The sequence below is a fragment of the Equus przewalskii genome, chromosome 25 (assembly GCF_037783145.1).
Source record: "Equus przewalskii isolate Varuska chromosome 25, EquPr2, whole genome shotgun sequence".
Taxonomy (NCBI): Eukaryota; Metazoa; Chordata; class Mammalia; order Perissodactyla; family Equidae; genus Equus; species Equus przewalskii.
Window position 1 is genome coordinate 1862661 of NC_091855.1, and position 72089 is coordinate 1934749.

General features: G+C 43.1%; 1 protein-coding gene across 1 annotated transcript; it reads right to left on the reverse strand.

Moving 5' to 3' along the window:
* Positions 1-29323: 29323 nt before the first annotated feature.
* On the reverse strand, positions 29324-39598 carry LOC139079455 (uncharacterized). The gene is made up of 6 exons (XM_070594617.1): positions 39474-39598; positions 34368-34449; positions 32194-32396; positions 31910-32029; positions 31744-31815; positions 29324-30318 (listed from the first exon to the last, which is right to left on the reverse strand). Exons 1-6 carry the CDS (start codon positions 39596-39598, stop codon positions 30225-30227), a joined length of 696 nt encoding a protein of 231 aa, XP_070450718.1. The 3' UTR covers positions 29324-30224.
* Between the last annotated feature and the right edge of the window lie 32491 nt (positions 39599-72089).

Here is a 72089-nt window from a genome sequence, read left to right on the forward strand (position 1 = left end):
GAAGAATTTCCCACAGACGGGCTTCTGGCTGCACGCTTCTCCTTCACCCCCCGCCCCCGCGCACTTCGTGGCAGGAGCTGCTCACTCCCACGCTGCCGTGCAAGCTCTGCCTCTACACTTTCGTGTCCTGATGTTGGGGAGTTGAAGCACTGGATGGTGGGAGGGAGCCTGAAGTAATTTCCACACCACAACAGCTGGCTAAACAGCTGTCCATGGACACAACTGCAGACAATGTAATATGCCCTCTGACCTAAACGGAGATGGGCCCCAGCTCAACTCTCTGCAGCCTGTTCTCCAGACGGCCTGTGGCAACCCCAGTGCCACTCAACATGTGGGAAAATGGGACAAGAGGAGTGAGAGTGGAAAGAAGAAAGCAGCCATCATTAACTTAAGCTAAAATATTTTATATTTGCACATTTTATAAAAGCAAATGACTATATCTACATATTACTAGAGCCCTCCTAGGGCTTTCAAAAGGGCCCACACAAGTGAGGGCCTTGAAATTGATGCTTCAGCATTTTGCAATGACACTTCCTTGACCCCTGACTTTTACTCCGTCCCCGACCTCAAACTTGATCATGGAGAATTTTCCTCTTTTAAAATTTTATTTCTGTATTATTTGAATGCACAGTATGTTATTCTGAACAGATAAGTTTTAGTTTTAAAAACAGCACAGATTTTTAAAGTCTACTGGAATTGCTCAAGTTAGGCTCTAAGGCTAATCGCCTGTTTCCCCAACCTCCATTTTGAAGGAGCGTAATAATTAGTAGAATGCCGATATATAATGGATTACTGAGAAAATGATTGGAAATGTGTTTTCTGTGAAATCCGGAGAATATGAGATCCTATCGTGCTGCAAAGATCCTCCTCCTATTCTGACCTCCACCTTGCCCATTGGGTAATACATAGCCACTCAAATAGGATTATAGAATCAAGAAGTCAACTTGAAGGTGTTCATCCTATAGATTTTCAAGTGAAAAGAAGAGAGAATGAGTACCTCAATTAAATGAACACATCTATTTGTTGACTAAAAGCAAATGGTAATGACAATTGTCATTTCAGAGATAAATCTGAGATATTGAGATACAGATGACACAAGTGAATTCTCAGCAAATGAGCAGCCTCCTGACTTGGAATGGTGGGTGGCCCTTTCTGAGACTGGCAAGAATGGTAAGATTATGACTCCTTTTTCCATGTAGTTTGCCAGCCATTTGGGATCATATTTCCACAGCATCCTTCTCCCAACCTTGACACTAGCCCATCCTTGATTTTATCTCATCCCTAACCCCTACCCCAGGGAGTATAGCTTGGAGATGGAGTGACATTCAAAGATGGGGTAAGTCTGATTTATGTATTACTAATAATTATAATACACATATCTCCAGAGTTTTCTTTTTTACTTTTTAGATTACATCAAGATATTTCCACCTCAATATCACTGAATCAAATGGCTACATCCAAACATCAGAAACCCTAGTGAATTAAATTTTGAAGCAAAACCCATAGAGGATCATGTACATTTTGGTTAAATTCTTGAGGAATACATTGATCCCTCTATTGCACAATATTTCTGGGTAGAACACCAGAACACATTTTTGTATCTCTGCCACCGTATGGATCACATATCATACATTCCTCCATTTCAGGACCCCTTGGCTGAGTCAGCACAATAAAATTTGGCAAAATGGATCCACAGGCCTTTCATTGACATCTGTTTGCTTAATCTGGCCTTTATTGCAGTGGACTAGGCATTCATGCGTTCATTCATCCGTCCATCAAAGAGCGATGGCTTTCCACGTGCTCCGAAATGAAGATACTGCGTTGAATGAAACAGGCTTGGCTTTTGCCCTCATGGAGCTGACACTTGAGCAGGAAAGATAGACGGGAAACAAAATATTACTCAAATAATTAATTAATCCTAAAGAGCATTTGCTCCTGTTGCCAGGCGTACTAGATTTGATTCTGTAAGCTGGGGAGGAGGAAGATGTTTGCCAAGAGCTCCAAATCCAGTTCCCTTCACCATGAACCCACAGCAAGGCTGTTCTACTCTAGCCCCAAAACACACAAGGAAGAAGGACCCTGGTTAGCCTGGTGGCCTTGGGTCACTGAGCCCCGCCTTGGGACACCTCATCATAAGCCCACTGTGTGACTGGCGGTCAGGAAGACACGTTATCAGAAAAGCAGAGATGGGTAAGTTTGCTGATCAGACCAAACCAAAAGGATATAGCCCTCTATTCATATCTTTACAGGTCATAAGGATCTGGGGCTCGTTCTAAGAGCAAGCAGAAAGCCAGCGCAATATTTTAAGCAAGAGAGTGATATGATCAGATTTTTTTTAATTACCCTGGCTGCATTGTGAATAATGGTGTGGATAGGAACAAAAATAGAGGCAAGGAGAACAGTTAGGTTATTTCAAGCAACAATGATGTCTTGACTTAGGGTGGTGGCTTTGAAGATGGGAAACAGTAGGTAAAGTCAAGCTATTTTGTAGATAAAATATCAGCGGGTGGCTGACTATGAAAGGATAACGAAAAAGGAGAGGTCGGGGGTAACTCATAGACTTTCAACCTGAGTAACTAGCTCAGCGCATTAAACTCGCCTGAAGACCCTCATTCCCGAGATTCTGATTTAATTGCTTCAGCAGGGGCCCACGCGCACGTATGTTTTCAATGTCACTCAGATGTTTCAAATGTGAAGTCAGGTTAGAGAATCCCTGACTTGGTGGACAAGAACTCCCCAAGGTCAAAAACACCTGACAGGGAGGGAGATTGAGGGGAATTTTTATGAGTTTCCATCCTATGCGGGTTTCGCCGGAGGAACCCAAGTGATAGATAAAGTTTAGAGTTAAACATGCGTGTCTGGATGATAGAGGAAAAAACCTAAATTGGAGACAGGTGAGAGTGATTGACATTTACATTGTAACAGAAGTCATGGCAGAATATGCGATTCCCTGCGGAGAGAGTATAGCGAGAAATAACAGGGCCCCGAAAAATCTCATTCAAGATAGAGGATGATGAGTCAGCAAAGGAGACTGGAGGAGTGCTGGTGAGTTAGGAGGAAACCAGGAAAACGGGGTGTTGCCAAAGTCAATGCAAGGGAACGTTTCAAGAAGAGAGAGCATAAGTGGGTTGAAAACTGTTTCCTTTTGGCAGGAGCTGGGACTCCACCCTCCTTCCAACCGGCCACCTAGGGGTTGATTTCGGGCCCACCCCTTGATAAGTCTCTGGCTTGGTGAGATAGCTATTAGCAAGGAGTTATTATTCTAAGGTCAAATTGTAGGGGGCTTGAAAGCCTAGTTTTTTTAGGATTGGGAGAATCACTACAATCTCAATTCAGATACTAAACATAAAAGAGAACATTCTCTGTGCACATGCTCATGCCTTCTAGCACTTACGCATGTATTATGTTCGCCTATTTGTGGGTTTACACTTGGCAAGTATTGCAACTCTTTTAAGGTTTGGTAGCATTCTTTCTGTTGCCAAGCCTACCCAGGGCAAAACAAACAGAGCGATCTTCGGGACTCACTCTTCTTTGGGCCCCTACTGTAACATGTTCAGATTTTTGTCACTATCACGGTGTCTATACCATTTTATTTTATTTCTTTACATGTGTGTCTCCTTCTGATTTCCCTGAGGGCAGGTAATAGTCTGATGTGAGCTTGTATCCCCAGCGCCGCTCACAGTGTCTAGCACTTGGTATGTACTGAATAAATGTTTGCTGAATGAACGGAAAGTTGCATAATTTTTCTGTGAGTTCACAAAGAGCCAATCTGGAAATTCCATCTCTAAGTATTCTTTCATCATAGACTATAAAATATTGTTTAAATAAAGGATGTGGCTTATCCATGTTTAAGTTTTAGGTCCATTTTCTATGGAGTTAGTAAAATCTCATTCCAATACAAATTATTTAATCCCCTGGTGCTTGGGTTTTCTGCCTATCCAGTAAGAACAGCAATGCTGATCCCCCCAGAGCCGCACTGAGGGCCGACAGACTCAGAACCCCATCGGCCCACAAGAGCTACTCCTCGGGTTTGAGGAAGAATTAATAATCATTTCTGTCCTGTTTTCTCTCCAAGTGTCTATTGGTTCAGATGCTACGAGGGGCGCAGATAAGCCCTCCGAGGCTGTTTATCACCGCTCCCGGAGCAGCTGCTAAAGGCTGACTCTTGTGACCAGTGGAGGGGTCCCCACGCTAGAAGCAGGATTAATCAGGTCATTCTTTGCAAGACGGGTGATTCTTCTGGAGGGCTCCAGCCCCTTCTGGCTGGACACTGGGCAAATGCAGCACTGGTGACCTCAGGGCAGACATAGGCCAGCTGCAGCAAATGTAGTGAGCACCGCCATCAAGGTCACATCAGACTTGGATGAGCTTGTTCAGGGCTGAGCTTCCCTCCAGTTCAAGCCGCTGTTCAGCTAGTTTAACAGTCTCTCGGTGAAGAATCTACAGAGAAGGAAGCAATTACCTTAACCTGGGGCAGTCTTTCTGACTGCAATTTAAATAAGAATATCATTCTCCATTATTGTGGGTCCACCTGACACACAGTGTCCCCACTGATCGAGCACTGACTGTACGCCAGGCTTCTGAAGTGCCTTATTACAGCCTTGCCTGTTCACGTGGGTAACTATCTCCATTTTACACATGTGAGGGTCAGAGACATTAAACATCTGCCTGGTGTCACACAGCTGGCAACAGGCAGAGACCAGACGACACTCTAATCTCCCGACTCCCAGCCCAGCCTCTTCCTTCCTGTTCAACATGACCTCAGAGACACTTGCCTTCTCTCTCTGGGCCTCTAATATGCTTTCGTTTTAAAGCTACGTTCCATCCTCATCATCTGAACGTTGGTAATCCTACCTCAGAGGACACACATATAGGTTTTCTTGTCATTTAAGATTATTTTGAGGCAAAAACGAAAAATGAAATGAAAACAAGTATAATATTTAGCTCTCTGAACTTGGTGGGTAATCTTGTTAGATTTTAGCTGGGACCTAGATTTTCATTTTCCTTCGATGGTTCTTACTGCCGTGTTTGTTTCAATACACAGCAACATTCACAGTTGTGATCATCTTTGTTCCTTTGCTTTCAAAAAAATCTAAACATTTTCTATAGCTTTTCAAATTCTTTTTCTGTTTCTCCCACCATATGCACATTATCTCATTAGGTTTATCAGTGGTTTAACCCTCTGAGGCTCATGTGGATAGCTGGGCCTGGACCGTGGCGGGGCGACGCTCTCCTCAGGAGCCGTGACAGCAGCTCCGTTGCTGGTAAGGGCAAATGAGCCTGGGTTTCATGTGCCTTTAACATGATACCTAGGAGGATTTTCGCAGATTCTGACATTTTCATCCACAAGGACCTAATAGCTTCATAGGAGCAAGATAAAAATTAATAAAGGTCATGTTGTGGTCCCTGGGGAAAGACAGTTCCATTTTCTCCAAGAAGTACTGGGCAGACAGACCGTCCAGTCAACATAAGAACAGGGGTCAGATTGGTCTTGTGGGGTGAAGATAGTAAGCAGTTTTCCTCTCAGGTGTCAACTCCAAATGATTGCTAGTAGCTATCTAAAAATGCTGGGTTAAGCAGGATTCTGAGGCCATGCCCAGACTTAGTGACAAGAGTGCTGTAATCCATTTGTCATGTCTTCCATGGACAATGGGGAGTTGTGTCAAGGCTGTACACACACCACGATTTGCCATCCCGAGAGAAGGCAGTGGCCCAAGTAACAACTCAAAGAAAAACTGAGCTCCAGATGAGGGCCCCTCACTGACACACAGCAAGAGCCTCATTTCAAACAGGATCCCAAAGAAAACTGATGAATGACATATTTCCAGTTACTTTTTAAAACAAACCAAAAAACCTGAAGTGCAAAGAAACAGAAGGGCATCTTGTTCAGGGAGGGGACAAACAGACCACGTTCCTGTGACGTCTCTGTGTGTGCAAGGACAAAGGGGCCATGCCCAGTTAGTAAGGAGGGGCGTCAGTTCTGGCAGAAGTTTCGCTGCTGCGGACTTAGAAGGCAGTGTCGTTGATGCGGGCAGCGGGAAGCCTGAATCAGCACATTCCCGCAGAGAAATACAGAGGCACCTTGCTGGCAGGGCTGACATTTGGCATGTGAGCTGACCACACTGGCAAAATAGGTATTCACGTGCCATGGATCCCTATGGAGAAAGCTTCTCTTCCGATGACCCTGAGCAGGACTCCTCATGGGACTTAGGGTACTGCAAGACGCTTGTTCTGGGGGCTCCTTTTTGGTACGAACAGCTCCTCCTAGTACACTCTGTCTTTCTGACAGGTTCCATTTCTCTGCCTTGAAACAATCACCATGTAGTGGGGGCAAACAGGCAGGTATTAAACAAAAAGTTGTGACTGCTATACAAAGACATGGATGAGGTGCAATCGGAAGCAGAAGAAGGCCTTACCTCTAACTGCGAGGGCTGAGGAAGACTTCTGAGAGGAGACATTAAAGCCAGTCTTCCAGGCAGAATACCACAAGGAGGTCATTCCGGTCATAGAGAAAAAGAAGGGCAGAGCCTGGAAGCAACAGCACAGTCAGCCACTGCAACGAGTTCAAGGCCCCTGGAGCAGAGAGTGAGAGAAAGGAGCTGGGGGAGTGTCCAGATCATGACGGCTCTGCAAGTCACTGAAGGGTTTTAAGCAGAGATGTTGCACAAACATCTTTGTTGTTTGATCTTTTTGGCAGCATTGTGAAAACTGGATTGGAAGAGAGAGAGATGCCAGTTAGGAAATTATTGCAGTTGTCCGGGTAAAGAATGATCAACACAGGCAGATTCAAGAAGTATGAGGAAGGAAAGTCATCAGGACTTAAAGCCTGATGGGTGATCAGAAAGGGCAAGAGAGGAAGAAAAGAGGTCAAGGGGACTTCCAGCTTTCTGGCTTGGGGAGGTAACGGGGACATGAATGGACTGGAGGAGCAGCAGGTTTCCGTTTCCCAGCATGCCTCCTCCAACGCCAGAAGGTCAACCAATGGTGACGAGTTGAGAGCATGAGCTCTGGAGTGAGCGGCTGAGATCCAGTCCACTGCCTTCCTTCCCGTTCAACAGTCACGTGACGCTGAATAATTGATAACTAATTCTGAGCCTCAATTTCCTGACGGTAAAACTGAGATACTAATAGTAGGCAGCTCAGGAGACTAATGTTGAAGATTAAATGAGAGTGTAGATAGAGAGAGACACTTAGCCCAGCTCCTGGGCTGTAGTAAGCACTCAATAGCGCTAGCTATTTTCGAATCAGTAGATACATTGCTTTTTTCTTTTTACAAAGTAAGCAATAGGATAAAAATGCTTTTTATTCTCTTGGTCACATAAAATTCGCTTGCTATTTTTATTTCACTAACTTGAACTGAATTTCTGCTAAGGCATTTATGATATAACACATAAAAACTGCTCTTGAATTGGCATCCAATCTAAGAACTTACCATTGGCTTCTTGACCACAGAGTCTGTATGGCCTCTTGGGAACCTGAACCCTAGGAGCCCACATGCAAGACAGGCTAGGCTGTCCCTCTTGGTTTGTGCTGAGATCAGTCCCAATCTAATCAGTCCCCTGACTTGCTTTTGTCCTTCCCTTCACACAGCTCTTACAAGCTATCCCTAACAGTTACTAGCAATGTACAAAGTTGTTAAGCCCACGAGGTAGACAGTGGTATCTGTAGCGTCCAGTACATGACTTAGTACATAGCAGGTACTCAGGACATTTTGGTTGAATAAACACATGTGGTCCCTGTATCCCACTGCGATGCCTAGCCTCAGGAAGCAACACTTGCACGAGGCTAATCCCTAAACACTTTTTCCTTCTACCCAAGTCATGGGCCCCAAACAGGAATATTTTTAGCATAAATTGTTCTTTCTAGACCTTTCAAAGCATGTAAATGAAGTGTTTAATATGCCAATCATAAAGTAAAGACTAAGAAATAAATGTAGCTTAAGAGATCAGTATTCATGTGGGTCAATTCCTTCAAGCACACACTGATAAACCAAGTGTTTTCGCCATGTAATGATTCAGTAGAGTGACCAAGCTTCGTTCAGTGGGAATGCGTCTACCCAGACAACTCAAGACAGTATGAATTAGTAGGACTTATGGGTACTTGTATGTTTTTCAAACCCCTGGAAAAGAACCTAATTTAAGGATCTATGATTTAATGAGCCTTTCAAAGCTGAAAATACGTCCCACTGAGATTTAAAACAGAAAATAGATTTTAAGTAGAAAAAACAAAACAAAGCTAGTTTTGTGTTTTACAGACACAGAAAGGTGCTAGAATTATTTACTGCTTTCTGGACTTTGCATTATGACCAAATTGATATTTTCCAGGTTTTTCATTAACTTAAAACGTTCTGAGGTAAACACATCATTTGCCATGATTAAATCCAACGTGTTTCCGTAGCTTCCTTCTGAGCAGCTAAAAATTAGGCAGAGAGGTAAGGGTTTTGGTTGACCCTTTGGTAAAAGCAGCACCAGAGAAAATGCAGAGATTGGCCCAGCAGTGGGCCTGAGATCCTGACAGCCGCAGGAAGCAGGGGCTCTACAAGCAGAATCTAGACTGGGAGATTGTAAAATCTCCCAGTCTAGAACTTGCCCACCTCCAAAACCAGAATCCATTCCGCAGTGTCTAAAAAATTCCCATAGATGCCCCAAATTGTAAGAGGATACAGAGTTGACCTGCCCACCCTCACACCTACTGCATTGGCTCCCACAGAAGGCGCCCTGCATCAGTTTCTGCTGACAGTCTTTTCAAACAGCTGGGAGATTGTAAGGAAGGATGGAACAGCCAGTCAGTGTAGCCTTTCCTCGCCCCTCCCCACATCCTTCCAATCAGTCTTGGAGACATAGCCACCTCTAGAATGGGACTCCACTGGGTTCATAAAGTCCATCTGAAGGACAAACAGAGTGTCACAAAACTGGCCTCACTTGCCAGTGTTATATGCCCAGTTGGTCACCCAGCAGAGCCCTGAGTAAATTTTCTGGAGGAGTTCATGAAAAACACGCAAGAGGAGTGTCCAGAACAACTTTTTTAAAAACTGTTTCCCAGATCCTGGCTGCCCAATTTGTGGTGCAGCTAAATTTTGAATGCTCGCTTCTTGCCCCTTCCAAGATGGCGTCACAAGCTGAGGGAGAGCACAGTCCCTACTCACTCATAATCACAGCCTCCACTCCTTACCTACACCCAAGACAAGGCCCAAGCTTCGCAATGCTTGTCCAGAATGGAACACTGCCCCGACATCGCCAGACGCTAGTGTGTCGTGTGTGTACACGTGCATGTGTGATGACTGGTGAAAGTTCACTAACGTTATGTAGTTCATACATACAGATAAAACCTCTTATGATTCCAATTAGTAAAAAATAACATCAATTTAGGATACAATGTAATAAGTAAAGAGACATTTCCAGTAAAAAGAGTGTTTTTAAGATCATTTCAACTTATACCTCACAAGAATATCCACTGTACAAATGAGCAATTCTAATTGTTAAACAATTCTCAAAATAGAGATAAACTGACCCTCCCTAGGATTTTCAACTTCTGTCCCTAATTCTAGTCTCTGTAACAAACGATGGTACCCTTTCATACATGATGTTTTTCTAAAGAAGGTTTAATTCTTTGCTTGGCAACCATGGCTGCTCCTTTCAGAGTAAAACTTGACATTTAAATTAAAGCATTTGATGAACAATCGATCATTAATCAAAAACATTGAGTACCTACCGAACACCAGGTCCTGCACTAAACATCGAAGATAATCGGCAATAACTAATCAACTCATTCCGAAGGGAGGGTTTTCCACCGGTTTTGCTGGTCTTCCTTTGTAACGCCTCCTCTGAAGAGAAAATCAATGAACAACTAAACTTAATTTTTGGCAAAAAAAGAAAAAGGCATCAAAATAATGTAGTATGTGCTAGTTTCAAGTGTAAGCTGGGGGGAAAGTGAGAGGAGAGAGAAGTCAGGAAGTAATCACACAGGTTTGGCTCATAGTAGCTCCAGGCGCCTTATACTTATTACTTCCTTTCGTTCTTATCACAACTCTGGAAAGTGGGTTTTACTCTCAATTTACCAAAAAGGAAACTGAGGTTTTAAGAGGTCCTTTAAATTGCCCAAGATGATACACTTGCTGGGACAGAGCCAGGATCCATATCCAGATCTAATTCCAAAGGGTATGCTCCCCTAACTGTGTAATACTCATTACTTGCAAAGAAATCAATACCAGAGCATTGCCATTTTTCATGGATTTGATACTGTATGTAGAGGGCTAACACTATAAGCTTGTCTGCTATTTTATATACAGACCAACCAAACAATATAATTATTTTTTAGCTTTAGAACATTCCTAAGTCATTGAATTGCAATGTAATAATTGTGTACAATTTGCAATGTCATAAATCTTTTTATTTGGCATTTCCAAATTGTCATGGCACCAAATTCTTATAGAGTGATAATGAATAATCAAAAACTTAGAAGAGAACATGCCACAGCAGAGAAATTTGGGGAGATAAAAATCCTTTGGTCATCTACTTTCAGAATACTTTAAAGCTACTACAATCAGTGAGTGTGGGGGAGGGGTGAAAGCAAATTTAGGGGGAAACGAGTTTCCTCCGTACCCCCCATTAGAGATGGTGGGACTCTCTCAGAGCAAAATTGTAGCTAAGAGAATCCTGGTGGGTCTCCTCCAGCTCATTCAATTTAACTCTGACCAGTGTTCTGCTTGACCTTCCTGTTTCTTTGATAACTGTCTGCCTCTCAGCAGGAAATGGCTTAAGTCATGTCACTCTGCCACCCATTTTTCCATAGTATCCATTTCTGCCATGTTCTAAAAACAGCCACAGTACTGATATTCAGACCCTCCTGGCATTTTCCAGTGATGGGAGACAGACCCAGCTCAGTTTGTAGGCAAGGCACTTGAGTTTTAACATAAAAGAACAGATGACAGAGAAATGTGGTTTTTCTCAGTGTACCATGCCATCTGTGACATTTGCCATGCAGAGCCACACATTCCTCTTGGAGGGCAAGGTTGCTCACCATTGTTCTGACTCTAAAATTATTTCCGGTATGGGTGCTTGCAATTAACCTCATTTATTGACTTTACACGTGGGAGGCGTGGGGAAGGCTCGGTAGTGCTCTTAACTGCACCCTCTGCAGCTAGCAAACAGCCAAGATGTTTGCATACGCATGTTTTCAACTTCCCTACAACAGGAGAAAACTTGAATGGGTCCTTTGTGTTAGACTCTCTTTTAAAGTCTTTAAAAGTTCAACATGAAATTAAAGGAAAAGAGTTCAACTTACAGATCTTTGCATCTAACCGTGCCGCACATCTGTGTCATTTTATCTTGGCTCTTAGAGGTCACGTTATGAAGTGGTGTGAGCAAAACCAAAATGGACCACATCCGAGTGTTACCTATGAGGCCCAGCTCTGTGTCCCTGTCAGTTCTGGCCTGGAGGGATTGTGAAAGCACGCTATGAAACAGTATCGCCCCGCTGCCCTGCTCTCTAGCCCACCAGCGCCAGAGCCCCCATCCCCACCTCCCACAGACAAGTGTTGCTCTAGGAAGCTTTTTGTTGAAACAGTCATTTCAGGGTCTGTGCATTCTTTCTTCCCTGACTCACTCTTAGCTTGCTACCACAAGAGCCCCAATTCCTTTCTTGCCCACAGAACAGCTATATCAGCTTGACAGAGGACAAAGGAAGTGCTGTTTTCACGACCAGTGGTAACAAAGGATGCCTGGGTGTGTGCTGGGGATGGAAGTGGAGGTCAAGGGGTTGATTCACTTCAAAATCTTAACACATTTCTGCTGCCATCCAGGACTCAAGCAAGAAAAGAGAACGCGGAACACAGTATAAAAGAAGTTATTCAATACGGCTGGCCCCAGGGGCTAACGGTTAAGTTCGGCACACTCCACTTTGGTGGTGCAGGTTCAGTTCCTAGACGCAGACCTACACCATTCATCAGTGGCCATGTTGTGCTGGTGACCCACATACAAAATAGGGGAAGATTGCCATAAATGTTAGCTCATGGCAAATCTCCTTCAGCAAGAAAAAAAAATTACTCAATAATCGTCTACTATATCTGATTTACTAATCATTTTCACATATAATGTACTAACCAGCATGCTTTTAGTTGTAATAGAAACCAACTCAAGCTAAATAAAGCAAAGAAGAGAATGAGAAGGAGGAGAACTGATTATGTGGGTGCCAGGGGATCTCACTGACATTAGGGCAGGAATGAAACTAGGCCTCAAGAATGAGGAAGCAGAACGCTGTAGCCCAGGAACCCCCAAATCCTTTCTTTTGTCTTTATTTTATTCTCTTTATCTGCAGAGTTGCTTCCCCTCTGATTCAACTTCATGGTGGGAAAAAAATGTCACCAGCAAGAACATTCTGAGTTTGCCTTTCCTCTCTTTAAAAGGACAGCCAGATAAAACTGGAATTTCTTGATCCTAATTCCAAGTGTTTAAAGGGCCTCTCGGGTCCGGTGCCCAGGCATCCTTTGTCATCCTGTGGGGCAAGGAGGCTGGGTCACACTGCTCAAACATGGCTTGCAGGAGCCCAGCCATCGTGACCATGTGGATGGGAGTGGGCTGGGCAGTGGAGGGGGCAGTTACCCCCAAAGCGAGGGTCCCAGACAGGCAACTCAATGGCTACTAATACATATGTTATTTACTTGACCCTCTGCCCCACCTGCTGAAGTGTTGATTATTTTTATTATTACTATTATTCCCATTTTACAGATGAGAAAACTGAACTTCAGAGAGATTCTATAGGTAGGAAAGGTAAAAGTGAAAGTGGAGTCAAGGGCTTCTCCTCCCTTCACTGGCCCTCACGAGAGAAAGAGCTGCGCTTTACAGCAACTTAAAAAAAAACGTCTACAGGCGCTCAGCCTCTTCCTTCAGAAGATTTTAAATTTGACTGGAGATATAAGACATGCTCATGAAAATAGTTTAATAACCTTTCGAAAACAACATATAACATAGAAAGCAACATGCAAATATTTCAAACTATTGCAAACGGTTAAACTTTGGATTCTTACTGGAAAAACTTAGGAAAGAGTGTGGAGAGGACATTTCAGACATGAGAAATGGAAGAAGTCACACATTACCAACAGTAATTCACATATTAATACCGAAAATCTGACTCATTCATCACCCTACTTTTTGTAACAAGGCAAGATTTACATTTTCAAAGAAATAGAAGAGGATAAAAGGAGAACCACAGAGAATCCTAGATTTCCAGATTTCCAAGCATTTGCAAAACCCAGCCTCCAGCCTACCATTTTCCTCCTCAAACATAACCAGTTTCTTAGAACTACTCTGTTTTCCAAGGCAGTCACCACAAAAAGTGCTATTTTAATCTCTGGTTCGATAGGATTGAAGCAGAAATCCTTCCCAGATCATCCTTTGAATAGGATTTCACTTATTTTCACATTACTGCTCTTAGGAATGACTTCCAGTAAGACTTAGTCCTTCATGGATTTTTCTGATCTATTTCCAATGTCATTTTTAGTACCCAGCTTTCAGAAATGACATCCAGATCTGAACAGGACGAAGTGCCCAGTTATAACAGAGCTCAGCTGAGCCATCAATAGTTCAGTCTGTTCTCTCATCACACATGGTCCTATCGTCCCAACCAAAGCCCTTGACACGGGAAGTCAGGGACCCAGCTCCAGAGTCAGACACTCCATAAGCTCAGCTAGTGACTGAAGTAAACTCTTTACCCTTCTGACGTTTTGGCTTCTTCACTCAGTTACTAGCAAATATCTCTGAGTTGTAACCGTGTGCCTGGCCCTGTTCCAGCCTCAAGAGGTACAGCAGAAACCAAGCAAAAAAATTCCCTGTCCACATGGAGCTTACGGTCTATTGGCCAGAGACAGAAAATAAATATAATAAATAAGTGAATTTCATAAAATATTAGAGCACTATGAAAAAAAGCAAAGCAAAGAAAAGGGAGGGGGTTTAAGAGGGTGGCTATAATTTAAAATAACACAGTAAGGGCAGGCCCCAATGATCAGGTGACGACTGAAGGGGAGGACAGCCGCAGCCAGAAAAGGGTCTAGGGAAAGGCACTTCAGACACAGGAGCAGCCAGCACAGAGGCTGAGAGGTGGCACATGCCTGCCATGATTGAGACACAGCAAAGACGCTGCTGGAGAGAGGCGCAGAGGAGGAGACTCAGGAAATGTGGTTGGAGGGCAATGGGGAGCAGGAGGTACAGAACCTTGTAAGGACCTTGGCTTTTCCTCTGAGTGAAATGAAATCCACTTAAAGGGTTAGAACAGCATGATATGATCTGAAGCTAGAGTTGAGCAGGGCACTCTGGCTGATACATCAGGATCAGACTTCAAGGTAGCAAGAGCAGAGACAGGAAGATGAGTGAAGAGCAGGGTGACCACACCACCTACCTGCCCAGAGCAATCCTGGGCGATGCGTCTCAATTCGGTTGTTAATTCCCCTCCCCTCTGAGTCCTGAAAGTGTCCCAGTTCTAATGATAAATTACATGATCACCCTAATTAAGAGGCCATACTATTGCAAAATCCAAATCAGAGACGATGATGGTCTGAGACAGGTTAACAGAAGTGAAAGAGAAGTGATCTGATTGAAACTATTTTGAAGGTGGAGACCACAGGATTTCTTGACGGATTGGATGTACCGTGAATAAGAGAGGCGCCAAGGATTTAGGGAATGGAGCAACTGGAAGGACAGAGTTGACAGGGTCTGCGGGAGGCCAGGTGTCTCATTCAGGGTATGTTGATCTTGAGCTGTCTATTAGATATCCAAGAAGGGCATCAATTAGGCAGTTGGAAATATGTCCGGAGTCGGGAGAGAGATCTGAGCTGGAAATACGGAATGTGGGGATCAATAATATATGGACCGAACGGAAAGCCATGAGATTGGAACCACCAAAGACGTGACTGTGGAAGGAGGAAACGTCCAAAGACAGAGGCCTGAGGAGCCCAGTGGTAGAAGAAGAGGAGGATCCAGCAAAAGGAATTGAGAAGCAGCCAGGGGCCGCCCGGTGGCCGAGCGGTTAAGTTCACACCCTCTGCTTCGGTGGGCCAGGGCTTCGCAGGTTCGGATCCTGGGCGCCCACATGCCTCTGCTCATCAGACCGTGCCGGGACAGTGAGCCACAGAGCACAGCCAGAAGGACCCACAGCTAGAATATACAACTGTGTACTGGGGGGCTTTGGGGAGAAGAAGAAGAAGAAAAAAGAAGATTGGCAACAGTTGTTAGCTCAGGTGCCAATCTTCAAAAATAGCCAGAGAGATAGAAGGAACCAGCCTTCATGTTTACAGTGAACTTGTTGCGCTACACCCGGGATTTTTTTTAACTCTGGCCAAGAGCTACATCAGGGAGAGCTATATTAAAGGGACACCGTGAGGCACAGGCAGAGAGGAGGAATGCTGGTCTCCTCCCTGCTTCAGGCAGACCCTGTCTGTTTTCTTGCTCCAATAAAGGGCTCCCACCTAAGATCTCGTTCATCACAGCGGTGGCAGCCGCGTGGGAGGAGGTACACTCCCGCTCCTTAAAAACAATGAAAACCATTATTCTAGATCATCTTTAAGGCCAATGGTCCCTTCCAACTCTAAAATTGTTTTGATTCTACCCAGTTCTACCAAAGAAAGGATTTTCTAATGTCTAAAGCCACTTACCACAGTCACCAGGTAGAGTACAGGTAGAGATGGCACATTTGAATCGTTTCTCTTGCCTGAAATTACCAATTTGTTATAGGAATTAAGTCATACGAAAGTAGGGAGAGAAAAATAGCAATCGGCTTTGAGGAATGAAGAGTCAGTGGAGTTTCAATACGAGTCCAGGAAGCGTTTCATTAAACAGCTGAGGCCTTTGCCAGCTCAGCCTAGAGACGGAGGCGCCGCGGGTCCCGCTGGCCTCACGAGCGCTTCGTTTATCTCAGAAAGCCGCGGACGCACATTCCAGGAGTGTTTCTTGCTGTACTCCACTGACAGCAAAAGAAACACAGGCTTTTACCCACAAGTATGATTAATAATAATAAATAATAGTCACTGTCGAGCAGGCATGCACCGTGTAACAGGAACCGTGCAAAGCTCTTTGTGAGTATTCTCTCCCTTAACCCTCGTAACAATCTCAAGATAGGGACTCTCAGGTACTTAACAAGTATTTGCCCGAAGAACGTCGTGACTGAGACAGCACAGTTAAGTCGCTCAAGGTTCCCGAGCTGGATAAGCAGGGGATCTGGGATTCGATCTCAGGGCTCTCTGGCTCCCATGCCGGTATTCTTAATCACAGTACTCGGATTAATCCACTGGACCTCAATAGTGGGTGGGGTGGATGCTGTGGTGCGCCCCTCCCAGCTTCCACTCGGTTCCCCTAGCTGCCAGCAGCGGAGGCTACTGATGGCTCACCGCTGAATCTCTCCTTGGACAGTCCTTTCTGCCAAAGGTTACTTGCCCTCCCTGGGGAAGTCTGTAACCAGTAACTGAGGGACAAGGACACAAAGGCCCAGCCCCTTTCAGTTCAGGACCCCTCTGAAGGGCCCCCTGCTTCAGAGTGCCCAAATCAGCCTCTCACCCTGCCCAGCCCTGCCTCCCTGATGCTCTCCAGAGACCGCTCCCACTCAACTTCCCACACAGATCTCTGCCTCAGCGTTTGTGTCCCGGCAACCTGATGAGGACATTGACATGTACAGAGATCCACTTCAGCCACTGGTTATATTCATTTCATAGCCAGCAAATGTTTACTGATCTCCAGGAAGGTGTGAGATTTCTTCTCCACCCCTCCCCCCCCCCCCCACCAAATCCCCCTGGTACGTAGTTGTATATCTTAGTTGTAGGTCCTTCTAGTTGTGACATGTGGGATGCTGCCTCAACACGGCCTGATGAGCGGTGCCATGTCCGCGCCCAGGATCCAAACCAGCGAAAGCCTGGGCTGCCACAGCGGAGCGTGCGAACTTAACCACTTGGCCACGGGGCCGGCCCCAGATTTCTTCTTTTGAGATCTGCCTGTTCATACCTTTGTGCATTTTCTATCAGGTTGTCCTGTTTTAAAATTTACAGGAGCTCTTTTATATATTCTGGATACTGACATTGCATTAGTTACATGCATTGCATTCTATTTTTCCGGCCTGTGTCTTATCTTTTAACTCTGCGGTGACTTTTTTTATGCAGAAGCCTTTATTTTTGGACCATCAAATGTACAGATCTTTTATGGATCTTTCCTGCTTGTACCTCATGTGTTTTGTCCAGCAAAGCACCTCTACTGAAAATCAGAGAAATGCAAATTAAAGCAACAATGAGATCTAATTTCACAATTAGATCATATGGGCAAAATTTTACAAATTTGATAATCACAAGGCACGTGAGAGTGTGGAGAGGCAGGATCCCTCCTAGCCTGCCAGTAGGGGCATCAATGGACACAATTTGCAGAGCACTTTAGCAAAATCTGATGAAGCTGAAGATGGTCACACCAGTAGCCATGAAATTCCACTTTTAGGTATAAACCCTGCAGAAACTCTCACAATGAGTTGTGAACAGGCACAGGAGCTTGGAGGAGCAAAGGGTTAGAAATGGCATAAATGTCCATCAAAGGGAAACAGATCAATAAATTGTGGCCTATTCATCCACAGGTGGAATAACTCAGTCATTAAATGAAATAGACATAAGGCTGCAAAACAATATGGAGAACAAAAAAATTGCTAAATTATAACTTTCATGTCAAGTTTATAAACCTGAAAAGTAATAAAATGTATCTTTGGATACATAAATATGTAGTGTAAACATATGTACGGTAATAATAAACACTGAGTTCACAATAATGGTGTTTCTCTGAGAGAAAAAGACAGAGGGAAGAGAATTGAATTGGGGTAGCCAGGAGCCTCCACTGTATCAGTGAAGCTTATTTCTTAAATTAAAAAAAGAAAAATCTGAAACAAACGCAGCATAATGTCAGGATTTGTAAAAAGCTGAACAGTAAGTATATGCTGTTCATCGTATTATGCCCAAATCTTGCCTGTCTGAAATATTGTACTATAAAAAATAGATTAGAAGAAAAATATATTCACTACAGTTGAGAATTCCAGATAGGCTTCTTGGTATTATTTTAGATAGATCTTAATTGATCACAATGGTTTGATAGAAGATACAGAATATATATGTCATGGAAACATAAAAAACTAAATAACTGGCTAAGGAGTTTTTACTAAATTTGCTTGGCAAACGAGCTTCCTTTAAGGCCCTTGAGCAGGGGAGTGACGTGAGTGCTTCTGTCCTTTGGGAAGTGAGTCTGGCCAGGTGGTGCAAGGTGGTCAGAACGAAGCAGGAGGAGGCGAGGAGCGGAGAAGGCCCTTCCGGGGAGCAGCCGTGAAGCCTCCACGAGGCAGCAGCCCTGAGAAGGGCAGCCAATTGGAGGCCTGCACAGCGGTGTCCTACCTCCCATCAGGAGCCCGATTCGCTCATTTGGAATCAATTAAATGAGGGAAGTAGAAAAGAGTGAGAAGTCAAAACTGGTTCTGAATACGGCTGCATGGATAACTGTGGAAGCTGGTGTGATTTCCCAAAGCAGAGATCTCAAAAATAGCAGCTGGTCCTGGGAGACTGATTTGAGTCTGGCTTTAGGCATGTTGCATTCAAGGTGCTGATGGGACCCCTAGGGAGAGGAAACACGAAGGCAGTTGAAGGTGGGGTCTGGAATTTGGTGAAGAAAGCTTAGAAGGATGGTTTGGGAAGTCCGCTGCAGAGAGGTGAGAGGTACAGACATGAGAATGCTGTGAAGAGGTTAAAAGAAGGTGGAAGAGGAGAGGAAAGACACTTGGGGAGCACTGTGTAGGCTTTTCAGCTGGGTCTTCCCTGTGGTCCTGCACAGCAGGCCTGCCCCTAACATTGCCTGGCCAGGATGAGAGAGTCAATGGAGGCCTCAGGTACTGGCCTGCTCCCTCTGTGCCCATCACCAGCTCCATCCTGCATTCTGAGGGCCTGGAGTACGTGTGTGTAGACACCCCATCCCTCGTGTCCAAACTGCATCCTCCCGACACACACACATAGACCAGCTACCCCTCAGGAGGATGGACGAGGAGCAGGGCCTTAGGGCCCTGGAAGAAGTATTGGGGTCATTCGGGTAGACATTCTCTAGTCCTGGGTGCGCAGATTATGGAGGGTTAAGCATGCGCTCTAGGTGGATACTCCTTAACCCCCCCAAAATATCTTGCCCCATTGGTTAGGGGCAAAGCAGAGAAGGGTCTGAGCAGTGTCCCTGAAGCAGGGGCCCAGTTGCCCAGTCTAACGGTAGTACTGCTCCATGGCCAGTGAGGTGCCAAATTTGTCCTGTTCCTGAGTAACATCTCGCATTATTTTCAACCTTTCCATTCCCACTTGGGTGACCAGGAACATAGGGTGGTGCTCTGATGGGACAATGGAAAAAGGGTAGTGATTCCGGGGCACCACTAACTCATTACTCTCTATACTTTTCTATCAGCGAGAGAGAATGACTATCTGTTGGGTATTCACTCAATACGAGCCTGGACTTGCAAACCAAAGAGAGTCCCCTCCTCCCGGGGCCAGTGCTCGACCCAGGGCCAGTTCTCCCCAGGCACCTCGTCTTCCATGGGAAGCCCCAGCCTATGCTAAGTCAGCAACTTCCTGGACTTGGACGTGAACCCGCAGCCTACACAACACAAGCTGGAGGTCTCAGTGCCAGCCAGGCTAACGTGAGCAACAAAAGCAACCAGAGCATTTTGCAAATTAAAAACCTGAAATGAGTAGTAATAATAATATTACTTATTATTGGTTGAATACGCTGTTTTGACTTGAGTAAGAAAAATTACACCTCAAAGGAAAACAGAAAAATGTTTTCTGTCCCATCGTATGTCTTCCTAAAACAATAAACTACTGACCTCAAAACTATATGTAAAAAATAAAACACAAATACTCTTTCCAAACGTTATTTGGGGCTCAAGATACTAAAATTCAAATTTTTCCGTGCTGATGAAATGGAATACTTTCTCCTGTCATCTGTCAAGTTTGCGCTGCAGTAGTCAGATACAGTATCTCACATTTTGAAGCTATGAGAAATGTGCTGGCAAAGACTCTGTGATGTCGATTATTCCACCACATAAATCAGGGCTGGTTAAGCACACAAGAAACAGAGGTGGCAATGCAAGTCATTCTACAATTTGCTATACATAGTAGTACGAAAAACAGGAAGTAAGTGTTTATTAGCAGTTCCAAATATACCAGCCAAAATATAATTCCCCATGGAGTCTGAGTTTTTCAAAATCCAGCAAAGAATAAAATTCCTAAGATTATAAAGGGCAATTACTCACCAGCAGCGTTCACAGACCAGCGATTTGGAAACTACCTTCTCACTGAAGATCTCCACCAAGAACAAACTTCAAAGCCACATTCACTGACCTCAGAGTCACGGCCTCTGTCAATAAAGCCCCCCCAAAAACGTCACTTTAAGCCTACTCAAAAGTCTATCTTTTTAATGTAACAATTCTATATACAGTGCATCAAATAGTCCCTTTTTACTGAACTTGGTTGGAACGTCATTGCCTCCCACAGAAGCTGTTCGCACCAAGAACAGCGCTCTGACCCGGAAACTGCGCTCAAAGGGAGGCAGGCTGTTTGCTGGTTTCAGGGGAGCACAGGCTCACCACGAAGCCAGATGCACAACCGAGAGGACCTACCGGCTTGGACATCTCATGTGACCTTGTGGCTTTCAAAATCTTGTCTTTGATTGAGTGAGCTCTTTGTACAACCCAACCATTTCTGAATTATAACAAAAGACCTGCAATTTTAGTGGCAGTGATTAAAAAATGCATATTTAAAATATATGAAACATAAACATACTTTAATTTTTGCAGGAGTAAAATAAGGGGTTTAAATGCAAATTCTGATCTGATTTGGGGAATTAGATGATTACGAGTCAGGAACTTCACGCAATAATGATTACTTGTGAGAGTAACCGTGGACAAAACCCTTAACTCTTCTGTGACTCAGTTTCTCCCCTATAAACTTAGGAAGTTTGATGTTTGGCTCAGCTACCTCGAAAACTCATTCAGATGAATGTTAATAACTTAGATATTTGTGAAGCACCATTAGGTCCGCTGATGGAAGCCACTTTGAAAGTGCAAAGAATCAATGAAATAAATGATTTGTTTCAGTCATGGAAATGGAAGTAAGAGAAGATGTGTATATTTAATGGGAATCATCTACACACATCTTCTGTTAGTCTATGAATTCATATGAGTTTGGGCTTACTAAGGAGGAGAAGGAAGAAGCGTTCTTTGAAAACAGCTCTATCAAATGAGAAATTAGCAATAGGCTAATTCAATCGGGATGACCATCATGTTTCTTCCCTGATTTCTGAAGTCCAGCCTCCTGGAAAGCAGGCTCACCAGCCTCTTATCAGTTGGGCTTTCCTGCTCTTGCGGTGGGCCAGTCATAATCAGCATGAGAGAGAGGAAAAAAGATAAGAGGAAGAGAGGGAAGGAAAAAGAGGGAGAAAGGGAGGGGAGGAGAGAGGCCCATGTTGTCATAACTCTCCCTCCTCTGCTCAGGTGATCGACAGGTGGTGTGTAAGGACGCCTATCCGTTCACACATGTTGTTCCCTCCTCCAAGGTAAACAGGAGGGTGAGCAGCCTCCCAGGTGACTAAGTGCTGGACTATGAAATGTGTCGGAAGCAAAGACCACCATTCTTAGGCCTGGCCCTGAAACAGCCCATCAGTCCTGTCTCTCTGCTTACCCCCGCAGAGGACCTCAAGGCAACTCTGGGGGACAGCAGAGGCCCCGAAGGGAGGCAGCTGGATCCCAGAAGCAATGCTTGGAGGAGAGCCCTACAGAAGCCGCACTCTGAGCCCCACAGCCTTTGTCTAAGCAAAAAGGAAACTTTATTGTTTTCCGCCACTGAGGTTTGGGGTTGTATTTGTTATAGCACCAGGGGGCCTCCCATATCTAACACAGACTAGTAGAGAGAAGCTCACTAACATCTGTTGTCTTGGGCCTATCAGCTCTAGGCCATGGGGTGTCTGGGGAAGTTGGAAAAAAGCCTTTCTTGCTCCCCCCTTGTGTTTCTGACAGGCCACACTTCCTGCTGACCAGCTTGACCAGTGGTGGCAGTCAGAGTGGTAGCCTCATCCTGGAACTTCTGAAATACAGGAGGTCACAGATGTTCTCTGCAGGTCACACCCTAGAAATTGACTTTGTCCTGACTTTTTTGTGGTAAAAAGTCCATTTTTTCTTATTCCCAGAGTGATGGCAGGCCTCCATTCTCCACCCTCCTCACACTTACAGGTCAACGTATTTCGGTCAAGTGCTATGACCTGTTATGGTCATTCTCAGGGCCTGGACTTGTTGGTACCTCCATTGATCTCCAGACAGAAAGATCCACACAAAGTATTTTAGACTCATTCCATTAACTCAGATGAATTAAGCATAAGCAGTGACCCTGGGGAGATTTTTGGTCTCCTAGAGCTAATGAAAGGACTCAGGTGCCTGCTCCGTGAAGGCAGCAGAAGGCCAAAGCAAGTCCCTGGCAAGGAGAGAGGAGGAGAGCACCTGGCAGCGTTGCCTAGAACCTCACAGTGTCCAGCACATTCTCTACGCCATAAAAACCAGAAGGGTTCATGAATATGGACTGAAAACAACTTTTTCAAAATTGCTTTCTTTATCAAATCGTTTCCCCCAATAGGGGCCTCTTTGTTTTCATCTATAAACTAGCAGACTTGGGCTGCATCTGGCCCACAGATATGTTTGTTTAGTCCTCACAGTGTTTTAAAAATAATGATGGGGCTGGCCCCATGGTGCAGTGGTTAAGTTCAGCGCCCTCTGCTTTGGTGGCCCAGGTTCATGGATTCGGTTCCCAGGCATGGACCTACATCACTCATCAGCCATGCTGTGGCTTCAACCCACATATAAAGTGGAGGAAGACTGGCACAGAGGTTAGCTGAGGGCTAATCTTCCTTGGCAAAAAAAAAAAAAGGAAGATTGGCAACAGATTTTAGCTCAGGTCTAATCTTCCTCAGCAAAAATAATAATAAGGATAGCAACATTTTTAAAACGAGACTTTTTAAAGTGAGATTTCACACAGAAGTCTTGGTTTCTGCCTCCTCATGAAAAATCAGAAGATTGAGAAATCCTGGATCCATGCTCCTCCTATGGCAATACGCCATGGAACTAAGCTGCTGCTACCTGTGAAGTGGGGCCCATGCTGTCCACTTGGCTCCCCAGCTTGAGCAACCCTCACCACACTGCCACTCTGCTCTTCATGTTTCCACCTGTCCTGTAAGGCATTTGGCTTACACCTTAGACAATATTTCTATTAAGTTATGCAACATCCTTTTATTCGTGGCTCGCTATGTCCCAAGCACAGCTTGTAGATGCAGCTGGAAGAATGGAGGTGTGGGCCGAAAGGACGTTCTGTCATCATGTGTGGCCTCTTCCCTCCCTCCTGCTGGGCATAGACCAAGCGAGCGGAGGACAGCAGGAGGTTCCTCACCACTGGCACTAGCTGACTCAGGTAGGTAGGGTCAGCATCCCCAGGTGGGCGATCTTATCAAGAGAAGGAGTCCTGAACACGTGGCCCGGACCTACCCTTGCAAGATAAATGGGGGTCCCCTCCTGTGCTTTCCCTGTGGCTGCTGCAATTCTGTCACCTTAGCAGGTGTTTGTGGCAGGAGGGCACCGCCCGAAGAACAGCAGACTGCACGGTCCGCCAAGCCCGGCTCTCCTGCCGCCTCCCACTCCACAGCGCCCGAAACCAACAGTGGGGGAGGGCCCAAGGCGCGGGGCGTTGGGGGCGGGCTGCCGTCTGCTACTGGTTAGCGTGGTCGCTGGATCTCTTTTTCACTTCTTGCTTTATGCCTTGTGCTTTATTTTCTTTAATTTCCTTCTCTGCCTCCTTTTCTTTGATTTCTCTCCCCCTCCTCCTCACTACGATTGTTAAGTGGGCTTCAACTTCTGAATACAGTGTTTCAGAGTGTGAGAGATCTTATTTGCTTATGGATAATTGTTTCAATGCTAAACATTGGAACTCCAGCAAGGCAGGAATCACGTCCATCTGACCCCAGCTTGACCCAGAATAGATGCTAAATAAATATCCACTAGATATTTAACATTTAGATAGATAAATAAATTTTATCTATTTTAAATTTTTTTTTTTAATTTTAAAAATATTTTAAGGGGCCGGCCCCGTGGCCGGGTGGTTAAGTCTGCATGCTCCGCTACGGTGGCCCGGGGTTTCACTGGCTCAGATCCTGGGCGCGGACATGGCACCGCTCCTCAGGCCATGTTGAGGCGGCATCCCACATGCCACAACTAGAAGGACCCACAACTAAAATATACAAGTATGTACTGGGAGGGGTTGGGGAGAAAAAGCGGAAAGGAAAAAAAAAAAAGATTGGCGACAGTTGTTAGCTCAGGTGCCAATCTTTCGAAAAAATATTTTACTATTTAGATAGTTAAAAGCATGAAGACCGAGTGGCATATTATCATGAGAAGGGTATAATTCTCACCAATATTTGGGGATGTGTGAGGGCAGTTCCTTTTCTCGCTGTAAATTCTGAAACATAAGCACTTAGTGATTTCACCAGTCCTAGGATAGTTTCAGGAGGCTCGAACATGCTGTCCGTTTGCCCCTACCATTACCAAAACGTCAGCATAAACACGGCTAGGATCTTTTGCTGTGTCTGAGTTTCAGTGCTTACCATGAGACAGTTAGAATCAGCTTGTGCAATGAGGCCAGGCCTCACCCCCCACAACAATCTGGAAGGCCAAACTCCTTTTTCTGTTAACTCATCCTAGAAAAAAGGGAATGTGCGGGAGATTGGGTCTGTGTCTGAGCATAACTTACTCCCTTGGAGGAAATCGAACATGCTGTGTCTTTGTTGTCTCCCTTCAAATGGTGTTTTTATGGTGTGTACCTCCAAAGCAATATTAGACCTCTTTGCCTTTATTTGAGTGGTCTACATAATGCCAGGCTAGAGGTGGGGGTGACCTCGTGAACTCAGGTGTCGTGTGACAGATAGTGCTTGGGTTCAGTTGTTGTCCGGGAGGGACTGGAGGTTGGGTGTGACATAATAATATTAGCAACAATAATGGCCATTTAGTTTATATAGAGTCTTTCTTCCTGTGATTTCAAAGCAAATTTCAGGCCTAGTACAAATGACATCAAAAACAAAAACGCCAAAGACTTGGCAACTGCAGCTTGCAGGCTAATGCGTTTGTCTATCCAGCAAGCCTGACCATTCCACGTTCTTTCTGGCGGCATTCACTTCTCCCACGCTGAGTGTCCTCTCAGTCAGATGTGATGACTTGGGTACACATGAAACAGCTATCTACATTCTTCAGTCGAGCATTTCCGGTTTCCTCGTCAACTAGTTTCTCAGAGAACTTTGAGTCTCAGCTCAATGAAGGCATGATTTTTGGTCTTTTTTTTAAAATTAGGTTTTAAAAAAAAATAAAAGACTCTTCCATCAGCAGATAGTTAATTAATCCAAAATACTTACTGGAGATGAGAGAGGCCCGCCAGGAGAGGGGTTAAATATTTATGAAGCCCTTTCTATCACAAGGCACCGAGCCAGGAGCCAGGAGCCTCACGCTCGGTCACACCAAAGCCCACTGGGAGCGGGAGCTTCCGGAACCACCCTCTGCCCAGTGCGATTACCTCACTTCTCTAGAATGTCTGCTCATTTTCTTTTCCCGGCATCCTTTCTACTATATGAGCACCTTCCAGCCAAGTCAATTAAAAAAAAAAAAAAACCTCACTTAGCATCTTTAAATGAAGCCTGGGAACCATCCAGTGCTAATGTTAAACACAGTGGAGCAGCAAATGCTTCAAGGGGGAAGACCGGGAAACAGGAAGTAAGGGTTATCCATTAAGGGTGGATTCAGACGGGGGAGGGACGTGGCCGCTCTGAGATGAAGCTCATTTACACGAAACAAAATGAAAATCTGTTAAATGCATCTGGGGAGAAAAATAAGATGTGAAAGGCAGAGAAGGACACAGAGGACAATCAGGGAGCTTTCTGTGGGGTGTTTTGTCATTTCTATTAGTTGAAAAGGGTGTAAGGAGGTAAAAATGTCTAACTCAAAGAGCCGAAGAATTTACTTTTAAGTTCAAGGGATCCTTCAGCAAATTTGCAGAGATTGTCTGAGGACTTATGCCTGTGCTCCACAGGGAACAAAAATTTTAATCCTGCTCTATGAACAAATGAAATATTTGGTCTTTACCTTCCTCCATCGATGATGTGTGGACACCTCTCCGGCTCCCACCCACCCGCTACTCCAGCCTCAGCCTCCGTGTTTCTGTTTCTTCGGGATCCGCAGCCAACCATCAAGAGTGGCATCTCCAGTCTGAGAGAGCAACCTCCCCTCTGGGCTGGAAGTGGTTGGCTGGAGGCAGCGTTCGGGAGACAGGAGTCAGAAGCTTCTTAGGGCTTCCGCAGGGTTTTAAGCTATCATATTTGGCAAGTAGGCAAGAAGAAAATAATTCCCAACACTTTGTGAGATCTAAATGCTTTTCCTTCTTCATTCCCAAAGACTTTGTTAAACCCGTTTTACTCAAAGATGAGTACCAAGAATCACTTCTTTAAATATGAAAAATTCTTTTTCAATCCCCAAACTTCATTGGAATACAACGCATAGAAAAGCAGGCAAGTCAAAGACATTCCAGAGGAAGAGTTAGTGGCTGCACTTTTCATTTTCTTCCCGTATTTCCTCTTTTCCTTAGAAGGCTTAAATAAACTCACTGATGTTTAATTTTTCTAATCTTTCCCAAAATTATTGCTACAGCTTTTTTTAAATTGGATAACACAATTTCTGTCCCCAGTTAACTAATGTTCTTCTCTGTGTCATCCACATTCAACAAGGAATGATATCGCTCTGAACAAAGCCTTTTACAATGGATTGAATTTCATCTAAAAGCCCATACTTCTGCATAGCCAAAAGCAGTTTCTAATCTTTATATATATAGGAACTCACAAGGCAAGGAATTCAAAGCCATCAGGTTAAGTGAAAAATGTGAATGAAGAGCTACAAGCCGTGCTCAGCAGACACAAGAAAAGCTCTGCCACATTTTCTAAGTTCCTCATTGCTGTGGGCGGGAACATTTGTGGAATATGCCTAATAAGTCTCGTAGGTCATTATCTACTGAAATGCTACACTGAATGGTTATTCCTTTTGAAGCACAAATAGCCTAAAAACCCTGGCCTCATTCAGCAAGAGGGTCAGCACAGAGGCATCTGATTAGTGTCAGAAATGACTGCCTCTCTTTACTAAAGGAATTTCCTAAAGGAAGCATAATTCACAATGACAAATGTCAGCATTTTTAGCATTGCAAACACTACCTACAGCTTGAATTCAGGTTATGAACCCACCGGACAGAGTTTAGGGCTTGTTTCTCGGCGAGTGGAGGAGTCCCAGTTTAAAAGAAAACGTTAAGTAAGTATCTAAACAAAAAGCAACATAGAAATCTCGGATACTCGGGATGGAAGGCTGACATAATGGCCACAATGATAAGACCACTTCCTTCCTGGCTTTCAGCTAAAATTCCTCAAAGTTAATGAAAACCGTTAGTAGAAATGTCTGTTAAGGAAATGTCTGATGTTGGCAAATAAAATTTTTCCAGCCTAATTACTCATTTATTAAGCATATGAAATCAATTTCTTCGCTGTTTTTATTTTGAGGTACATAAAAGTGTCAGTGTCCATCTCAAAATGATAAACTTGCCATTAATATAGTCATGTGGCTGAATCTGGCTCGCTGCCTAACATATTTCTCCTTAAACAAGACAAAAAATAAGAAAATTATGTTAAAAAACACAACTGTGTTTATAATTAACTTACTGGTAGATCTTCTGGAAGAAGGAAACCCTTTGAAGTTCTGCTCCAGCATCTTTAGTGTTAGCTGAGTGTGGGAGCACTGTCTTTATGACACCTCTAATTGCAGAGTACCTGGTACATGCGTATCTAACATATACAATGGCTCATAGTCTAAATGAGTTCCTTTAATTACTGAGGACATTCTCAGAAAGTGTGCATACAATGAACTATATGGTTCAGAAAATTTTTACTCTTTTGTTCCTTAAAGTAAGAAAAATTTAAAACCGTCAGGAAATACGAAACATTATTTGCAAATAAAATACTTGTTGCTTCTATTTTTATGCTGCATTTTGCATTTGTAATTATTATTTAGGCTAAAAAACACCTACGAATGATATATTTTGTGCTCAGTATATTAATCATTTTTGTACTTACTGTACAGCTTCAAACTGTTTTAAGGTAATTTTTTAACCAGAAAGGAATTTGGAATCTGAAAGATGGCTCTAAATTTTTATGTCTGCAGCAATACAAAGGGGAAAATTGTAATTCTTAAAGCTCAAGAACCTATTGTAAGTGAAATGAGAAACAGATACATACTGTGCATCAAATTTGTTCTCACAGGTGTGCTTTCTTAATGTTAAAATACCCGTGTGAATTTTCAGTTTCCCATAATGTAATGGGAGACAATAAATTCTGAAGTTACCCCATTTGCCTTCAGCCCTAACCACAGAAGAAGTAACCTCTTGTCTAGGTGGGTTTTCTGAGTATACCCATGTCCTCTGTGTGTCACACCAAAGCAAGGGTTTGTGTTGCGAACCAGAGCTCATTGCAAGATCAAAGCTCTGGGACACTCACAATAAAATAAGAGAGTGAAGCCCAGAGAATCCCAGAAACAAAGGAAACGCTTAGGAGATAAGGATCGGTCTCAGATACGACATTTCATCCAGCTCGGATCCCTGCAGAAGTTCAATCCAAAGTTCATAAGACAAAAATACAAAGTAATCCGCTCTAAGACTACGCTGATTCTCTGTCTCTGCACGTTACTGATTTTTTTCCCCATTCTTTAGAATCAGAGAACGTCCTTTGCTGGATAATTGACTCCCTGCATCTTCAAAACTCCTGTGAGCATCTAAGGTTGCGTGCGGATGGCCAGGTTATCTTTCACTGAAGTACCTCCAGCCTAAACCTGAGGAAACAGGTATGATCTAGCACTCTCAGAAAAGGTGAAAAAGAAGAGCTCAATTCAAATGCCATTCTCTGAAATTAAGCATTGGATTAAAATGAAATTAATCTACTGGATTAATACTAATGGAAATCTTTACAAAATGTTAAATACGGTTTTTCAAGATAAACACAAAAATGACGTGGAGGTACTCAAATAAAATTCAAAGTTTCATGAGAAATAAAACAGATAAATATGCTTTGGAAGAAGACTTTAAATCCTGTATTACGGAGAGTCATTAATCAGCTTACTAAATGTGCTCCTCAAACCCCATTCCAGAGCGTGTGTCACTTGTGTTATAGAAACTCAAGGCGTGGTTTTAGAATATATAATTTTGATTATTTTAGCGTACATGCATACATTAAAATATTCTGAGCTACATGTGAACAATAAATAGAAAGTCATTTCACAGAATTTGGAAAGATTTTTCTAAGTTGTTTCATTTTTTTCAAGATTTAATATAGCTTTATGAGACAGGCTACCTCAGCTGTCAACGTATACAATGAAATCAACTTGCAAAGTTCAAAATATTCAAAAGATACATTTAGATCATTTTGATTATATTTAAATAATGTTAAATTTAATAGCTAAATTAATTATTTAAAAATCTTGGGCTGATACTGGAATAACATTTATAATCATTCAAACACGATTTTCTATGGAATTTACATTATCTCACAAATACAGCTATGTAAATTGTTTTGATGTCTGGTACTAGTACAGGATTTCCATACCCAATGATGCTAAAAAAAAAAATCAAAGAATTCCCATCTAAAATCAACATATACTGGCCCCAAAATGATAGGCAGAAAATTATTGTTCAGCTTGGAATTGTATATTTGTGGTCTTAGAAATTCTGACATGCATTTTACAAACTCCTCTTTGGTAGCTCTGACATTTTATCAGTTTCAAAGTGAAAACTTTGATGGAAAAAGCTGGTGTCCTCTGAATCACGGACACAACGATGCTAATAACGATTACGGCTATTGTTTCCTGAGCAGCCACGACCTGCCGGGCACTGTGACAAGGGCTTTGCACCCATAAACTCTAATCCTTGGCACAAACCTGAAGGGTGGTAACATTGTGCCCAGTCTACAAATGAGGCAAACTAAGGCCCAGAGAGGTTAGGTGGTTTCTGAGAGTCACACGCTGGTCACTGGCAGGGCCCCAGTCTCTTTGATTCAAAAGTAGGTTCTCTTCCTTCACATTTTCACTACTCATGGACAAAGGAGTCTGTGGCACTCCGTGAACGTCAAGATTATAGGAGTTTCTCTTGAAATATTCGTGTTTTCTCTTGGACTTATGATAACCCTAAAAATAAAAAATAAAAAACAGAGCTAAGGTGGAGACTGGCAGTAAAATAAGGACCCATGTCAAATTTACGTCCAAAACATTTAGCGTAACGATTTGGTAGACTATTTTATATGTAATTAGAAGGTTAACCAAACTCTCAGGAAGCCTATAACTGTCTGAAGATAACCTCTTACAAATTCTCAACCAAGTAAAACACGCACACATGGGAAGCTGGCAAAAAAAAAACAAAAAACAAAAATCAAATAGAGTTCAAACACCTCATTTCATTAAAAGTTTTCTTAACTAACTGGAATGTTTCCTTCGATTTTCTCTTTGTATTCTACAGCTATATTATGAAATTGCCTTTTAATTCCCCATATGGGGATTATTTAATCATGCCTTTACCAGCTGTGAACATAGCTTCTCTCCTGATAACAGTTTATTTTTAAAGGAAATTGCCTTTGAAGAAAATATTTTGACATTATGCAGGAAAATAAAGAGTTCATCGGAAGAAACCGAAAAAAAAAGGCTAAAACAAAGATCACAAAAAGAATGAGTCAGTCTGTGGGGAAAAAAGAGGATAGTGGCTACATAAAGATAAAACAAAACCAGCCACTCACGAGGAGGGAACAATGGGCTCCTTCCACATGAACAAAACTGACCGGCGGCCCGTTTTCCCCATGCTCCACGGGTGTTTTGATGTCCTTCAGACACAGTCAGGTATCCAGACTCGAGTGTCCTCTGGGTCCTTCACTAGTTCTCTCTCGGATCCCAGACACTGTCTTGAATATGTTGTGGTGCGCAAGTAATCTTCAGATCTTACACATTGTTCAACAACTTTCACTTTTAGGCATGTAAGGAAGGGAGGGACCTTAAACTTGGAGGGACTCTGGCAGAGACAAGGTGTAAAGGGACCTCCTCAGGCAGCAAAGGAAAGGAAAGTTAGAGAGAAGAAAAAGGAATGCCTCTGGTCTTCCATTCCTGGGTGCAGACTCACCAGAACCATGGAACGGGGGACAGTAGGGAGAAAGGCATTAACGGAGGACAGAAGGGGAGTGCGGAGGCAGTGCGGAGGAAAGGAACTTTTTGCCAAGGCTGTAAAGCAGCATCTCAACCTGCGCACGGCTGACATGCTGGACTCGACAGCTCTTTGCTGTGAGGCTGCCCTACGCATGCAGAACGTTCAACAGCGTCTCTCGCCTCTACCCACTAGATGTCTGGAGCACCCCCACCACCACACTGGTGACAACTAAAACTGTCTCCAGACATTGCCAGATGTCCCTGGGAGACCAAATCACCCTAGATAAGAAGCACTGCTATAAAAGAAACCAGCATGGGGAGGTTCTGAGCCAACCAGAAATCAGCTCACGGTCATTTCTACACCATCCCGCCCCTGCCCCGGGAGACGGTCTCATTCTCATTCCACATTTATTAAGCACCTACTTCATTTTCGATTCTGTGCTGGATGCTGGGGATTCTCCGTTGGGAAAGACTGTATCCTTGCCTTCATAGAAGCTATAATTCAGGAGGAGAGATAGAAGAGTGTGCAAGAGGCAACACCATAAAGGATGGAAAACCATGTAATTAAGGGGGAAATTGAAAGTATTACCTGCTGAACGCAAATGGATAGAGCCAAAGCGCTGGGACAGGGTCCCGGGAGGCCTCCTGCTGGAACAGGCAGTAACCCTTTAATTGCCGGATCACTGGGAGCTCCTGGGGTCCCCAGGGCCTGTGAAAGTATTTAATTATTTAACGATCCATCTGGTCCTACTACAGCATGCAGCCTGGAGATCCTGCGCGAGCAAGGAGGGACAAAACCAAAGTGAAAGCAGACAGAAGGGCTTGGTGACTAAAGACAATGCTTGGGCTGGATTTCAAAGGGTAAGAGTTTACCTGGTGGACAAAAAGACGAAGGGAGGAGAAATGCTACATACAGAACCCCGGAGATAAGACTCAGCACGGAATGCAGAGGGAGCCGTAAGAAGTCTGACGTGGCAGGGGCATAGGTCATGAGGCACGGAGAGGGCGGGGATGGGGCTGCGGGCCGATACAGCATGCACGCCTCCAGTGGGCTTTAGCCTATAGGCACTGGGAAACTGCTGGGCGGTTTTAAGCAAAGGTGTAAGAAGGTGCTTATGGTAGGAGTTTGGTAAATACGTTAAAGCAGCCAGGATGGTTTGAATAAAAACAGAGAAGGGAGATCAATATGAAGCTGTGAACTGAGCACAAAAAAAATATGAAGGTGCAATCAATAGGAATGAAGGTTCTGTTTAATACAGCAAGTGGGGGGAGTCAGTACAGAAAGGAGAAAACAAACATTAATACATAATTTCTTACACATGTCCTCATTGTGCTGCTTCAGAAAGCTGAGAGTTTATAACTGCAAAATCATGACACCTAGAAAAAAATCTACATAAGTGTCCTACAGTTACAAACCTGGCAGTTTGAAATAGTGACTGTCATTATAACATACATACAAATATTTTTTTTTTAAAATGAAAACCTTTTGGAAGACATTCTAATTTATTCTTTTTTTTTAAAGATTGGCACCTGAGCTAACAGCTGTTGCCAATCTTCTTCTTTTTTTTTTCCCTGCTTTTTCTCCCCAAATCCCCCCAGTACATAGTTTCATATTTTAGTTGTGGCATGTGGGATGCCACCTCGGCATGACCTGATGAGCAGTGCCATGTCTGTGCCCAGGATTCGAACTTGTGAAACCCTGGACTGCTGAAGCAGAGCCTGCAGACTTAACCGTTCAGCCATGGGGCGGGTCCCTAATTTATTCTAATGAACCTAAGCACCTTGAGGACACAAGGACAATTCCAATTTGAGTTTGTATTGAGTACCCATGACCAAATTTTGCTTCATTCCTTAGATTTAAATTATCATCTGTAATAGAAACTATTTTCAAAGCAGGAGACAGCTTTTAAAGCCTTTGATATAGTCAAATTTATCTAAAAGCCTGAACTTTTCATCAAGGAAATTGAGGACAAGCAAGGATTCTTCCATACACTTGAATTAAACTGTTTTTCCTTTTATTTGCAAGTATCAATAGCTTAAGACAGAAACATCAGTGGGAAACCTAGAAAACCATTTACGCTCAGTAGATATGTCCCGCTGAATTACTGGAGTCCACCTTAGCGAGGCTGAACATTAACAGATGCAAGGAGAGACTTTTGATAAAGCACTGTTTCATAAGACTTCATGTCCCAAAGAGTTAAGGTCCATGTATATTCTATATCCCCCTCCTATGCAACAAGTTCTTTTTCCTTCCCAATTCATTGCAGCAGCCCTGTCTTCTCCACTCTCTCATCCCCATTCCATCTCCCACCCTCACCCCAAGAAAAGAACACTCCTCTCTTCCTCTTTCAGCATGTCACCCTATATTTTGGAGCAGTCTTAGGTTATTTTGCCCCTGCTTGAGATGGTGATGTCATCATTGTATATCTTAATCTATAACTGGCAAGTACACGGTCCCTATATACCCATCACTCTTGCTTTGCCAATGGCACACATTGATAAGAAATTGTAGTACTGCCTCAGAATCTTTCTCAACACAGCATTCTCGGCAGATGTTACAAACTGGTAGGGCAGGCACTTGAGGTGAAACATAATTACCACTGACTGTGGGATCCTAGTCACCTGTTTGCCAGCTCATCTGTAGATATAGTTCTAACCTCACAGCTTCCTAAGCAGTGGAGCTTCAGGATGAATTAGGTATGGTTTAAAAAGAAAACTCTCCTAAAACTCAACCGCAAACTCCTTACCAAACCAACTCCAAAGTACGCCAGGCACCTACCTATACCAACTTGTATTTTGTTCCTTCCTCTCTCCTTTTTCTCTTCCGTGTCCCCCTCTCTACCTTCCCGCGGTCCCCTCAGTCATCGTGGTGGCCATAGGTCCAAAAGGAAAACCCCTCTGAGAACCTAACGAATCTCGAGGCAGCAGATGGTTTAAGAAACTTCCTGAACTAAGGTGAGGTCATTGCTTCATCTGAGAACGGCTTTTTAAAAGACTAGATGTGCTTGTATCCACTTTAAAAAGAAATGCACCCAAGCACTTCTCACCTGTCCCTGCAGCTCTGTGCCCCTGGCGTCCCCCTGTGCTACCTGCTGATGCTGTAGACACAGGGTCTCTGGGCTCACCTCCCTAGTCATCATGGGAGGTAGGAGTGAAACAGGGGCTAGGAACTCAAATATTCCTGCCCAATATCTGGCTGGTGGTCCCTTTTAGATTCTCTTTTACCCAAGCTGTACAGAGGAGTATGCGAGGAAGAGGAGGGAGTGAGGAAAGTAGAGGGAAAAGGAGGTGGTAGGCAGAGTAGGAGAGAAAGCTAGGAAGATAGAGGAGGGGAGAGGAAGGAAGAAAAAAAGAACATGAGATGCTGTACTTGGGTTTTCTCTCCTAATCCTCACAACAAACCTGGGAAACGGGCATAATAATCATTACCATTATTCCTTTTTTTTCCCTCTGATGAGGAAACTGAGGCTTAAAAAGTTTAAGGAAATTGCTTATGAGCTCATAGCTAGCAAGTTATGAAGCAAGCATTTGAACCCAGGGAGTCTGAATCCAGAGCCTTCTATTCCTACAAGGAGTGAAAGAAGCAAAGACAATCTAGAGAAGTCAAACGAGCATTTCTAGAGAGGTTCGAGCATCTTTGGAAGGAGGAAACGGTTAATACTGTAAAGCAATCAGAGGTGCAAGGACTTTGGAGACCCTCTAGTCTCACTGGATTGTTTTCAGAGAAGGAAACTGAGGCTAATGGAGGCTGAGATGTCTCTTCAGTAAGAATAAGAAGGGAGCATCTTTCCTCCCAACCCTAAGGACGGTCCTCACAAACAGACCTCCAAAGATTTGGGGTGGGGGAAGCGAGGATGGGCAGCAGGGGACCAGGAGAAGGGCTGGGATTAGCAGATTACCTATGGGAGTTGTCGCCCTTCAAGAGTTAATTTCAAGGTAATGGCACCAGGAGCTTCCCCTCCTCTGCCTCCTAGGTGGGGTCAGGGGAGGTCCTGGGGTGAAGGCGGGGGTTCATTCAGTGACAGAGGATCAGACAATCTTCCCTGTCTGGCTAGCCTGGAGTGCTTGTGTTGGAACAAGTGTTCCAAGGCAGGAATTCCATCGGAGCGGTCACAGCGTCCTGCATTCTTGGAAGGGCCCATCACTTCACAGGAACGTGGACTGCTTTGTTACGTCTTATCTCCCAATCTGCAGTCTGAGGGTTTCCTTCCTTTTGCAGGTGCTCCCATTTCCTTCATTACTTGTTTATTAGAGAATCTTGTGGCCTTCCAAAGTCATTCTTATGCAGAGGAAGGTCGGATGTGATAACATATTTGTGTTGGCCAAGAGTGAGGACATAGCGAATACTGAAAGTCACACAATCGTGAGTCTATCTGAAAGCGGCGCTTCACGCGTAAACACGGCTCCCTGCCCCCACAGCGGGGCCACGAGAGTTTCAGAAGCACAAAGAAGCTGGTGCTACAAATCTGGTCACTTGAGCACCATGGAAATTGTGGCTGGAACTATTTTAAAGGTTTAATTTGCGGACGTGATGGGTCAGACAGCATTTCTCGAGTCAAAAGAATGCCCGAGATGGTCTAGCCTGGACCACGCTCTCAGCGTGGGAAATAAGTTCTCCATTCATTGACATCCCTGAAGCCCAGAGGAAAGACAGAGCAAAACAGAGTGGTGGGCCAGAGAAGAGCCTGCCTCGACCACATCTCCACACAGTAAAGGATGCAGGAGCAGACCAAGAGAGAACCAAGCAACCTTTTTGGCAAAGCACTGTTCAGGTGACTTTCTTATTTCTCACACACACTCTAAACATGGAATGGACAGCAAAGTCCACATTTCTATGCAATTACATGATCTCACATTGCTAGAACCCAAGAATCTCAGTGTGAACATCAATTCTTACCACCACTTCACCATGAAAAAAAAAAAACCCCAAAATTTGAAATAAATTAGTCGTATGAAAATATCCCATCCTTGAAATTCTAACCTTTAATCTGTTGCCTCCAGTACATTAAGGGCCATTCATATGAGTACTATTTTTTATAACCTGCCTTGCTGCCAAATATGTTTAAGACAATAGTAAAGGTCACAGAAAATATGCAATATAATAAACAAAAGGAAGGTTAAAAAAAAAAGAAAGCAAAAGGGAAAGTAAGGAACGGGGCATAAATTGTATGCAGGAAGGTGGCCAGTGCACAAAGTATACACTGTGAAGTCCTACACACCTGCTAAGGGTCAACCACAATTCATTTCTAAACTTTCTTACTGCCAACAAGAACAGGAAAATATGAATGGGGACACAGCTGAGAGTGTCTGTGGGTTAAGAACAAACCAACTGTTTCAGAGAAACAATGTTGTTTGCAATAGTAAGACCACAAAGAAACTTCTCCTGGGAGTCTCAAAAAAGTAGACCCTACGTAGTGTAACAGGCAACCTTCTGGACGCATTCATTCATTCATCAAATCTCTTCTGAGCCCTACTAAATGCCAGACACTGTGTGAGGAGCTGGGGAGGTGGAGGTGAGCAAACACACCAGTCCTGCCCTCATGGAACTTCACATCTCCTGGAAGAGAAAAGCATTCGCCAAGTCATCACAGAAATGAATATACAAATACAACCGTGGCAAGGACCACGGGGAAGGGAGGCGGGGCTCGGAGAGCATCAAAGAGGAAAGTCTGGCTTCACCAGTGCCTTAGGATCCACTGAGTCTCAGGTTTCCTGGGACTGTTGGGGTCACCAATGTCTCACCTCCTATATTACTTTGAGAGGAAAACACAGAAAGTTTATATTAAGCCTCAAATTAAGTAGTGTCTGTGAAAGGCCTTGAAAATTACAAAGCACTATGTAAATATAAGGTATTTGAATTAGGAAGAAAAAACCATTCTCTATACCTAATGAAGGAGTAATCTGCATCAGTAGAATAAGTTATATAATTCTGATTAACCTATAATTAATTATACTAATTTAATTGTTCTACTTTGGGGGATTCTAAATAAATAGAATAATTGTATAAACGTTATACCTAAGCAGTGCAAAGCAGCCAGCTTTCTAATCACCTTGATTATGGATTAAAAAGTATTCCAATAATACTTGCTACGATGTGGTTACAAAATACATCCACTTCTAATTTTTTTAATTGTAAACTGATACATCAGTTCAATATATTTCTATTTTGTCACACTAATGAATCCTACATATTCAAAAATGGTTCATACAACAGCTCCAATTTATATGATTTTACCATAAGCATTATTTGAACAAAATGAAAAAGTATTTTTTCTTTATTCTATCTTTCACTTACCAACAATGACCTGCTTTTTCTAAAATTATGAAGAAAATGAAAGGGCCTTAAATTTGCATAGTGCTTTGTAGTCTTTAGAGTCTTTTCACACACATTACTGAATTTATGTGTATAGCCACTCTGTGAAGTAGGCAGTGCAGAATACTGAGGTTCAGAAAGGTCAAGTGGCAAGGTCAGATGGCCAGTAAGTGTGAAGCCAAGAAGGATGAGGCTGCCTTATCTTTAGCATGAGGGTCTCCCACTGGACCACTCTGTAAATTACCTAGGAAACTACCGGGAAAGGATATTAAGCACAAGAAAGTGAACTCACCAATGACAGGAGTAGAAGATGAAAGCTGGGACACTCTGTCTTAAGATCAGACCTCACTGAGGTCCAGTGAAGGTACCTGGATAGGAATCCTTCACAGAGAAGCAAGACTGATGGTTTTGTTTGGCAGGTTATGTGCTTTGAGCATCATTTCTTTGGCCCTGGGAGCTTCAGCAACTCACCCAGACCTTTCTCACACACTGGTGAGTGGGCACCAGTCATACAGTCCCAGGTTTGGCTTCCAGTGAGAATGCAGGATTCTGCCTCTGCACTGGATAAAACAGCCCCTGGCCTCCGGGCATCATTACGTCTTTTCCTTTCCAGTCAAATTCCTTGCGGATACCTTCACAATGATCCAAATGGATGTGAAGTATAAGGTAGTCGTTGGTTACAAAATAACATATTAAAGATGTTTCCACATCTATGTTATCAGCAAGGAAGGGAAAAAAAAATCAAAGAATGAGAAAAATGAAAAGAGAGTCTTCGCCAAGTGAAACTACAGACATGCGTGAATCAGCATCACCCTGTTAGTGAGCGTTCTCTCTCCGTTTCACTGAAGCTTTCATGTCTGTTTATTTTATTTGTAAACACCACTAGAAAAAAAACAAGAATCCCAGAGGACCAAAAGTCGTGAATGCAAAGCCAAATAGCTCCATTTCCCTTCCAGTCACATCTACTCCTTCCTCCAGTCGTGCGGTGAATTCAGTGGACGTTTCAACCAGAAGGTAGATGGGAGTGAAGCTTCCTCGCTAACACGGCGGGGCCGGGTGGGCCTCAGCTGCCCAGCAGAACAGTGCAGGCGTGGCCTTCAGAGCTCAGCCGTGGAGAGTCGCAGAGCCACAGGCTTCAGAGCTGGCACTTTTAGAAGTGTTAAAAGGGTAGGGCCTAGAGGGGGCATTTTATTTTTGCTTTCATTTCTATTACTTCTACTGGACACAAGATATTTCTTTTTTAATGATGTACAAGGCACTGAATGCTGAAGAGAATCCTTAGAAACGAAAAACATAGTATCTGTCCTCACAGAGGGCAGTCTTGAAACATCTGTCCTAAAATCTCAGAAGGGAGAGTCCAGGGTCCTCTTGAGACCCCACCGTCCTGAGAGGGGCCCTGCTCCTAGCTAATCCTAAGCAACAATATTACAGACCTGTGTCAGCATCTCTACCGCCCTCTCTATTTTTATTTTTCTGGGTAACCCTAAGGAATTCCGGGGTCATCCTCATAGAGTTTGTAGAGGAAAAGACAGTTTCTGCACTGGGGCCTCCAGGCAGGAAACAAGCCTTGCTATACTCCTCTCCCTCTAACAGAGGTTAAGGGTGTGGGTCCAAAAGGGAGTCAGACCTGAGATTGAATTCCCTGATCTGCTACTTTCTAGCTGTGTAATTTGGACATCTCTCCAAGAATTCTCCCCTGTAAAATGCAGACAGCAATTGGAGTGGAGTCAATGGCTGTGGAGAAGAAACGCAGTGGTGTGAGCAGGTGCCCAGCACTGTCTGACCGGCCGGTGTTCAGCTGATGTCGTCCTCGTCCGCCCCGCGCGGGCTCCGCTCTCACCCGCTGCCGCTGAGATGAGCTGCGGCCAGGTCTGCTGCGGGACCAACGTAGCCTATGGCCTCCACTAAGGACGGCACTGGACGCCGTCCTACAAGGTGGTCTCTTCGCCAGTACCGGTCACGCATGTTTGGAATTGGTCTGGGAAGTCAATATTTTCCTTCCAAGAATCCTGATACTCTACAGATCCAATACCCAACCTGCTGCCATGTTCTAGCTGAAAACCTGCCTTTCTTACTGTCAGTGTGAAGCATGATTTTTTTTAGAACGCATTATTACATTGGTTCACAGGTTATAAGGCACTTTCACATCTGTTGTGGCATGGGATTCTCACAACAATCCTCTGAACATGGCAGTTTTCCTTAGGATGTGCAAAGAGATTTCACCGCTTGCCCAAAGTCACGCTGCTGGCACCGGCAGAACAGGAGCTGAACCTGGGCCACCCGGAACAGCTTTTCCATAACGGCCTGAGGGCTCAGAGATGGGCTGCTCATTCTTCACGAGCAGGACGGCCACTGCTTGCAAATGCTCAAGTAAACCCTTGGGTCCCTGATGATCCTGTTAGAATGCAGGTGCTGCCCGCCCTGCTTGTAAGACAGACCTCGTTCTCTCCACTAAGGCGTCCGAGCAGAAGTAACTGCACTGTCCCCTCCAGCCAGGCCCCATTTACACGGAATGCCTGGAAGAGCCAAATAAACAGATTTAACTGACTTACATGTTTTCCTTGCCAAACATTATAAAATGAAGTAATGGGTAACCTGCATTAATTCTGCTGGATTCTCAGACTTTCCTTTCTCCCCCTGAGGAATGGAAAATTATTTGAATGAGATGGGAAACCAGCTTTTCCTCTCTCTCTTTCAAAGCTTCTCAAAACACATTACTACGCTACTGGCAGCCATTCAGTTCAGCTCAGTCGTGAAGTTAACTCATCTGCGCACATTTTCTCGGTGGGATGAGCTGCCTGGTGGACTGGTTCCACAGAACAGTTGCATGTAAACATCTCCAGGGAAAACCAGATGTTGGTGCCACATCAGAACCTAGTTAGACCTACAAAGAGCGTGATGCTGGTTCTGGACACCATCTTTCCAGGAATCCTGTAACCCAGAGTAGAACTTCACTTCAGAGCCCAGCTGGTGGGCAGTTGCTCCCCTCCTCCAGAAACACTCATTGCTCCTGGCTCTATAGCACCTAGAGCCAGGAAGGCAAGGCAGGGCAGGCCACCAGTGTTGCCCAGCGAAGATCTCTCGTGAAATCTGAGGCTTGAAATTCAGAGAGACCACAAGGCCCTAAGGGGACAGGAGAATGAAAGCCCCAGACCCACTGGTTGTTCCAAAACATCACTCAGGGAAGTGGGCCAGGAGAACAGAGGCCACTGGAACAAAGGCCTGTTAATTATGGTCCCCCAAGACGTAGGCCTGGGGAGACTTCAAAACAAAAGGGAGGGAGGAAGATGTGGCTAAAAGAACTCTGGCCAAGAAGAACTCCATAATGAAGTTACTTAATTATTTATTACAGTTTTTACTGTGGTTGAGACTTTATGTATTTTTGTGTGTTATGTAGGTCACAATAAACATAAAACACAGAGGAGGGGCGAACTGTAAGGAATTAGTCTAATTAGTGAAAAAACATTAAACAGCTGACCCAGTAAATATTCGCTTTAAAATCTAAAACTTAATAAACATGTTACAAATGTCTTCCAGGGTCTACTAGTCTAGAACAATAGGCCACCAATATAGCATTCTTTTACCACTGTTTGCAACTGAGTGGGGTAGTCCAGCATTTCCAGTAAAGGCAGGATGGCTTCAGTATCTGGAAGCAGTAAGCAATATGTTCAGGTTTAAACATACGTTAAGAATTCAGATGCCCTGGGAAACAAAAGAGGGTCCTAGAAAATTTGAGTGATGTCAAGACTTTTTCAGTGGTGGCAATTTCCACCCTTACGTTAAAGGCATGGTGACACCATGTTTCAAATGTTGAATATCCATTATTAAGCATAAGGAAGAAACCAATAAGGTTAGCAAATCTATAGGCCTGGTGCTTTGGATGAGAGAGAAGTAGGAGCTGTCAGTTTTTCCCCGAAGGAGCTCCCAAGAACACTAAAGCAACTTAGGAAGATAAGTACCACAAGTGATGGCACCTCTCTACCCCAAACCAGTCTCGGCCACCAGCTGGTGGATGCAGACCATCAAAAGCAGGTCGGTGTTGTTTCTGCCTTCCTCTCGAGAATCGAGAATCGTAAATGATAATGACCTCTACTTGATAAGGCTGCTTTTCTCCCCCATTCTTTTCACATCTAGTAGAGACTCCAATAAATGGGGGAAGTCCATACATGTTAGAATAACTTGGAACACAGATAAATTAGGTGTCTGAAAAATAAAATAAAACAAATCTTGATTGAGGAAAGAAGCAAAGAGTATTCAAAGCAGCAAGGAGACTCTTCCTCGTGAGAAACTTAAATTTACAGATATATTTCAACAGAAGACTCAGCTCAGGACAGTAACTTTGCTTGGCTGTACATAACATGATTTCAGACCCTTGTGACTTGCCCACATGCTGAGATTTAAATGAATTAGGCTGAAGAGAAAAAAGAAGGCATCCATATCTGCAAAATTTAAAGGGAAGTGTATACTCAGATAAAGTTATAATTTTAACTCAAGGTCAATGTCTCTGACAACTAAAATAATAATAATAATAATTGCTTACTTTTATGTGCAAAGTCCAGAGTTTGTAACAAGATTTAAAAGTAAGAGGAAAAGAGGAAGAAGAGCAAAAGGTAGAATAGAGGATGCGGAGGGGGAGGAAGGGGGGGGAGGGAGGGGGAGGAACGGGGTGGGAGGGGAGAAATGGGTTTTGAGCTTTGGCTTTGCTCCAAGCCCTGTGTTTAGCTGCTATGGACGAAAATGGTTAAACTTCCTAACTGTTCTCGTCTTCATTTTACAGATGAGGACCCTGAAACAGAAAATGGAGGTAACTTGCCTATAGTGGCCACGGTGGGAAGCAATTTCCTTTCCATTTAAGTGGGGTTTTCTCACACTTTCCTTTGCCCGTGTGATCTGACTTCTTCCCCTCACCACCCACTTCTTCCACTACGGTAAAATGCCCTTCCTCCTGTGGCGCGCATTCTCTCTGGCGTGTCTGCAGATAGTGGCACCGACGCTTACCTGTCTCTCTCAGTTGCTCTTCTCCCTTTTGAAATGATAATCATTTGGTTCTGCCCCTCCTTACCCCTCTGGGCTGCCCTGCACCATAATCTCAACCTCAGCTGTCTCCCAGGGGCCGTCTTCAGACCTCCTCTCTCTGTGTTTTGGTGCTGTTGCAAGGCCTTGGCTGAGAGAGAAATAACAAAGCCAAAGATGAGGGGAAGGGGTAGTTGCTAGGAATGTGTGGGCAAGACATTAAAGCCTGGTCCATAAGGCCAAAAGGAAGTCAGGGACATGGCCAGAGGGGCACAGCAGAAACCCCAGAGAGCGTTCACAAAAACCATGCTGCCAGCTCTGCCTAACTGACCTGCAGAAAACACCTACCAAGCTTCTTCTTAAGAGGAAGGAAGAGCAAGAAAGAGGGGAAAAAGAGAAAAGGAAGAAAAGAAGAAAGGGAGGGAGGAGAAAGGAGGAAGGGATGGAGGAGAAAGGAGGAAGGAGCGGGGGAGGGAAGGAAGAGAGGCAGGAGAGAGGGAGGGAGGGAGGGAGGAAAGATGGAGAGAAAGAAAAGTTTTCCAGGTTCCACCTCTGGACATTAATCACCAAGTTTGAGGTAAAGCCTGGGACTCTGAACTGTTAGCAGCTTAAGTTTGGGATCCAACGCAAGTACGAGCATGGAGTTCCAGTCCTCAGACAAATCTGAGATGAAAGCTTGAGGAAATTAGCAAGGAGACAAAGTATGAGAACCAGAAGGGGCCTGTGATCTTCCAGGGCACTGATTTCCCAGTCCAGTCCTTCTGAAGGTCCAGGGCCACAGGGGTCCTGCCATTACTTGATTCATGATCCCAGCCACTTCCACAGCTGTCAGCTTGGGTGGTACAGGGGCTCCAAGAGGAAGCGGTGGTAGAAGGCTGCCTCTTACGAGGACAAGGATGTCACAACAGTTTTCCAAGCTTCAGGCCAATGCCCCTCCCAAGCTACCAGATGTTGTAACTGGAGTTGTGCCTGCAAGAGTCCAGCACCACTTGAACTGGGTTCTCTTCCTCTCATGGAACAGAGAAGGATAGAACATGGCATCCCACGGGACTGAGGCGGGAGGGAGTACCCAGCAGAGGGAGGCCCACCTTGCTGTGGGAGTTTCAAGTGCTTCACAGCACAACACAAGCAAAAAAACAGAAGCACTCTTGCTCGCCCTTCGGCATGATGTCTTCAAGGCAGGTTTTCTCCTTTATCTTCCCCTGGTTCTTTGTCTTGAATGGGATCTGTCTGAACCCCATCTTTGAAGGTGAACTCATGTCAGATCTAGGCCTCACTGAGTGAGCAAGGCACCATAACTATGTTGGGCATGTGAATTTTGAATGTGGATGTTTCTCCTTGCTCGTGTCACCAAAGACCTGTTGAAGTCCTTGGGAATGTTTTACCATACTCCAACAAAGTGGGTTCATAATCAAATAAATCCAATTCATTCCGTTGGCCAGGCAGGAGATACCTGGGAAATCGCCACTATGGACATGCAACAGTTGGCTGGCATTTTCCATGACTCTTCTGTTTACTTCCTCCCTCTCTTTGCCTCTCTACTTTTTTCCACTTCAAGTGGAGACTAATATCAGACATTTGGAACAAGTTTAAAATTTACCAATGCCTCTCAGAAACACAAAATAACTACACTTTATGTCTTGCTAACTTACACAGCACATGGCTCAGATCACAAACCCCATTTCTGGAACTCTTGAACTTTCCAGTTCAAGTTCTCTGAGGGGCCCAGGACCCCTCAAGGCTGTCCTCACCTCGACCGGTCCACTCCTCGGGTGATGCTCTGAGGTGGGTCTTCCAGTCTTCCTGGAGGCCAGGGAGAGGGGGTAGCTGTCCTCTCTGCTCTGGGACTCTGTCTGGGGCCTGAGCCCTGGAGCAGGGAGTGTGGAAGGGCCTCTTCTGCGGCACCCACTAGCACCTCGCCGCACATTGTGTCTCCAATCCCTTCCTCACTTGTGAGCTGAACTCGAATTTCCTCTCCAGCTGGAAACCAGCCATCATTCCCAACTCTGTGGCTCATGGTAAACACTCTGTACTCTCAGTCTACCAGGCTTGACATTAAAAGCAAAGTGTTTGGAATTCGAAATCCTTCTTCTCTCCTCTAAGGGACGGGTTCTGAATTGAAAGCTTTCAGCTTGTGTATGAAATATAGAACTGTCCATTTTTTTTTTCAGCAGACAGTTGTTGAGGGCCTGCTGTCTTCCATTCATAGGTTCAGATATGCAGAGATGAAGTATACATGCTCCTACTTCTCTGCCCAACGTGTGGTCCATGGATCAGGAGCCTGGGCGTCCTCCGGGCACTAGATGGAGAGAGAGGAACCCAGACCCTGTTCCAGACCTACTGAATGAGGACCCACATTTTAACAAGACGCCCAGCAGAGTCGTGTGCTTAATGACATTTGAGGAGCACTGGCCTCTTGCCTTACTCACTAGCCCGCAATATATACCTATATCTGACAGATGTGAAAATGAAGCCAGAAATAGGTGAGAATTGCACCTGGAAGCACCAGGTCCTGACTAGAAACCAAGGCTTTCCCTCCAGGACCCCTTTCCCTGCCCTGTCCCCGGTGCATGATTCTCTAGAGGGTGCACACATTTCAGTCTCAGGCACTAAGCAAACCCGTTCTTGCTCCATCCCTCTCCAGTTCTGTGAATGCAGAGCAGAGAGCTCTGGATGGTCTCAAGGAGGTGGAAGGCGCCAGCTGAGAGCCGATGCATCACCTGTAAAGGAAGAGCTTTCCAAGGCCTATTGTAATGTGTTTATCTATTTCCCATCCATAAACATTTTTGAGTGCTCACCAAATGCTGGATGAATCAGGGAAAACAAAGTAGACTATAACAACCTGGGGACACATCCCAGGTTTGTAATCCGGCGGGGGAAACAGACACCATTAATACATAATTCAGGACGGCTTGACGGAGATTCCGTGGAGTTTCATGTCCTTTACTACGGAGCTGACACTTACATTTACCTCTAAAGGAAACGCTAGGTCAGTCAGTCACGCTGGACTGTTAATCCAGATGTGAAGAATCAGCTCTGAGGTTAAACCAGGCACAATCTAAATCTGTGGTGGAAGGAGTACAACTTTCAGAAAATAAAATTATTCAACTAAGTGATAATCGTTAGCAACATTAAAAAAGAAACAAAGTTGGTACGTTCTGAATGGAAGGAAAAATGTTTATTACTGAAACTAGGGGGTTTGTTGTTGTTTCTGCCGTCCTTTGGGTTAGAAATGGGCTGTTCTGACTAATCTAATATTCCTGGCAAACTGAGTGTTACCGTAGAAGAAGTGTGAAAACAAAGTCAACGAGACTGAGTCCACAAAAGACACATGAAACCGGGGTCAGAACATCTCATTCATAGTTTATGTGCCATGTTAGAAAATAGCACCCATAGTCCTGAAACTGTCATTCTCTAGTAACACAATTCTCAAAGCATTTTGAAATATTATAATATTACAAGATCATTTTTTAAATATTGCTAAAAGGATCTTATTTTTTTTAAATGATTTATCTTTCTAGTTGTCTGGAGTCTAGAAACTGAGAGCTTACTATGTTTAAATGCACCTTCAATAAGAAACTAATATTTCAGTCCCCAATAGGTATACAAAAGCCAGAAAACAAACTATACTCCAATTGAAAAATTAGTCATCATCTTTAATTCACAAAGAAGTAAGTTTTCCCAAAACAAACAGAAAACATCAGTGACCAACTGCTGCAGCTAAAAGGCATTAAGAAAATAGGAGAAATTATTGTGAAGACTCCAATAGTAGGAACAAGCAACAAGATCCAGAATTAGAAATCTATACGCAGAGCTAAGTTTTCAGTCCTAAATTATTGGCAAAAATTCCAAAGGAATAAGCATAATTATCTAGAGATTACTGAATACAAATCATCAGTAATGGTAATACATATCTTCAAAGAGAAGGGTAGAAAACAATTATTATTAACTATAAGAGGAACTGATCTCAAAAAAGAACACATAGAAATAAAAATAAACTTTGTATACATGTATTTCCCATTTCCTTAAAGTAAGAAGAAAAAATAATGTCAAATTTTGGGGGAGAAAAATCCCTAAGCACACAATGAGAAACGTTAAGATTAAAGATCATGGACTTGAATGTTGCTAAGAGAGTAGATCATAAATTTTCTCACCACAAAAAAGAAATGGTAATTATGGGGTGGGATGGAGGTAGTTGCTAATACTATGAGGTGGTAATCATTTTGCAATCTATAAACGCATCAAATCAACGCATTGTACACCTTAACTCACACGATAGTATACGTCACTTATATCTCAATAAAGCTGGGGGAAAAAAGATAAAGATCGTGGCAGGCCTCCAAAACACCAGCCCTCAAGAAGATTGTATTTTTAAAAAGATATTTTAATGAGTTTATCATCTTATGAACAATAAAAGAAAACAAACTTTGATTACACCAGAAGCAGCCCTGGCTCCCACAAGTTGCTTCAACTTCCTGCTGCAATCGCCTACAATCAAATATTTGGTTTATAAATACAAATATGATGGGTTTCCTGATAAACTCAAAAGCACCAAAAATCCTGTTTTATATGATTTTAAAGATCTTCTTCATTTCACTTTTAAAAACATGATAATATTAAACATATTTTGAATGAGGAGCACGGACTCCCACTTAGGGAGGCTGAAGCATACGTCTGAAACTCCTGAAACAACGTGAAGTAATAAAGGGATTTCGTTACGACCTTTGAGGATTGTGATAGGCATTTGGCTTCCCCACAGTTGGGGCTATTCCAACTATGATGAGAGGCTCAGAGAAAAGTGACATTTCTCGGGGCCTCTGCCATCAGTGGTACACAGAGCTGCTTGGCCAAGGGGGACAAAGTGGGCAAGAGCAAGCCCCAGCTGCTCTCACCCAGCCCTGGACTCTGCAGAGGAGGGGCTAGCTCTGACCCGTCTGCACAGACCAAGGATTCTGTGTAAGGGGAGGCAAGTCACTTACTCTCCCTAGATGTGGAGGCCACCCAACCTTTGTAGAATGAAGGCTTTCAACTCCTTCTTGCTTCAAACTCTATGACCCCTGGGTCTTGTCTTTTCTTGTGACTTTTCCGTGGCTTATCTGATTCATCACAGATGATCGTTCGTATGAAAATACTGTAGGTATAATGCCGACCCTTCATTTCCAATCTCCGAATAAGACATGACTGGACACCAGTGCATCTTATTAGCGAGGCTTCTCCTCACTGAAACTGTAGTCTCCTTTACATTTAGCAAAGCACTGATCATGTAGTTGGTTTTGAATAAATATTTAATTGTTTATATGAGAGGAATATCTTGAATCAGTGAATTTCTTGCCTGTTGATCAACTTTCTTGTTACATGTTTCTTATATTAAAAATCTAGACCAGTGCTATCCATGGAAATATAATCTGAGCCACGTATGTAATTTCAAACTTCTAGTAGCTACATTAAAAAAGTAAAAAGAAACTGTTAAATTAATTTTTATATATCTTATTTAACCCAATGTATCGAAAATATTATTTCAACAGGTAAGCAAGAGAAAAATTATTCCTAAGACAGTTTACACTTTTTACACTGAAGCTTTCCAGCTGCCTGCGCATTTCATCCCTGTGGCGCATGGCAGTGTGGCGTGGTCGTATTCTGCGTGCTCAGGGGCCACAAGTAACTAGTGGCTACCGTACCGGACAGCACAGATCTAGACAGTATAGGGTCAGTAAGATGTATAATGACAGATGCATGTTATATCTTACAATTTCACATACATTTCTTTTTAAAAGCTAAGTTTAATGTTTAAAGAGAAAGATCAAATGCTAGGGGCCGTGTAGTTCTGACCGTGCTAAAGAACTCTGCAGAAGTTGGAACTCGTGGCCTGATGCTCACTAATGCAAAGTGCGCTACTGTGTGTGCTAGGGAGCACTATGATGCTCAGGTTGTGTTCTAACTGGGATAGACAACTTCTCAGAGAGCCACCCCATAAACTAACCAGCAATCTGAGCTACTAGTTTTAAGATAAATATCCGAGCCCACATATTGGTGACGGCATTTACAGAGGCCTGCTGATTATCTGAGAGGTAATTGTGACAGCTGATAACTGAAAAGTTTTGAGGCTCATAATATACGGTCTTTACCTCTTCTCAACTGTTGCAAAACACCACCTCCTATACACCGTGTAAATCGCCTCTCTTTCTGGACAAGACTCTTTTCCTTCAAACTTGCCTTCATTGTTGTTTTTAACTTGACTTTACTCATATAAAAATCTGCATTGTTGAGGCAGAAGTGGTTTTCCCAGAACCACATAGCTCCCAAGCGAATGTTTTTCGTTTTCTGCCCCCAAATAGCCTGTGGGTCAGCTTCATAGTGACCTCTACGCTGAGGCTGTCCTCCCTTCTCCTCTGGTCTCATTTCTTTCCCATCCTTCTTTCTGGAATTCAACCTCCTGAGGACTGTCAGTAAAATATAGAGGTAGTTCTGGAAATCAACAAGCAGTTGGGAGTAGGGGACTGTGATGGAAACAATCGGAAAGAGAGGGGCAAAGTGGGAACAACTCCCAGCACTTTGCGCTATAAAGAGGTCAAAATGTGGGCTACAAATCACATCTGTCCTTGGCTGGACCCACAATTATAAGACACCTGAGCCCAAAGGCTTTAGAGCATCTGTCTGCCATTTGAGCCCAGAACGAGCTGCCTGGATATTGAGACTAGTCCTCCAATTAGCAACAATTGAGCTCAGGATGAGAGCTGTGCTATCCTTTTTCCTCTCCCCAGTTTTGTTATTCTAGCAGCTGTCATCACCATTCATATCCACTCACAGACTGTACATAGGAAAGGAGCTCCATTCAAGTTTTGTATCCAGTTTAATGTTGCAGCCCTGCTAATGTGAATTTATGGAAACCAGTGGTAAATATAAATGCTAGCTGCACTCCCACTCACCATGGGATGTTAGTCGATATTTACATTTAGAAGTTTAACACAGCCTGGCCTTAATCCAATCTTCTCTAACATTCCCTTAACAGCCCCAGTTTTCTAAACCTGATGGTTACCATGTATAACGAGAGGACAAAAGGGGAAGACGATAGGAAGCGGTTATAAATATAAACCACCTTTTAAGATTTACACAGGGATTTTGTTAGTAAATTCAGAGAGTTGTGTACGCTAGAGCTAAATTTTTGCCTGCGCGCTTAGAAACGAACAGAAGCGTGCAGGGAAATGATCTGTTTTCTTGGCTCCCGCCTCCACCCCCACGCTTTGTAACTTTTAAATTAAAAAGAAGGCAGCCAATCAAGAACCAAATACAGTTACAACTGCATTACTTTTCAGAATTATCCACCAGTGAAATACACGCGGAAAGTGAAAACAAAAAATAAATCCCCTTGGGCATATCAATTAGTATTTTAACTTTTTTCCCAAACGAGCTTAAACCTTTAAACTCAATAACAGAACTTTAGTCATCAATGTTTAAGGTCTATGAAATACTTTCTCTTCAAGATTGTGTTGGCTATTCAAGGGCCTTTGCTTTTTCTATGCAAGTTTTAGAATTAACTTGTCAATTTTTACCGGAAAAAAAAAATCCTGTTGGAACTTCGATCAGGCTTACATTGGCTGTATACATCAACCTGGGGAGAACGGACAGCTGGACTATGTTGGACTTCTGAGCCATGAACACGTATATATTCTCCGTTTATTTAGGCCTTCGTTAGTTTCTTTCAGCAGTGGTTTGTTTGTAGTTGTCAGGGTAGAGGTCTTCAATGCCTTTTGTGAAATTTATTCCTAAGTATTTTATGTTTTTCTGAGGTTATGGTAAATGGAATTTTTCAAAATCTCACTTTTCAAATATATGCTTGAGAAAACTCAGCCAGCCCCCTGAGGGCTTGCAATCAGGGAGGAGGCACCTTCCACAGGGCAGCCCGGAGCCACTCCCTGCCCCGCCCCTGTCGCCCTGTTTCTCCACCTCATGTGTAGCTGAAGCCCTCCTGGACACAAAATGCTGCTGATCCCCTCTCCTTCCTCCAGTTTGCTGCCAGCCGCTGGAGTTTTTGCTTGTTGTGTTTTTGTTTGGAGGGAGGGCACGCACAGGAATCCTCGGGCCAGATGAGAAGGATTCACAGAGCATGCTGTAAAGAAACAGATGGAGAGCTCACATAAGCACACTCTGTGCCTCCGACGGATGCATGCCGGACTCGGATAATCGAGTTAGACAACGTCCTCTACTAGCCCTGTGCGTTTTGTGGAAAGAGCCTGTTCCCAGTGGCACGCGGAGACGTCCCTTTGCTGCCTCTGTTCTCTGGGGAGACGAGGATGTGATTATGCGAGTCACTAGCCAGGGAGGACAGAGCAAAACAGGAAAGGTAAATAGGATTCTCAGGGTTCTGAGTTTACATTTCAAAGGTCAGAATGAGGTTTGTGAACTTTCTCGTAGCAGAGCATGTTCTCCCAGGTCCAAGTAGGACTCAACCAAGAGCCAAGGCAAAGGCCCCTGGGTAGCAGTAGGATCGTCTAAAACAGCACCTGTTGCTCTAACCTCTGCTCGGCTCACTGAGCACTGGTGAGTTGGTGAGTGAAAGACCCTCCTTCCCTCCCCCACCGCCCCCACACTCACCGCACATGTGAAACTGGACAGGACTAGGCAGCTCTCTGGGCTCCTGCTGCTTCCAGGCCTTGCAGAGGTAGCAGGTGTCCCAGAAGCTGCTCTGTCTGGGGAGCCTTCTTGTTTCATCCTTTTGGGAGCCCCTCCGCTGGCTCGGGACTCCAGGCCTTGACTGCTGGTTTCCATTCATATCACAGAGGATCTTCTTCTGGCAACTGCTTCATTTCCCAACTTATGTTTGACATTTGTGGTTAATACTTATTTCTGCCATCATCCTTGTGGCCCACAGAGGTGAAATTATTCTACAGTGAGAAGAGCTAGCATTTCTGTAGCACTTACAATGTGCCAAGCACTCCTCCAAATGATTTTAATAAAACCAGTTTAATCCTCACAGCAACACCGTGAGACAGAAACTGTGAAAGCCCTATTTTATGGACATGAAGGTCAAGGTACAGAGAAGTGAAGAAACTGTCCCAAGCTTCCCTGGCGGGAAACTGGCACAACAGGAATTCAAATCCATGTCGTCTGGCCCCAGAGTACTCATTCCTAGGCAGTGGACTACCCTGCCTCTCCCTATGTCTAAAAAAGATCCTGCAAAGGTAAGCCAAAAACTGCCTCTATAATCTTTACACTTGACAATGTATATTCATAGGCAATATTGTCAGCAGACATTTAGTGCTGGGTGTAGAGTCACTACAAATACTTTGGCCATGAGGCGTTTGAGAGAGGATTGACCCTCAGACATCTCTGTGCAACACAAGAGTCCAAATGGGAGAGGACGGCAGGAGAAAGAAGGAGGGGACAGAGACTGAGAGAGAGAGACAGAGAGAGAGAGAGAGAGAGAGAGAGAGAGAGAGGCGGGGGGCATAGACTAATGACCTGGAAATACAGAGAACTGTGAGAAGGGACCAGCCAGCAACCAGAGGAACAGGAGCTAGGACAATCAAGGAGATGCTCAGAAGGAAATGCGATACAAACCTGGAAATGTCTAGTATACACACAGGCTCGATCAAGCAGGGAGAACTGAAAGAATGTGATACTTGGGCTTGAGGTAAAGGGAGGAGCCATAAAGGAACTCTAAATAGGAGAGGGAGCCAGGAAGGGAACTAGATTTGAGAACAAATATACACGTCCTAGTTCACAGAGGGCTGCCTAAGTGGGTGCCTCCTGTGCTGGAAATAAAGCTCTTGGAGGTATGATGTCTGCCTCTGTGCTTTCATGCATGCGAATGCCCCGGCAGGTGCCCAGCCAGGCAGTAGCTAGCTCTGCATTGACAGCATCCACCGAGCGGCAATTCACATGGTCCCCAAAGGGGAGAAGGCTGTTTTGCGGCCTCTGGTCCCCAATACCAGACCAAAGTCTCAAGGCCTTGGGTGTGGCAGCAAAAGTGGAACAAGTGTCCATTGTTTTTATTAACAACAGAAATATATTTCTTGGGGTAAGTATGCACGCTCTTGGAAGTTAAGATAATAAGTACGAGTTTAAAGAAAGACAAAACCAAATTTAAGTGATTTGGAAAAGTGTGTACATATTATATAGAAAGAAAAGACTGGCATAAAATAGATAAGAATACAGTTACCAAAAGGTGGTTGGGCTACAGTAATTTTTTTCCTACATTCCACTTTTCTGTCTTTTCCAAATACTCCACAGTGAGCATGTATTATTTTTTCTCTTATTTTTATCCTGAAAATTATTATTTTACCAAAACATTACAAGGTACATATGAACAAAAGAAAAATTGAAATTCTGCAACGTTCTACCACTCAAGAGATAATTTTTAGGATTTTGGTATATATTTTTATAGAGAAATATTTCTTATTCACTCTTTTTATTTATCCATGGCAAAGTTCCCTCTCTGCTGATATCAGTTCTATGAGTTTTGACAAACACAGTCATGTAACCATCACCCAATCAAGATACAGAAAAGCTTCATTATCCAAAAAAATTCCCTCTTGCTGCCCCTTCATTCAACTCTTCTCTCCACACTCAGCCAGTCAACGATTGTTCTATTTTTATTTCTGTAATTTTGCCTTTTCCAGAATGTTCCATAAATGGAATCATACAGTATGTAGCGTTTGAGTTTTCCTTCTTTCAGTTAGCGTGATACATTTGAGATTTATCCGTGTTGTTGCATGAATCAGCAGTTTCTTCTTTTGTACTGCATGGATGTACCACAGTTCACCTTTCTACCAGCTTTAACCTTTAGGTTGAAACATCCATTAGGGCATCAGGACATCTGGTTTGTTTCCAGGTTTGGGTGACTATGAATAAAGCAACCATGAACGTTTGCATGCAGTGTTCATTTTCTTGGGTGAATACCCTGGAGACGGATGGCTGGGTCATATGGTAAGTGTATGTTTAACTTCACAAGAAACTGCCAAACATTTTCCAAAAAGGCTGTACCAATTTGCGTTTCCACCAGCAATGTATTTTCAGTTGCTTCGCATCCTTGTCACCATTTGTTACTGTCAGTTGTTGTTGTTGTTTTGTTTTAGTCATTCTAATACACTCGAAGTGGTATCTCACTGTAGTTTCAATTTGCATTTCTCTAGACAAAAGACGTTGAGTCCATTTTCATGTGCTTATTTGTCATCTGAATTTCTTCTTTGGTGAAGTATCTGCTCAAATCCTTTGCCCATTTTCTTATTAGATTGTTTGTATACTTAAAACTGAGTTCTGGAAGTTATTTACATAAACTGGATACAAGTTTTTTGTCACCTATGTGTTTTGTAAATACTTTCCCCAGTGTGTGGCTTGTCATTTTATTCTCCTCACAGTTTCAAGATCAGAAGTTTTAAATGAAGTCTACTTTATCAACATTTTTCTTTTATGGATAGTGCTTTTGCTATTGTATCTAAGAAATCTTTGCCTAACCCAGAGTTACAAAGATTTTCTCCTATGTTTTCTTCCAGGAGTTACATAGCTTCAGTTTTCACATTTAGATCTACAATTCATTTGAGCTAAGTTTTTAAACAAGGTGTAAGGTATGGGTTGAGGTTCTTATTTTTGCCATGAATATCTAGTTGTTCCAGCACCATTTGTTGAAAGCAGCATCCTTTCTCCATTGAATGCACTTTGCAGCATTATCAAAAATCTATTGGCACCTTTTCAACAAGTGATGCTGGAGCAATTGAACACCCATAAGGCAAAAAAAAAAAAATGGAACATTAACCTCATACTTTATAAAATATTAACTCAAAATGGAACACAAACTCAAATGTAAAACTTAAAACTATAAAATTTTATTTTAAAACGTAGGAAAATATCTTTGAGATCCAGGGGTAGACAAAGAGTTCTCAGACTGGACAGCAAAAGCATAATTTTAAAAACTGAAAAATTGACATCATCAAAATGTAAAGCTTTTGCTATACAAAAACCTCTGTTAAGAGGATGAAAAGACAGCCTATAGATTGGGAGTACGTATTTGCAAACCATATATCTGACAAAGGACCAGTATCTACAATATATAAAGAACCCTCAAAACTCAACAGTAAAGAAAAAATCCAATTAAAAAATGTACAAAAGTCATGAAGACATATTTAACCAAAGTGGATATACAGTTGGTAAATACGCACATGAAAACATGTTCAAAATAATTCTCCATTAGAGAAATGCAAATTAAAACCACAATGAGATATCACCCTCCCCCTCTCAGAATAGCTCAAATGAAAAATAAGGGACACTACCAGGTGCTGGTGAAGAAGCAGAGAAACTGGATTACTCAAACACTGGTGGTAAGAATGTAAAGACGACTGGAAAACAGTTTGGCAGTTTTTTAAAAAACTAAATATGCAATTATCATACAACCCAGCAACTGTGTTCTTGGCATTTATCCCAGAAAAATGGAAATTTGTATTCAAATAAAAAACTTGTATAGGAACGTTCATTTCAGCATTGTTTATGATAATCAAAACTGGAAACTACCCAGATGTCCTTCAAAGGGCAAATAGTTAAACAAACTGTGGCTCATTCATACCATGGAATAAGATTCAACAGCAAAAAGGAACAAACTGGTGATGCGCAAAGCAGCTTGGCTGAATCTCCAGAGAATAATGCTGAGTGAAAAAAGCCAATCCCAAAATGTTAAATATGTGATTCCATTTATACAACATTTTTTAAATGATAAAATTGTAAAGAGGGGGAACAGATTAGTGGTTACCAGGAGTTAAGTATCAGAGTGAGGGGAAGAAATTGGTGTGGTTACGAGAGGGAAAGATGAGGGGTCATCGTGGTGATGGAACTGTGTTTTGTGAGTACTTTTTAAAGGTAGATCCATGAACCTACACAGGTGATAAAATTGCACAGAACTACATAACACACACACACAGATGGGTGCAAGGAATACTAGGGAAGTCTGAATAAGATTGATGGACTGATTCACTGCGATTGATCCATCATATACTATAGTTTTGCAAAATGTTATTATTGAGGGAAACTGAGTAATGAGTACATGGGGTCTCTCTCTACATACAATTTCTCAAAAGTGCGTGTGAATCTACAATTATCTCAAAAAAACTCTTTTGAAAAATCAACTGGTCATATATGCGTGAATCTACTTCTGGAACCTCTCTTTTGCTCCATTCATTTCTATGTCTACCCTTTGCCAACACCACACTGTATTGATTATTGTAGATTTATATAGGTCTTGGAATCTGGTAGTATGAGTCCTCCAACTTCGTTCTTCTTTTTTAAAAGTGTAGTTTTTTCTTCAAAATTCTAGATCTTTTGACTTTTCATACAAAGTTGAAATCAGTGTGTAAATTTCTCCAAAAAATTCTGCTAAGATTTTGATTGGTATTGTGTTGAATCTATGTCAGTTTGGGGACAATGGACATCTTCACACTGTCAAGTTTTTCAGTTCATGAACATGATGTATCTCTCTCCATTTATTTAGGTTCTCTTTCTTTCATCAGAGTTTTGTAGCTTTCAACATACAGATCTTGCACATATTTTGTTAGATTTAGACCTAAATATTTCATGTCTCTGATGCTCTTTTAAATGCCATTCACTTTTTAAATTTTGATTTCCAATTGTTTATTGCTACTAAATAAAAATACAATTAATCTTTGTATGCTATTATTGATCAGTCTTGCTGAACTCACTTCTGGATTCTAGTAGAATCTGTTTTTGTAGATTCCTTTGGATTGTCTGCATTGACAATCAAGGCATCTGCCAAAAAGCTCATTGTTTCCAGTTTTGTCTATTATAAAAATTACTTCAATGAATGTCCTTTTACATACTTTTTTTTTTACTTTATTTTTATTTTTGCTCACTTAACTTATTATATCCTCAACAGATACACACATTTTGATTTGTTTTTTATGTTTTTGTGGGGTTTTTTGGTTTGGGTTTTTTTTTTTTTTTTTTTGAGGAAGATTAGCCCTGACTCGATGAGCAGTGCCATGTCCACGTCCAGGATCCGAACCAGCGAAACCCCGGGCTGCCGAAGCAGAGTGCGCAAACTTAACCACCCGGCCACGGGGCTGGACCCTACACACATTCTTTTTTTTGAGGAAGATTAGCCTTGAGCTAACTACTGCCAATCCTCCTCCTTTTGCTGAGGAAGACTGGCACTGAGCTAACATCCATGCCCATCTTCCTCTACTTTATACGTGGGATGCCTACCACAGCATGGTGTGCCAAGCGGCGCCATGTCCACACCCAGGATCCGAACCGGCGAACCCCGGGCCTCACAGAAGCAGAACGTGCGAACTTAACTGCTGCGCCACCCGGCCGGCCCCCACATTTTTGAATCCTGATACAATATCTCTAAGGCTAACGTATCCTCCAAAGTTGCGTCTGCTCTCAGGGCTAGAACCTGGAGAGGTACCTTTTCTCTCTGAGGAGTACCTCTCCTCAACAGCAAGGTGGCATTTTGGATATCTGCCTACTTGTAGATATAACTTTTAAAGTCTAGATAGGATCAGCTTGAACACACCATTCCCATTTTGTAGAAAATCCCTTGTTCCTCCTTCCAGTCTCAACCAAAGATTTCCACAACCCCCAGATTGTCGCGGGCACTGGAGTGAAAAGGGAGAAGGGCTGGTCAGAGAGCTTCAAGGCTTACATTCTCCAGGTAATCTCTGACTTCTGCTTCCTGCTTCCAATTCTCAGTTCATCCTGTGAATCATTCAGGCAGCATGTGCACACTCTCTCTCCTCTATAACATGTCCACCCAGTCAACTCAGAACTTTGCCTGAATTTCCAGCAAAAGAATAACACCTTAAAAAAATACGTAAGTCTTTGTGTGTCTAGGCAGATTTGACTGAAGTTTTGATGAAGAGGATTTAAATTGCATATTTGCAAACAGCATACAATTAAAAATTAGCCATCTCTGCTCCTAAAACTCCTCTTGGCCACCACCATTTTTCACGGCCAGACTACCTCCACATAGCACACCAGGTTTTCCCCACCTTGTTGGCCTTTGTACTTTTCCATTGTCTTACATCTGTCCTCCACCATCACCCCTCCTATCAAATTACCCTAATCCAAATGACCTGAGTGACAGGGGAAGGCCAGCTTCACAGTCTTATGCTTAGGTACTAAATATTCTTATTCTGATTATGAAGGTGAGCATTGACAAGACCATTGCAATACCATAAACCGCTAGTTAAAAGAAAGACAATACCTGTGATTCCTTGGCAGCAATGTTTTGGTTCTTCCGAGAGACATAAACTCTACCTCTATTTGTATTTCTGCTTAGTCTCACTTTCACAGGGTTTTCCAAAGAGTGGTCCATGTTTGAGAAACTGCGCTGCAATCGTAAGGGGCTGACAGCCAAAAAATACCTGATTCTTTTTTTAATTGCAAACTTTTCTTGTATCTTGCTGTTAGTTAAAAAGAGGTTGCTTTTATGTTCTGGTCTTTTTTCTCTCTCCTCTCTTTTTTGATTAATATAAAGTAAGGTAAGACCTGAGAAATGCTTCTTGTAATGATAAGGAAGAAGTAGAATTGACTGATGGAAGGAGAGAGGAACAAGAGGAAAGAAAAAGAAGGAGTTACAGTGAAAGCCTTAAAAACACGCTTGTTATAGACAATATTTGCTCAGAGATCATTCTTTTTTCAACAGTAACACACTTAAAGGGTCATTTTCTTCAAAAAGCTACAGCCAAATTTCTGTGGGCTGTTCAAATCATGAATTAAAGTGATTAAGCCCATAACTACTACCAACTAAAACAATCGAAATGTCATGGTAACAAATGATTCTCTAGCTGAAAGTCAGAGCTCAGGGGTATAAAATTATTTTCCATAAAATGGTAATCATTCTTTCCTTAAAATCTTAGCCTTGTGTTCCTTGAAGTTAAATTCTTTCCTAAGCTTTGTTTACAAGTGTTTCCACCAATTCCGGTTCCCAGAATCAGAAGTGCTTGTCTAATAATTAGGAGTCTTAATAAAGTCGGAGATGAGACAGGAACTGCCTGCACTTGCTTTTCCTTCTTTCCCCAATATGTTGAGAAAGGATAAATCAGGGACCATCCTGCGAGTTACTGTAACCGTTTTAACGGAGGAGAATATCAGGGAGGGTCTCAGTCCCAGAGTTGGAGGAAGTTGCATTGCTGATTTGTATCCTTTCCAATCAGCCAGAAACAAAATTGTTGGCCTAACACACATGTAAAATCTGCTTATTAAGCTTACTCACAATTAAATAAATACAGACAAAAACAACATTGAGATTCTTTTTTTCATCCAACCGATCAGATAACTGAGAACCGAGAACCCAGGATAAGTGAGTGTCGGGACATGAGCACTGTGATACAGCGCTCACGGGAATTCAAAGTGCTGCCCCCTTGTTGGAGCATAATTTCAGGATCTATGAAATAAAAAATACACATACTTAGTCATCCCACTTTTAGAAATCTGACCTACATATATAATAAGACTACCTAAACACATATTGTAAAGATGTTCTTTGCAAGATCCTTTGTTTACAAAAAAAAAAGAATGCATCCATTACTAGAAGAATGAATAAATAAGCTATAGTAAATGTATGAAATGGAAGGTTATGCAAATATTAAAAGAATGAGAGAGATCTATATAAACTGCCTTGGAGCTGCCTTGAAGTTTGCCATGATACTTGGTTAAATTAAGATTCTCAGTATGAAATGACTCCATTCTTTGTAAAATTTACCAAAGAAAACTTGCCTTTGGTCACTTGGGATTAATTGACAGAATTTATAACGCAACCCAGAGAAATCTGTCTCTAAAGGACATCTTCTTCTAGGGACCCTTCTACTTCCTACTATGTAGTGTATCATTGCCAAGCTTTGTGACAATTCATAGTAAGGCTCTGTTGTTAAAAACTCACTTATTTGAAGAACCCTAACTGCCAAACAGATTAATTCACAAGCAATTGTCTCGATCACAATAGCTTAGTTCACTTTCAAATGGATTCAAAACAAGGATCCTTTAAAAGGCATGATTTCCTGGTGCTTTAAAAATATGACTCCACTTACACAAACTTGAGGGGAATATATCTGTTATGTAAATTGAGGAATGCAAGCAATTTAAGACCTCGGACAGTCCTTTTTCAAAGTAACTTGTCATCCTCAGCTTGTAGGTACACAGGAGTTACGCCATCGTCTCTGCCCTCTAGAAGCTGACAATTCCTCACCTTGTACTAGGTGAGGCGAGTCACTCGCAGTTCACCTTTAACACTAAATGCTTCAACATGCCCCCTGGAAGCTCACAAGCCATCAGTTATAATTCACCCACGTGTTGCAGCAGAAGCCTTTCCCGGTTTATCACGTTTTTACGTATTGGCTCAGGCTCCTTTTGCTCTCTCTACTAAACAATAAGTTTCCATGAACTGAGTTTTTGGGGACCCATGAAGTCCACATGAATCACAAAACACATTAGCTTCAACTTTCCAGCCACTGAAGAGCAAACGTCACAGATCCTTTCAGTCAACCATCAAGGCTGCCGCCCCGAGGAGCAAAGGGACAATTCCAAGAGCCAAGAGCACGGGAAGCAGCTGAATTAGATGTCAGGAGGGCCCAGGTTCAAGGCCAGCACAGACACCCCCTTCTCTGCGGCCCTGGGCAAGGCTTGTAACAACTAACTTGAGCTTCTTCCCACCTGGGAAACAGACAATCATCGCCTTCCTTTGACATGTGGACAAATTAATTAGCCGAGGTTTGGAAACGTTGTGAAAGCAAAATGATACTCGTAAACGCCAAATATTAGCTGATTGTGTTTTTGATTTCATGGTTTTATTTTGGCATTGCATATCACATTACATACACTGAGAAGCAGGAAATACTGCCACCTTGTATCTGATTATTCCTGCTTAAATTACAGAAGGGCTAACCTCAGGGATTACAAAAATTCCTCAGGACTTATAAGTCATCATGCCTTATTAAGAAAAAAGATTATTATTTGCAAGAGATCTTAATATCCTATAACATACATCACCCATTCTTTTTATTAGTTATGCTCCACAAACACTCATAGAGATGCTACAGTAGTTTGGCCACCATCTTATAGCTTAGGAAATAGGCAGGCTGCACATACGCCTTGCACAGGCAACTTCCTATAATTAGAACTCATGCTTTCTAAATTAGCAATCAGTCTCTCCAATGAATCACATCTTCATACAAAAGAAATTGCCCAAACAGGCTTCATAGGCACCTAAGAGAAAAAAGCGTATGGTCTTTAGAGATTTGGCAGATGTCAGGAACAGTTTTCTTTATAGGCAGACCTATAAAGAAAGACTAAATTCCATAAGCTCCAAAGTTCTCTCTCGACCCTTTAAAGTTAGGCTACATATAGACGGGAAATTGTCTCTTTAAAAAATATATTTTATGGGCCAGCCCGGTGGCGTAGCAGTTAAGTTCGCACGTTCTGCTTCAGCGGCCCAGAGTTCGCGGATTCGGATCTTGGGTGTGGACATGGCACCGCTTGGCAAGCCATGCTGTGGTAGGTGTTCCATGTATAAAGTGGGGAAAGATGGCCATGGATGTTAGCTCAGGGCCAGTCTTCCTCGGCAAAAAGAGGAGGATTGACAGCAGATATTAGCTCAGGGCTAATCTTCCTCAAAAATATATATGTGTGTGTTTTAGCTTTGTTTACCATCTGTATTGAAGAGAATAAAAATGGATCAATGTGAATCTTAAATATATATATATATATTAACATAGGAGACTTCCTGAATCCATATCACTATTTAATTTGCTGAGAGGTGATTTGTTATCTCCTCCCAGAGCTCAGCAAAGTCCAGAGTCCTGAATGCTGTGCTGGAGAGTTTGGACCTTATTCTGATGACCAAGGGGAACCCAGGGTGGAAGGGAAGGAAGGAGTCGTGTGAAACACTCAGGTTTACATTTTGGAAAACTCCCTCTGGCTTTCTGAAGAAGGATGGTCCGGGAAAGGCAAGACAAATGTGCAGAGAGACAGATCAGGGGAGCTGAGAGACTCTGAGATTGTGGAGGCTTGAACGAGGACAGAGGCAGTGAAGCTGGAGATATGAAAAAAATCCAAGAGCTATTAAGTAGATAAAATCAGAGGGCCATACAGAGGCTAGCAGGGATGGGATCCAGAGCCCAAGTGTAGGGATTGACCTTAGGTAAAAGAAGGAGCATCTGTTCCATCATGATTGAGGAAAAGGAGACAAATACGTGTTGAAAGAATGAAGAAGGAACACGACAAATCCATCAATGAATGTGCGAGGAAAGCGAGAGAAAAGTGGTCAGAAGATGGAGATCGGCAGAAGACAGCGACAGATCCAGATAACCTCAGAGGAGCCACGCTCTCTTGAGTGTGTAAGACGTGGGGCGTGAACAGGGACCGCAGCAGGCCCCACTGGGCAGACCCCAGCAGATGAGTCCTGGCGGGCAGCAAGGTGGGAGTCCCGGCGGGAGACAGAGGGCATGCTCCGTGAACCAGGGAAAGTATTTGCTACAGAACAAAGCTTTGCTCTAATTCCTCAGTTTCTATCAAGGTTATTCTGAAGTCTAATTCTGATCTCAAATGTACACTTTTAGTTCTTCCTTCCACGCGAGTGTCATCTGTAAATTAAAAGGGCAATGTTTTCTAGTTACTCACCAAAGGCAATATTAAAATACCTGGCCACAGGTCTCTTGGGCTGCTCTTGCACCAAGGGTGGCCACCTCAGTTCCGAGACCTGTGTCCTCCGGGCCAGGCGGTCCCTGGGCACTGATGAATAGCTTCAAAAGTCTCCTAAAGTCAAACAAAATAAGACAAATTTCTAACGGGCACTACAGGCATGTACACGCACACGCACACACACACACAAGGAAATGGTGTTATTTAGGGCAGAAATGAAACAAAAACACCTTTTAAAAGACTAATACTAACTAAATGTCCCATGACAAGATGAAATGCTTTGCATTTCAAGTACAAATTTAGATAAATAATACAGCAAATTCCTAGGAAAATTTTGTAATGTGGCATACAGAAAATAAAAATTAGAAGTCCTAGACTTGTTTCTAACACCGTGCGTACCCGAGAACCTCCCCAAGTTCAGTAACAAAGGCCGTGAGACGACAGAATGCCGAGGCCTCTTTAGACGAACATATAGCACTTCCTTCAGAAAAAAATAAATTATGAGTTTTTTCCATGCCACGAAAGCTGCGCAAGTCATCAACCCAACCAAAGCATTCAAACGGAGGACCTGCTGGGCCACCAAGTGCATGCTGTGAGGTGGGCTGCTGTCTTCTGCAGAAACCCTTCCACCCGGGGCCTCCCCTCAGCGTCGATCTCCCTCCATTTAATCTCCCTAATCCTAATTCCTCTCAGCCAAAACCTGCACGGCCAGGAGAGGCTATCTAGGGAAAAAATATGAAGGTTTCATCTCTATCCAAGCTGAAATAGGGATGGTATAAATGTTCTTTTACGGCTAGAAAATAAATAATCTCTCGTGCCCACTTCTTGTATCCTTGTTTTTGTGCTTCTAGAAGACTTTCGATCCCGGACACGTCCCTTACGTACGGAGGGCCAGAGCCAGCAGCTCAGCCGCTGGGCAGCAGAGACCGGGGCGCACCAGGCTGCCTGCTGGCTTTCTTTGGCCAGGCTCCCCCGGAGTCTAGAGGGAAAATGGATGGCTCTTACTCACAAAGCAGAATAACAACCCCTAGAATTTTACTTTCTCCTTCAACTATTTTTTAATCTTAAAGAGATAATTCAAGAAAAAGATGCCAATGGTGTCCCTTCTCAAAATAAGCTCATAGGCATGAATAAGCTTTTTCTGAGGTCTGAAAGAAAAATCTAGAGCTTCTGCCTTAGGAAAAAGCAAACAAATCCCACGCGATTCTAAAAGGAGGCTTTGCCCACGTCCTCCTCTCTGTAGACTGACGAGGCTCCTGCTGCGTGGAGTGCGTTCTTCACCAGCTCCCTCACGAAGCACGGCCACCACACCTGGATCTGATGCAGCGGCCACAGGACCACCAGCGCACGCAGGAAACGCGGAGCGGGCGCTTGAAGCCTCCCGCACGTCTGTGAAGTGGACTGAACCAAAACGACTGTCTGGGAAAAAAAGAGTTTTTAAAAACGCCAAGAAAATTTTTTAAGCACCAGTTTATAATCAGCTTACAAATCACCTCAACAGCTACTAACAAGTAAGAATGTTCCAGCCGAGCGGACACTGGATAGAAAACAGGGAATCTTGGTGAATATGTTTGCCTGATGAATGAAGTCTTGCAGCTTTTGCAGAATGAACAAGTGACACAGCCATGGGTTCCCCTTCAATTCTGACCAGTGGCTGTTCTGAAATTGTCGGCGAGGCTCACTTTTCTCTATGGTGGGGACCTACGGGTCAGTTTGGCCTCGTTTCTCTGTTGCTGTCATATGGAACCAGTCACCAAACTCCTGGCAATGCTAGTTCTCAAATCTTTCCCTCAAGTCCGTCTTTCCTTTCATTCCCACTGCAAGAACCTGAGTTCCAGCTCTCACGATCTCTCGCAAGGTTTACTGCAGTCTTCCTACCCGGTTTGGGCTGCCCCAAGTGCTCCTGGCTTACAAAGGCCAGGTCAGTCCTCTCAGACCACTGCTCGGATCATGGCTGAAAACTAAAAGTTTAACCTCCTTAGGTTCTCCATCATTTTCCCCGTCGCTGTCTATTGCCAGCCTCCCCAGCACGCGCCTTATCCTTAGGTCAACTGGATCGCTGGTTATCCCTAAGCTTTCTCTATCTTTTTCTACCTTTGTGCCTTTGCTCTTGCTTTTCCTTCTACCTATGATGCCATTCCTTATCCCTGGGAAACCTCGCCATCTGCAAGGGGCCAAGATAAGTGCCACCTTCTCTGTGAAATTTTCTGTGGAAAATGCAGGATAATCTTTCCTTTTCATCGAACACCCCCTATGCTCTGTTCGTGCCTCTACTACGAAGCTTCTAAAGTACTTTCTGGTATTTATTTTATACATGAGAGTCTTAACTCCTACCTTATTCACACATTCAGTGGATACACATTGAGATTTAACCCAATTTAAGGCCCCCTGTAAAAAGTTGAGGATACTGCAGAAAATGAGATGAGCATAGTCTCTGGTTTCCTGGAGCCTCAGTCTAACAGAAAGATAGTTATTGGATAAAAAATTGCACAATCATTTACAAAATGAATAACAGTAGTGATTAGTACTAAAATTGAGAGTTTTGGGCTACCAAATAGGGGCCCTTCATCTTGCGGGGAGTATGAGGCAAAGCTTCCAGCAGGCTGATGTTTAGACTGAGATGTGAAGAATTTGCAGGAGCTCCCCAAGCAAAACAATGGTGAAGAGCATCCCAGGAAGCAAGCCATCCTGCGCCAAGTCCCTAAACCAGAAGGCGCCTGAAGAAGTCCCTGAGATGTGATCACAGGAGGAATTAGAAGGAAAGAAGTGGCTTAGAATGAAGGGCAGAGGGAAAAGGGACCAGAAGATATAACATCATCTAAGCCATTCAAGAATTTTAAGCCTGTTCCAAGTGCACTGAGAGCTTATCGAAAATTTTAAGTGAAAGTATGACGTAATTAGATCAGCATTAAAAAACAATCACTCTGGAGACAGTGTAAATAATGGAAGGAAGGAAGGAGAGCAGATGCCGAGGGGCCAGTAAGAAAGGAATTTCAGCCATCTGAAGAACCATGTGGGCCAAGATGTCACTGAAATAGAGAAAAGTGAACAGAGACGATAAGTATTGGGTCAAATCATTTGAAATTGCCTTTTTTTGCAGTAAAAAAATGGTTGCTTACCAGCAATTGCATATTTAGGAGACAGGTTTGCCAAGACGTGGTGCTTTGCTGGGTATGGGGGGTGAAGGAGAGCGAGTCAAGGAGAATGTCTGGTTTTCTGGATTTTACAAATGACAGTGTCACTTACTGAAATGAAAAGGACGGAAGAGGGGCAGATTTGGAGAAATAAACCATGATTTGCGTTGAGGACAAGTTTTATGAGATGCCTCTGAGCTGCCCAAGCATGCACTTGTATGCAGTGATCTGGACTCAAAAGCAAGCTCTGAGGTGCAGATCTGGATGTGAAAGTCGTTAGCGTATGGAAGCCGTAGCAGAGGACAGGATCACCTAGAGAGACGGAGGAAGAGAAAGAGAGCGAGGGAGGGAGAGACAGAGAGACAGAAGCAGAACCATGATCCTCAACAAAGCTGTTATTAGGAATAACCTGTAGAATTTTCTTATCCCAAAATACACACACCAGAGGCCCAATAAAGTAGAATTTCTGGGATCTGGATACATGTGGCTTAAAAAAAACAACCGCTCAAGTGCTTCTGACATAAGCCCATCATTAAAATGACCAGAAAAGTGATACTAGAAAAACGAATCCAAAATAGAGGGCTAAGAAAAGCCAGCACTTAGATCTGAGAAGAGAAGGGAGAATCGGCAAAGGAGGCGGGAAAGGAACAGTTAGAGTTGAAAAGAAACCGGAGCGGAGAGTGGAGATGAGGAAGTGGTCCCCATGGAAATGCCTCGACAGGTGAGATTGAGGTTGAGAAGACTAAAAAGTGACAACTTATTCACAACGTGGAGACCTCGGCAAGAGCAGATTCCATGGGGCAGTGGGTACAGGACGCAGAGGAGAGAGCTGAGGGGAGCACGAGGTGAGGAAAGAGCACGAAGAAGCTTGACAGGGAGCAGAGAATTAGGGCAGGGCTAAGAGGGGCACAGCGTCAAGAGGGCATGTGGTTTCCACCTGACTCCAGGTTCTTCGGTGGAAACAGGAATTAGTTTGATCTAAGACATCTCTGCATCTCCACAGTGCTTGGTACGCTGCTCACACACAACAAAAAGCACCTGGTTTAAAAAGGTTGATAAAGGGCACCCTTTCCAACTTGCAGGGTCTCTTCGGGAACATATATACTTCAGATCCACTTGATCAATTACTTTCATCTCTTCCAAGGATTAAGTGTGCCCCTGTTATGTGCCAGACAACTGGCTCATCACCGAGGACACAGGGAAGACATAGTCCCTTGTCACACATTTCTAAAGGAGCTTGGGCCCAGTGGGGTCACATGGGCAGAGAGGAATCGGCTCCTAAGGGAGTTAAGAATTCTTCAAAGGTCTACACTGTACAGCCCAATTTGGGGGGCCATTTGATTTTACAGCCAGTACCCAAGTCATGTGTAAACTGTACAGTGTAACCAAGTACAATGTAACAGTATAGACTATATTTTTGTGTTACCTGAACTTTCCTAGGAAAAAGAATCTAGGGGAAATCTGGACTCCATTCCCTCCTGCTGAGATTACGCAGGCAGGGTCGGACACCTAAAGCCAGGAAGCCAGCTCGGGGAACCGTAGCTCACAGATCTCAGAGCCTTATGAGTTTTCCAGTCTGCACCGACAGTAGGAATAGCCCTCACCTCTCTACAGGTCTGGTTAAAGCCCTTCTTCTCAGCTGGAGAACTTGCTGGCCACTCCCTTCCTTGGGAAGCCTGCAAGGGTAAAAGCGAGGACTCCCTGAGAAGTTTGGAAACCAGGGAATTGGGCTATGTTGGGAACCCAATAGTCTTGTCTCCCGGTTAAGAGATCCAGAGACAGGAAGAGCTAGAATGTCAAGATCTTCTTCCCAAAACAGGGGGCACGCAGCACCTGATTGGGGTCACCTGGCCACTTGGGGGCTTTAGGTATGCTGGAAGAGAAAAGGATTCAGGTCAACAGCTCTTCACCCGTTCTTAAGAACACATTCATATTTTTTCTACCTGAATCAGATCCCCCCAATTCATAGAGATCTCATAATGCCACCAAAATATGCCAGTCAAACCCCAATGTCAAAATGAGCACAGAGCTTTCAAACAGTACTGTAATAAATGATTTGTGATGGGCAATTTTTTGAAGGAACTATGAAAGTAAAACCACAGACTATCCATGAATAAAAGTGGAGAATATGGAGGGACAACTGGGAGCTGCATCCATTCACTATTTTTCAAGAAAGAAAACACGGGGGTACAAGAGACTTAGGAAGTTTGAATGATGGTAAAAAGAAATGGAATAGAAGATGCTTCGGTCATCTCTGGGGAATTCACTACTCCAGGGCACAGTTTGATTTCAGAAACATTTGGAGTTAAGACCCTTGCTTTAGAAATGAGATCCAGGCAAATCTAAGTGCTTACTTTAAAAACATCCTTTCCTAGTTGTTCAAAAGAGAACTAATTTAGGCCTTGTCATAAAATATGCCTGGAAACTATTAATGTATCAATGGTCTTAAATGGAAACATTTCCTGTAAATACACAAGATCCAACACATGTTAACTAAAAGTAACTTTTTTTCCAGAGGATTTCATACTTTGTAACCATCAAGTGGCTACTATCACTTTGGTAAAATTAAACCCGTCATATACAAGTATGCCTTTACATTCCAAAAATTCATACTTTATCTAAAATCTTTACATATTGCTAAATAAGTTACTCTATGGACTCCATTTGTCAATACAAGTTTTAAAAGGCCCACCAATTGAAGAATATTTTAAGTGAAATAGTTTACCCTCTTCCTATTTTTTAAATTGTCTCGCTCACCAGGCTTCCCTCCCCCTGTGAAAAACCACATATGCAAAAACAATAAACGGAACAAAATAGTAGGTTCTTCAATTTTACAGGATATAGCCCTGATTAAAATTGTATTTCTATTCCAAATACTTTTATCTAACTGAAATTGTAGAACAGCTCCACACCTATGTATATAAATTTTTTTGCCAAATCCAGCCCAATCTAGGGCTGGTATAATTCCATTTCTTTGGTATTATATTTAGGTTTCTACCTTAGATGATTTTTTTTAAGGTGTAAGATTGTGGAGTTGGTGCTTACTATGTATGTTTTTGGTTTTTTTTTTCACTATTTGGGCCAGCTTAATAAAATTTGTTTAAGACCATTCAAATAATACATGTTTAAATGACTTCAAAATGTTACAGAACAAGCACAAGACTTTCAACCGGGGTTACAGATGAGGTGGGGTTTCCTCGCTGCATTAGCCTGCCGGGGCTGCCATAACGATGGACGGCAGACTGGGTGGCTCAACACTTATTCTCGCACAGTTGTGGAGGCCGGAAGTCGGAGATCAAGGTGTCGGCAGCGTTGGCTTCTTCCAAGGCCTCTCTCCTCTGCTTCTAGATGGCTGCCTTCTTTCTGTGTCTTCACACGGCCTTTCTTCTGTACATGTCTTTGTCCAAAGTGTCTGTTCTTACAGGGACATCAGTTATATTGGATCAGCCTATCCTGATGACCTTATTTTATGGTGATTACCTCTTTAAAGACCCTATCTCCAAATGCAATCACATGCCAAGGTACTGGGGGTTAGGACTTGAACATCTGAGTTTGAAGGGGGACACACTTTCAGCCTATAACACTTGTCTTCAATGAATATGTGCATATTCCTAATTTAATTGGCCACTATTGGAATACCTCATACTTATTGAACGAGAAGCTCAAGATACACTGCAGACCCTTTTAATCATATTCTGGATAATAAGAATTAAGCCTCTAAATAAAACTAAGATATCTGAGCAAGCCAGTAGTTTATAGAGTCGGGTATTAAAATAGAGCTCTTTTGGTAAATATCTCGGCCCTAGGAAACATACTTTTGTCCAAATTTTTTAATTTACTTTTTTTCTCATTATAAAGATATGCAAAGAAAGGGTTTCATTCTTATAAAAGATTTTAAAGAGTAAAACTCCCCTAAACCAGTAAAAATCAGTAAAAAGCATCCCAAATCTCATTTCCCAGAGGTTGTCCTTGTATCTATATCACTGAACATTGTCATGTCATCTCTCCATGTACACACTCACAAAAACACACATATATACAATTTAATATTGATGGACTTGTCCTACATAGTGGTTTTCAAGACTGCTTTTATTAAATTATTAAACAATATGCTATTACAATATCTTTTCGTGCCAGTGAATATAGCTATGACTCATTCTTTTTAATGGCAACATAGAGTTAAATTATATGAATGCATAGGAATGATTTTATCTATCTTTTACTGATGGATATTTAGGTCTCTAGTTATTTTTCCTCCAATTATTTCTAACGCTGTGATGACTTATATATATATTTTATATATGTACACTTGAGATAAATTCCTAGAAGTGGAATTTAAAATATTGATATCTAGCATCAAGCTGCTTTCTAGAAATAGTACCAGTTAACACTCCATTAATAATGTATAAGTGCTCATCTTTCCACATTCTAACAAATACATAAACACAATTTATCACTAATCTTTAATTCTTTGCCAAACTGAAAGGTTCAAGTGTGATAACTCGTATTTGCTTTATTTGCATTTCTTGATTACCACTAAAACTCTTTTTTACAATTCACATAAAATATTCTCATTTTGGTTTGAAAAAAATGTAATTTTTAGAAATGTTATTTCTAAGCCATCACGGAAAAATAGGCAAGACCAAGATTATAAAGTATTTCGGGCATCTAGATATATCCTGCTCACTGACCCGTCCTTCACGGTGCACCTTGCCCATTTCATCCACACCACAATGATGGTGCCGCCTGATGTAGGATATGGGTCAGCCATCAGATCCTGTCTCCCCGTTATGTTAACCAGGACATCCCAAGAAGGTTGCCAGTTGGCAGTGGAGCTAAACGTTAAAGGAGCACATGAGGTAGGTCTTGGTTATCAGCAGTCACAGCCATGTGCAATTTTAAATTAGAAGAGAATGGAGAAGATGCAGTTTTGTAGTCGCAGGGAAAGTCCTGTTTAGGAAATTAGCAGGACCTTAAGTAGTAGTTTCAAAATTTTGGCTAAATCTTCAAGTCGCCAGAGGACCAGCTGTGAAGAGGTGTCTGGATCAATAAAGAGCCCATCCCTGATTCTTGCTTGGTTGGGGAAGAACTCAATGAAAATGGGTGGAGAGGAATGGAAAAAATAAATTAATAACAGTTAGATGTATAATAATGTAGTTAACAAACTCCGTGTGGGCTGGAGGGCCTGGTAAATCATGGAATGGTTAGGAAAATGTTTCTCTTCTTCCTTATGAATTCAGCCTGGGATTGCAAACTTCAGTACCTCTAAGGACTAAACAGGTATTATATAGGTGGAGAAGACGCAAGTGTTAGTCTCGCCTCAAAGAGATTCAGATTTAAACTTGACACTAGCCAGATAATCGTGACTGCACAGCTAATTCCATCTATGAATTGCCACAGTGACACCTGCTTTGGACCCTAGTTATATTGAGAGTTAATGTTCGTCCTGTTGCCAAGACACCGTCTGAGCTCATCTAAAACTTTCCATACCCGTTAACACTTATCTCACCATCATATCATTGTTATGAGCTGAATTATGTCCACCCAATATCCATATGTTGAAGCCCTAATTCCCAACACTTCAGAATGGGGTGGTATTTGGAGACACGGCCTTTAGAGAGATGACTGAGTTAAAATGAGGCCCGTAGGGTGGGCCCTTCCAATCCGACTGGTGTCCTTATAAGAAGAGGAAATCTGGGCACCAGGGATGCATGCACGCAGAGGAAAGACCGTGTGCAGACACAGGGAGAAGGTGGCCATCCACAAACCAAGGAGAGAGGCCTCAGGAGGAACCAACCTGCCAACACCTTGATCTTGCACTGCTAGCTTCCAGAACTGTGAGAAAATAAGTTTCTCTTGTTTAAACCATCCAAAAGGTGGTATTTTGCTATGGCAGCCCTAGAAAACTAATAGGGTCCTTATATATACAAATGTCGGTGTCGTCACATAGACTGGACGTTCCTCCAGAGCAAAGGCTGGATCTTATTCAGCATGCCCACTGCCAAGTACAGTGGTGACACATGGTAGTAGTTACTCAACAATTACGTATTGATTGAGTGAGGGAGTGAATTTTCTACAGACTTTACAGACTTTCCAACTTGGAAGCCATTTAAGTTTTTAGTTTATTCCCCTTTGTAACTAGGTAAGAGATAGCGAAGCAACTTCGTGAACAAGCAGACACAAAAAGCCCAGGACACTTCAGGAAGATTTCCACTCAAGTTGACAGAAACCAGCAGCCAAATGAATGTGCAAGGGGGCAAATTGGGTCCTTCTTTCCATTCTGAGAGCCCAGCTGCTGGAGAAATGCAACAGTAACCTTCAGGCCTCCTCATGTCAGCCCTGACCCCCAACACACCTGGAGCAGCGTTTCCTCCCTAATAGGGCAGGAGGCCATGTCCCCTCCTCCCACCATTGTCGGCACAACAAGGTCAGCATCCTCTGGGCCCATGGGAGGGAAGGGACTGGAGTTTAAGTGCCCTACCATTCCTTACAGGTGATGAAACAGTCTGAGCACACCAGGGCATGAAACCGATGCTGCAGGCCTTGGCCACTGGTCTGCAGTCGCGCAATTACCTAGACTCCAGGCCATATTTTCCCAATTTGTTGAGAGCTATATCATGTGGGAAAGAATTAAAAGGTTTACTAAGGTCAATACAAACATAATTTAT

Excerpts from the sequence above, each read along its gene's own strand:
- LOC139079455 (XM_070594617.1), bottom strand. The coding sequence starts at position 39,598 with ATGCGTGACCGGTACTGGCGAAGAGACCACCTTGTAGGACGGCGTCCA. Across the intron at positions 32,397-34,367 it reads GCACAGAGCTGCAGGGACAG|TTTCCCAGTGCCTATAGGCT; the intron begins GTGAGAAGTGCT and ends ACCGCCCAGCAG. Across the intron at positions 31,816-31,909 it reads TATCCATTTGCGTTCAGCAG|CTTCTATGAAGGCAAGGATA; the intron begins GTAATACTTTCA and ends CCTGAATTATAG.